The following is a 72,089-nucleotide window of genomic DNA, read 5'->3' on the forward strand; positions in this document are numbered from 1 at the left end:
TAAAGGACAAGATGATATCCTTCAGCACAGAACCTAAGCACATTCAGAGTTAGAAATGAAAAAGATAACTGTTCAGAGAAGACTTTAAGTACAAATTAATGACTAGAAGCATGTATAAATTATCAAATAAACTTATTATCTATAACTATTACCACGTACACTATATAACTATGCATACATTGTGAGTAAGAGATTGGAAAGTACTTTTACCTTAAATAAAAATTGAATTATATACCCAAATATCCTTTTGTATATAAGAATATATGTATATATATGGAATAATTAACAAAATTATGGTTACTTAAAAGACAATATAGCTATAAGCATCCAATAAAAATTAAATTTAAAAGTGTTCTAAAAATTCAAAAAGCAAAATTTAAGTTCTTTTGGAAGTGTAAGTTGAAAGTTTGTGTTGATTTTCATATGTATTTTGCAAAACAAAATTTATCTTAATTCAAGATCACGGCCTTATATTATAGTTTAACATCTGGTACTGCTAAATCTTTATGCTTTTTTCATTAGTTCCTTTGATATTCTTGACTTTTTGTTCTTTCAAATAAATTTTGTTATTTTTTCTAATTCAGTAAAATATGTTTTTGGTAATGTAATTTAATTATTCATATAAATTATCTTAGTTAAAATTGTCATTTTTATAATAAGATTATGAAAATGCTTTTTGCTTCATATTTGTTTCAAGTCTATAAAATCAATAGTCATTTTAATTTCAAAATTGACATATACTCTATACATAAGATTAAACAGCTAAAATTTTACATGATTATAATTTTCTCTTTTTAAATCCCAAATAGCTTTTAATAGTAGAGACAGAATTAGAAAATTACACCAAACTTTAAAGTTGGAATGGACCTCAGTAGTCACCTAGTCCAATGTTTGAGATAGTTCTAATTGTTAGAAAGTTTTTCCTTCCATCAAGCCAAAATGTGACTCTTTGCACTTTCCACTCATTGCTCCTAAGAGAGTCAAATAGATTGTCTGATCTCCAGAAATGATTGCAACTATCAAGTTCCCCTTAAGTTTTTTCTTCTCTGAGATAATTGTTCCTAATTCTTTGAACTAGTCCTTATATGATATGAGCATATAATATGCTCAAGGTCCTTTACCATCTTGGTTGCTCTCCCATGAAAGTTCTTGAATTTATCAATGTCCTTCCCAAAATGTGGCATCCAGAAATGAATACAATATTCCAGATGTGATCTGACAAGGGCAGAGTACAGCAATATAATAATATCCTTGTTTGTGGATAAACCACCTATGATCACCAGTTTTTTGGCTATCATATGACACTTGACTTCTACTTTACTGCCAATTCATTAAAATCCCTGGACCTCTTCTTAGAATAAGGTTTTTAAATGCATAAGACAAAAATATATAGAATTCAAAGGAAATCAAAAGGTAGCTGAAATAAAAATGCAATTTTTCCCATAGAAGTTCACTGATCCACCAAAATCTATCTATAGGCCCAAGAAATGGTGTTGTGATTCTTAAGGATCCCAGAGAGAAAGAACAAGATGAGGAAAAAAGGAAAGGAGAAAAAAGGAAAGAGAAGAGAGAAAAGGAGAGAAGAAAGAGGGAAAGAGACAGAGAGAGACAGAGAAAGAGACAGAGAGAGACAAAGACTGAGAGACAGAGAGAGAGCCTAGAGGAGTTTACCAAGCAGAGGAGTGATATACTCAATCCTTTGTTTCAGGAAAATGTCTTTGGCATCTATGTGGAAGATATATGAATTGGAGAAGGGAGAGAGTTGAGGCAGGGAGATCAATTAGAAATCAGTTGAAATGGTCTAGGCCAGACAATAAGAGCTTGACCTGAGATGGGTAGTTATATGAATGGAGAGGAGATGAATACAAGATGCTGTGACTATAATTGACAACTAATTGACTATGGGAGTTCATAAAGAAGGAAGAATCAAAGATGAAGGATGATTCTAGAGTTATGATCCTGGGTTACTGGAAGTATTTCCTTAATATTTCCGCTGACATTGATAGGCCTTGTGGAGACATTGTTTTAACTTCTTTAAGTCTATATGAAGTGGAATTATAATCTTAATGGGATTATGTGATGAGGGGATAGAATAACACAATATGAGGCACGATTACTGAGTATTATGTTGGGAAATACATTATTAACCTTGATTTTAGAGACAATGGAGTCTTCTCTGATGAAAAAGATAATAATTACCAAAATATCTTTTGAAAAGTACATAAAAATCAAATAAATATGAAGGATAGTTGGGAGATAAAGAAATCAAGGCCATGTCTCCAGAAACAAGACTGAAACTACGAAGCTTCACTTCTCTCACTGTAACCCAAATCAAAGGCCACCTCTGCCAATAATCTAAAAAGAATTTCCAAGTATGGAAAGGGAGAAAACACTATATAAATGTCAATTGTTAGAAATATCACAATAACTTCTTATCAGTCTCCTTGTTTCCCCATTTTCCTTGACCAATTCATCACACTGACATTCCTAAAGCATGGTTCTGATCATATCATATCTGCTTAATGATTCAATGGTTCCTGATTGCCTCAAAGATGAAACAAGCTTCTTTGTTTGGCATTTAAATCCTCTCCCAATCTGGTTCCTCCCTATATCTCCAGATTTATTTCATTTTTCCCCTCATACATTCTATGATCCAATCAAAAAATGACTTACTTACCATTTGCTTCATCTCCTGTATGTTTCTTTGCCCAGGATTTCTGCATGCCTCACTGAAGTGGTCCCCTTAACTTCTATTTATTTTTTTATTTCTGGCCCTATTCAAGTTTCATCTTAGATTCCACCTCCTATATCAGAGTTTTCCTCACAACCCCAGGTGTTGGTTAGTGCTCTCCTCTCATTCCATAATCCCTTTGTATTTTCTTCACTTTCACTTATCTTTGTGCATGTTGTATTCCATTAGTAAAATGTGAACTTTTTTGAAAATGGGAACCTTTTTTGGTTTGGTTTGATTTTGCTATTATATCTCCAGTGCCTACCACAGTGCTTGGCATGTGCTTAAAAATTAAAACCATTTTCTGAATATGTACAGGAGAAACAGTGTGTTTTATTTTTTTCATTTCAAATGTAAATATAATACCCTATCCTTTGCATTGAGGAATGCCATTTCTGACCCATCAGCAATGGGATATAATGAGATGGATTAAGTTGAACCATTACACATTCTCAATTATTCTCCTCTGTGAGCCTGGGCACATGTTGGTAAGACATTTGTAATGAAGGGTAAATTTGTGGCTCTTGAACAGAAGAAAAAAAATTTCCCCTGGAGAATCTTTAGAATAGAAGTTTCAACCCATGACTTTGGCCCTATATTCAAGGCTCTTTTTAATTAACCATCTCTGACACTTTGGATATGTCATGAACACAAATCAACAGCTTTTTAAGTCAGTCCCCTTTGGATTTTCTTTCTCCCCATAGTCCAGGGAAAAGACTACTTAGTAGGTGAAAATGGGGTTAATGAGTTGTACATGGAGAAAGTATGTGCATTTTATTCCAATAGACATAGTCAACATTTTTGAGCATTTGTCAAATATCCTGGATAAATGTTACATTTTTAAAAATCAGGATCCAAGTCCACAGGCCACATATTAAGGCAAACAGCATGTTTTCAGGTAATTAGTGTTTATAATCAGTTTGTGAAGCTAAAGTGAGTCCAGATCCCAATGTGCCTAGAAACAAGTAGGAAAGCTTTTGTATGTGCTCATGCAAATGCCAAATTAACATCTGTATGCAATCTAGACTCCAGTCAGGTCCAAAGTATTGTTGTGGTCTTGGCCAATTCACTTCAAAGCCTATACATTTTAAACTTCACATCAGTAAGAAAACAATGTTTTCTGTTCCTTCTGCGTTCTGAGTTTGGAGGGGGTTTTGTTGTTGTTGTTCAAGGGGAAAAAACTCTTCACATTAATAAGACTTATAAATCACAGCTGTTTCCGCGTGGCTGCCCTTCACAATAGCATTTTGTATTTTAGTAAGCTTGGAAATCTTTATGCTTACCCCATTCTTCCAAAATCTAAAGCATCCTGGATGCTTTCAAATAAAGCAGCATTTTTCAGGACTGAAAGGAAGCATCTGGGTAATTTTAGTAAAGAAAGTTCTAGGCTTGGTGTCAGAAAGACCTGAGTTCAAAGCTCTCTTATGATACTTACTGGCTATGTAAACCTGGGAAGGTTGCTTGAAATTGCCTAGAACTAATATACTGTATCATAAAATGGGTAATATGTACTGCATGTGTGAAATGACTTCCCATACCTAGAATTCACTATGCAATCACAAATCCTCCGAGTATTCAGTATTAGAAACAAGGAAAGTGATTGCAGTGTTTCTACTCTTAGCCATTTGTCGGTGAGGACAATGTTTGTTTGAAATTGACAAAAGACTTGGGTGGTTTAAAACGTTAGCCTACATGATACCTGAATGACTAATTTCATAACAGATCAATCTGTAAACACATCAATTTGATTGAATTCTGTAAAAATAAAAGTTTTAGAAAAGGGTTGGTTTCCATTAAAAAAATAGATTGTTTATAGAGTTTGTTTCCATGACGCTGCATTTCCAACTTACCCTGAACTCTTCATGTTTCAGCTATTTAATTTAATACCATGTAGACACTGCCTAGATAGGATCATGGGAATAACTATTGATCTACAGCTGGAAAAGACCTTTGAGGTCATCTAATCATAAGTAATTCTGAAAGTCCCTGCTTAAGCAACAAGGAGTTCAATCTTCTGATTTCATTTTTCAAGTAACTCAAAATATGATACACAGTGAGTGTAAATAGGCTGAAGCATATTCATAATGATGATTATGAGGAATCCTATCAAATGTTGCATAAGGCATCATCTCTGATATGTCTAACTAGAAAAGGTCATGTGGAAGAGGGATGGATAACAGAGGCATCCTGAGTATTGTTTTGGCCCCCAGCACATCCTCCATGGGCAAGAATCAAACAGAATAAGATAGACTGGATAATTGGAATTAGTGCTGGTGCAGAGTGTATCCACTTCAGTGAGAGCAAAAATTCATTAGATCAGACCTTTCTACTCTTTTAGGTTTCTTTCTCTTTTTATTCTTCAATTTCTAAAATCACCTTTTCAAAAAATAATAAGTAAATAATTGTACCATGCAATTTGGATAAGAGGAAGCTGTCTCCTCCCTTCAATGCCTATGTCTCATTCTCAACAATATCTGCATAAGAGTAAGATTAATGTACTAGAAGAATGGACTTTAATTCAAGAATAAAAGAATTTAAATCCCTCCTCTGACACTTCTAATACAATTTTTCTTATCTTTATAATGATGATAATCATATGCATATGTATGATATTCATGTATATATAATTATGTGAGTATACATATATACATGCATATCACAGAGTTACTATAAGAAACAAATTAAAAAGTTCTTTACAAACTTTAAAATGTTATGTAAATGTCACAGATTGTTAAATGTTACCTAAATTACTCTGAGCAACTACAAAGGTTCTAGAAAAAAACAAAATTATTTTTCTCCATGTTCTCACTATTTTCTAAATACAGTGCACAGCTAGTAAGTGGTTTTTTATTCTAGTAATCTTAATATTAGATATCCATAATTGAAATCTTCCCTAACATATTCCTCTGAAATTGGAATTCCTCCAATGTCCAATGACAGCTCCTCCCCAGTAACATCACTGTTTACAAGAATGCTTTCTTTTCTTACCTGATACTGGAAGACAAAATGTCAAGTCAGCAAGTTTTTTTTAGTCATCTAACCAAAAACCTCTCATTGTATAGATGAAAAAATTTAGACCAGACAAGAATAATGAGTGGCAGAATCAAGTTTTGAACTTAGATCCTATTTGTGATGAAAATAATACTTACTAGGGTTTCTGTCACATAGAATTAGTAGGTTTTTTTCCTCAGACCATATCCTATTATGATTAAGCTAAGTTTTCTTTAGAAAATGAAACCATTATTAAAGCTTAATTAGCCTAGGAAACTAAGGGTCAAACAATTGATATACCTTCTTGGAGGTCTATGAACATCATCATACTAGGGAAAAATCAGATCTTCCAACCTCACATGCTCCTGACCATGATGATACCTTGTCAAATATGGAGGCAAACAAAGTATAATAACTGAACTGATGCTGCATCGTAGTTGAATATCCTTTCTGTGTGGTAGATAAGCATATTTCCTTTCCTTTGATTACTAGGAGGTCTCCAAGTGTCCAATTTGTTCTAATAGCAAACTTGAAAGGCCCAACCCGACTGAGCAAGATCCAGCCTTCAGCACAATGATTCTAAAGCCAATTCCCTTTCCTATTGTCTTAATATTATGATACATAAACAAGCTTCATAGAGAAGCTTTAAGTATAATTATTTGATTTTGAAGCAATATATTGCCCCATTGACAAATTCATTCATTCATAATTACTCTAGGAAACTAAATCCTGTAAAACTTAAGAGAAATACTTATAAATAAAATATTGGACCTGAGAGGTCATCTGGTTCTAACTCCTTCCCTCTCCTGATTAGAGAAATGCCTTCCCCAAAGGTGTCAAACTTAGTCATGTGGACCACAAGCAGCCATCAAATTTTTGAGTGCAGCCTAAACCAGATTTAAGTGTATTGTTTAACAAAACAAATGAAAATACAACACAACATAGATAGTGCTAATTTATGGTATTCTAAATCAATTTTCTGCCTTCGGGGATCCATTTCTATTTCAGTTTGACACCATTAAAATATGCCTAAGAAAAAGTCATTTGGTTTCTGTTTTATCTCTTCTAGATCCTTAAATATTTAAATGAACCTATTATCTCCTCAATACGGGTCCTCCCTCCAAAGGTACAATGATAAAAACAAATGTAATAGCTAATATTTGTATGGTGCTTTAAAGTTTGCAATGCTCTTTACAAATATTTAAAGTTTTTTATTCATAACAACTCTGGGAGGTAAGTGATATTATAACACTTATTTTGTAACTGAGGAAATTGAGGCTGAAAGAGATTAAGTGACTTCCCCAGAATCATGAAGTTATTAAATAGTAAAGTCAATTTGAATTCAGGATTTTCTGACTCCAGTTCTGACAGTTTCCACTGTGCCACAATATCTGTATCTAGTACAATTTGCAAATCAAGCATAACATATCATACATTGTCTCTTATTCATACCCTGCCAGAAATCATCAATATTTGTCTATCCAGAATGCTAAGAGTCTTCTTCTAGATCTCTTGACACTTTGGTTACATTTTTGCCTTCTTTAGGATTCTCTTCCTTCACATAGAACATCAGAAAATGTGTCCAAATGTGGTTACTTCACTATTAAGAATGGATAAATTGGCTTGTTTTATAAATTTTAGCAGGACTTCCACATTTTTTTTCTGTTTGTTGCTAAAATAAGCTTATTTGAGCATCATGCAAAATTTCTTTTAAACATAAAACAGCTTCCTTTTTATCAGGTAATGTTGATCTCTGGAAAACTTTATAATTATGATATTCTAAACCAGTACTTCCTTTGGCTGCCATTTTTGTCTAGTTGGCAAGAATAGCTACTGTTTTTTGAATTAAGTATTTTCTTTGGGGAGATCTTCATTGTATCAAGTGATTTATATCTAAATTTCTTAAGGAAATGTTCAGAGCCTATGCCAGTATTTGTTGTTTAATCTATTGCCTATTTGTAGCCTCAGTAGCTTATTTGAAAAGATCATTTGAACTACATACAACATTTTTCTTTTTAAAAATTATTTCTTGAGCAGGACAAGGAGATCATTATATACTTCAACAACAATACTATATGATGACCAGTTCTGATGGACCTGGCCATCCTCAGCAACAAGATCAACCAAATCATTTCCAATGGAGCAGTAATGAACTGAACCAGCTACGCCCAGAGAAAGAACTCTGGGAGATGACTAAAAACCATTACATTGAATTCCCAATCCCTATATTTATGCCCACCTGCATTTTTGATTTCCTTCACAAGCTAATTGTACAATATTTCAGAGTCTGATTCTTTTTGTACAGCAAAATAACGTTTTGGTCATGTATACTTATTGTGTATCTAATTTATATTTTAATGTATTTAACATCTACTGGTCATCCTGCCATCTGGGGGAGGGGGGGGAGGGTAAGAGGTGAAAAATTGGAACAAGAGGTTTGGCAATTGTTAATGCTGTAAAGTTACCCATGCATATATCCTGTAAATAAAAGGCTATTAAATAAAAAAAATAAAAATAAAAATTATTTCTTATAATCTCATGCTGATTTTGAACTACCAAGTCAATGGTCAAACAATATATAGTTGATTCTGAAATTACTCCTTTAATTGTTGTGTTTTTATCTGGCATTTGTCATGACTAGCACTTCATGATGCCCTTCCTTTTTTTTTAATAATAACTTTTTATTGACAGAACCCATGCCTGGATAATTTTTTTACAACATTATCCCTTGCAGTCACTTCTATTCCGACTTTTCCCCTCCCTCCCTCCACCTCCTCTCGCAGATGGTAAGCAGTCCTATACATGTTAAATATGTCACAGTATATCTAGATACAATATATGTGTGCAGAACCAAACAGTTCTCTTGTTGCACAGGAAGAATTGGATTCAGAAGGTTAAAAATAACCCAGGAAGAAAAACAAAAATGCAAACAGTTTACATTCATTTCCCAGTATTCATTCTTTGGGTGTATCTGCTTCTGATCATCATTGATCAATTGAAACTAAGTTAGATCTTCTCTTTGTCAAAGAAATCCACTTCCATCAGAATACATCCTCATACAGTATCGTTATTGAAGTATATAATGATCTCCTGGTTCTGTTCATTTCACTTAACAACAGTTCATGTAAGTCTCTCCAAGTCTCTTTGTATTCCTCCCATTGGTCATTTCTTACAGAACAATAATATTCTATAACATTTATATATCACAATTTACCCAACCATTCTCCAATTGATGGGCATCCATTCATTTTCCAGTTTCTACCCACTACAAACAGGGATGCCACAAACATTTTGGCACATACAAGTCCATTTCCCTTCTTTGGTATCTCTTTGGGATATAAGCCCAGTAACAGCATTGCTGGATCAAAGGGTATGCACAGTTTGATAACTTTTTGGGCATGATGCCTTTCTTTAAAAAAAAAAATAGCCATGATAAATCCATGGGAGGTTTCTCTGTGGTCTACAATACTCATTTCTTGATTCTGAGTTAAGTACTCCAACAAATTTTTGTCATTGTGTGCACAGAAGTGACTGAGTATTAACTTCACTGTGTGGAGATTCCTATCAATATTTTTTCTCAATTGTATGTAAAAATTTTTAACATTCTTTTTTAAAATTTTGAGTTCCAAATTGTTTCCCTCCCTCCCCACATCACTCTTTGAGAAGGAAAGCAATTTGATATAGATTATAAATGTGCAGTCATGCAAAATATGTTTCCATGTTAAATAAACATGTTGCAAAAGAAAGACAAAAAGCAAGAAAAATAGAGAAAGTTTTTAAAGTATGCTTCAATCTGCATTCAGATTCTTTCTCTGGAAATGGATAGCAATTTTTATCATAATTTCTTTGGAATTATCTTGGATCATTGTATTGCCAAGAATAGCTAAGTCATGTACAGTTCTTTGTACAGATGCTGGCACATAAACTGCAATTATTTTAGTGCTGTTTGTTATGGAGGTTATTGTTATGGAGGCTAATAATGGTCTAAATAAACTACCATTAAGTTGAACTTGAGTCAGGAATCATATGATTAATCACAAGGGCAAGCTCCCATCTGCTCTTAGCAAAAAGAAATATTTGTCATCACCTAATGAAAAATACATTAAAACATTTGCTTCCCTGTCATATTTTGAGTCTTTTTAATGTGGTATAAACTACCAGATTGTATTGAACATGAACAATTTTCTAATAAACTCCAAACCTTTGATGATGGAAGCTTACCTGCATGATGCTATGGGACATCGCTGTAAACTGTCTGTGAAGTAATTTTTTTTTATTTTCAATAGGCACTCCTTGAGACTCTTACATTCAAAATATATCCTTGATTTACTTAAGGAAACATAGTTGCAAACATATCATCTATCTGGTCATATGAAGATGAGAAAATATCAATATTCTACTTTACATTCACTATATATAGGATTTGTGCCTACATCTTTAAGAAAATGTTTACAATGCTATAATGGATCAATTCTTGACTACTTCCAGTGAATCTTAGGACCGCCAATTTAGAGCTAGGTGGAAGGGAGCTTAGAGACCATCAAGTTCAACTCCTTTATTTCATAGTAGGAAAACTCAGGCACAGAGAGTTTAAGCAACTTGCCTAGTTACTATCAGAAGCAGGATTTGAATCCAGATCTTCCTAATTCCAGGCTACTTTGGCTACTAGGCATTGAGAGAAATAGAGAAGGGAGATTTCTTACCATTTAGTTAGGTATACAAGACCAATATATATAATATTGTTACAGAACAATTTTATGCAAACTAAAAATGAAATAGATGGTCTAGGCAGAGAGAAATCAGTATTAAGTAGAATATCGGAAGAGGCTTTGGGGAAGAGGAATTTTAAGTGAAGCAACAAGTAATATTTAAATAGAAAGAAAAGAAGCAGAGAGTATAGAGTTACAAGAAGGAACAGATGAATTAAGGGACTGAAGCAGGGGTGATCTTCAATGGGCCTAGACAAACAGATCTGCCTGAGTTTATGTTGAAAAATAGTAAGCAAAATGAAATCCTATTATGGAGAACTTTGAAACTTTAAAGGAAAAATTAACAGCATTTTATATGAAAAATGTGTATTTAAAAATTCTCTTGTTTAAATGTAAATGAAGGTGGCCTAGCTATACCAGACCTAAAACTATATTATAAAGCAGCAGTCATCAAAATCATTTGTTACTGGCTAAGAAATAGATTAGTCAATCAGTGGAATAAGTTAAATTCACAGGATAAAATAATCAATTATTTTAGTAATCTAGTGTTTGACAAACCTAAAGACTCCATCTTGTGGGATAAGAACTCACTATTTGACAAAAATTTCTGGGAAATTGGAAATTTTCAAAAGCTAGGCATTGATCCACACCTAACACCCTATACCAAGATAAGATAGAAATGAGTTCATGATTTAGACATAAAGAGTAATATTATAAGCAAATTAGAAGAACAAAGGACAGTGGAATATGGATATGGACAATATGAGTACATTATTGAATCCAAAATGAATAATTTTGATTATATCAAGTTAAAAAGGTTTTGTACAAACAAAACCAATGCAGGCAAAATTAGAAGAAAAGCAATAAGTTTTTTACATTTAAGGATTCTGGTAAAGGCCTCATTTCTAAAATATATAAAGAATTGACTTAAATTTATAAGAATTCAAGCCATTCTCCAATTGATAAATGGTCAAACGATATGAACAGGCAATTTTGAGGTGAACAAATTAAAATCATTTCTAGTCATATTAAAAGGTGCTCTAAATCATTATTGATCAGAGAAATGCAAATTGAGTAAACTCTGAGGTACCACTACACATCCCTCAGATTGCCAAAAATGACAGGAAAAAATAATGATGAATGTTGGAGGAGATGTGAGAAAACTGGAACACTAATACATTGTTGATAAAGTTGTGATCTAATTCAACCATTCTGGACAGCAATTTGGAATTATGCTCAAAAAGTTATCAAACTGTGTATACCTTTTCATCTAGCAGTGTCTCTACTGGGCTTGTATCCTAAAGATCATAAAGGAGGGAAAGAGACCCACATGTGCAAAAATGTTTGTGCCAGTTCTTTTTGGAGTGGCAAGAAACTGGAAACTGAGTAGATCTCATCAGTTGGAGAATGGCTGAACAAATTGTGGTATATGAATGTTATGGAATATTATTGTTCTATTAGAAATGATCAGCAGGATGATTTCAGAGAGGCCTGGAAAGACATGAACTGATGCTAAGTGGAATGAGCAGAACCAGGAGATCATTATACACTGCAACAGCAAGATTAACGATGATCAATTCTGATGAACATGGCTCCTGTTAACAATGAGATGATTCAGACCAATTCTAATGATCTTGTAATGAAGAAAGTCATCTGCATCCAGAGAGAGGACAGGGGAAACTGAATGTAGAACACAACATAGTATTTTCATTCTTTTCATTCTTTGCTTGCCTTTTGTTTTCTTTCTCACTTTTCCCTTTTGGATCTGATTTTTCTTGTGCAGCATGATATTTGTGGAAATATGCATATAGAGGAATTGCACATGTTTAACATATATTGGATCACTTGCTGACTAGGGGAAAGAGGAGGAAGGGAAGGGGGAAAATTAGAACACAGGGTTTTGTAGGGGTGAATGTCAAAAATTATCCATGTAGCTATTTTGAAAATAAAAAGCATTTTTGGAGAGCCAATTATTAAACATTTATCTGAACACCTCTCTATAAATCTATTGATTCATATTAGTAATTTTATTATATCAGGTGTAATACTATATAAGAAAGATAGGGCGGAAGTTATATTCCCTTTTTTTTTCTTTCTTAAATTGTCAGATACTTTCTCAAAATACTCATAATCACTTTAACTAGAATCCTTCCTTTCTGGTGCTCTTCTTCTATCACTTCCACAGTCTAGAGTAACCAACAAGTTGACTAAAGGGACAAAGACACAGGAAAAAATACTTAGCTAGCATTTAAATAGTGCTTTTCAAATGTTATCTCATTTGATCTTTACTACAACCTTGGAAAATAGATGCTATTTTATCCTTATATTACAGTTGAGGAAACTGAGGAAAACAGAGTTTAAGTAACACACTCAGATTTAAGAAAATAATAGTTAACATTTATATAGTGCTTATTATGCACTGTCCCAACCATTTTATAATTATTGTTTCTGAAAAGCAGATGCTATTATTATCCCTATTTTAGAGATAAGGGAACTGAATCAAACAGAAAATAGGTGACTTACCTAGGGACACACAGCTGATTTCTGAAGTAGGATTTAAACTCAGATTTTCTGGACTCCTGGATAAAGGCTCTATCCATTGTGCTACCTCGCTGCCTCAACATTGATTGAGAGTACAAAATAGGAATCATAATTTAGTGTTACTAATTAAAAAAAAAAAGGTCCTTTGTGAGGATTCAGCCCACACCAAAGAAACGTGAGTGCAGCAGGCATCCAGTAATGGACTAGCAGTGTCAACAAGCTTGCTAAATTAGCATCAAATGAGATTTACAAGTATAGAAGGGCAGTTTTTAAAGGAACAGCAATTTTTTGTCTAGAGATTTTTGCTTCATTGCTGGAAATCATGTTCTCCTCTTCTTCCTACTCCTCCTCATCATCCTCTTTCTTCTTCTTCTTCTTCTTCTTCTTCTTCTTCTTCTTCTTCTTCTTCTTCTTCTTCTTCTTTTCTTCTTCTTCTTCTTCTTAATTTCAATCATGTCAAACTTGACATGACTCCAATTGGGGTTATCTTGGCAAAGATTATGGAGTGATTTGTCATTTTATTTTCCATCTCATTTTCAGATGAGGAAACTGAGGCAAGCAGGATTCAGTGACTTGCCCATGGGCCAAATGATAGGAAGTATCTGAGATCATATTTGAATCTAGGAAGACTAGTCTTCCTAACTCTAAGGCTCATTTATACATTTTACCACTAGTTGCTTCATTGATTACTATATAAGATAAATATATCAGGAGTTCTTAACCTGGTGCCCATAAACTTTTTTAAAATTTTATAAATATTTCTATATGATAATTTTCCTTTTAATTCTTTAGTTATATTTTGTGCATTTAAAAAATTATTCTGAGGAGTCCATAGGCTCTAGGAAACTAACATTTTTAAAAGGTTAAAAACTGCTGGTATAAAATATCTTGGTGTAGGAGATATATATGTGTATGTATGTATACATATAAACATACACATATATGTGTATGTGTGTATATGTATGTATGTATACCGAGATAGAAAAATAAACTTCAAACAGTTTTTACTAATTCCTAAAATTTGATAGTGCTGAACTTCCATGATAACAGTGTCCCTTCAGATTATTGATCCAGCTCCCAAGCCATCTTCTAAGGAAGCATTTCTTGTGCAGAAGGCCCCTAATATCTCCATCACCAATCATTCCAATAATTGGACATCTGTCACTAATGAGCCTAGAATAACAACATCCACCCAAATGACTAGCCTTTGTTCCAATCTGATCTCTGCAGCCATAATTCATAATTCCATAATGCAGCTACTTTATTCAAAGTAGCAATTTCCTGGTTCTCCCTTTTCCATGAACCCTTAGATCACCTTTCATTTATGACCAAAAAAAAAAGAAATGAATATATATTAGAATATATTTTATATATACATATATATCATATAATATATTTGTTATGTGTTAATATTAATTATTATATTATGTTGTAATTATTATATCAGTGTTCTTAATGTAATAATTATATTATTTATATGTTAACATTATTATTAATGCTTGTTATTATATTAATATTATTAACATAATAATATGATGATTTATATTATTAATATGGTAACATAATAATTTATATTAATACAATATATTATATATTAGAATATATGTGTTACATGAGAGAGTATGTAAAGCACTTTTGTAAACTTTAAAGCACTAAAAAATGCTAGCTTATACACAAACACATTTATTTTCATGTTGTTTTTTCTCTCTTGGAATATGTTATATTCCATAGTAGGGACTGTTTTTACTTCCTTATTTGTATCTCTCAGGTGTAGCAAAGTGCCTTTCATGGATACAGTGCTAGGTCTGAAGTCAGGAAGACCTGAAATCTAGCTTCAGAAACTTTCTAGATGTTCAAGTCATTTTACCTGTTCGTCTCAGTTTCCTCATATATAAAATGGAAATAATAATAGCATCTACCTCCTAAAGTTGTGTAAAGACTGAATGAAATGGTGTCTACCTTTCAGACCTGTGTAAAGACTAAATGAAATGTTTTATAAAGTACTTAGTACTTAGTACACTGCCTGGCATTGAGTCTATGTAAATGTAAGATAATAATTGCAGCAGGAGGATGAGGAATAGCAAATAATTGCAGCAGGAGGAGGAGGAATAGCAGTAGCACAGCAGCAGCAACAGTAGCAGTAGTAATAACTGCAGCAGCAATAGCAACAGCAGTAGTAGTAGCAGTAGCAGTAGTAGTAGCAGAAGCAATATCAACAGCAGTAACAATAATAGCAGTGGTAGTTATAGTAGCAATAGTAGTAGAAACAGCAGTAGCAACAGCAATAGCTGCACAGTAGGAGTAGGAGTAAGAGTAAGTACCTAGTAAATAATCACTGACTCACTACCTAGCAATTGATTCTGTGGGTGCTGATGTATCCCTTAACTCCTCAGCAGCCATACCTACAAAAAAGCTCTATAGTCTTTAACATTGTTACATGATTCAACATCAGAAATAAAGTTTTATCCAAGAGAATAACATTACAGAAACGATTGATAATGCTCCTTAAGGATCAGAAGGGGCTTTTCATATGACTTTGAGCTGAAACTTCTTACGTGGGCAGTCTTTTTCTGTTGGAATGTGAGCTCCTTAAGAGGAAGGACTGTTTTATCTTCTGTTTGCATCCCTAAAATTTAGTACATTGCTTTATGACTACTGAATAGTATTGGGGGGAGTCCCTTCATTCGTTCCTTCTCCAAGTTTTTCATTGAATATTCACACAGTGATTGAACTAACTGTAAAGGAACTATAAAAGAAAAAAAAATGTCCCTGCTTCTAATGGATTCACACGAGAATTCCATCAAACCCTTGAAGAAAAAGAATATTAGTACTATGCAAATAATTATTAAAAATTTAGAAAGAAATCATCCAATTAGAGATCACTTTTCTGAAACAACTTTATTATAAATGCCTAAACAAGAGGAGAAAGCACAAAAGGAGAATTATTGATAAATATCTTTAATATTCTCAAATATTCTATTACAATTCATATAATAATATGTAGCATTTATGTATTACTTTAAGATTTGCAAAGTGTTATTTAAATATTGTCTCATTTTATCTGTCAAAAAGACCACAGCAACTCATTCAAGAAATAATTTATAATTACCAAATTGTATTCATACCAGGAATGCAAGGATTCAACATTAGGAAAACAATGAACATAATTAACCATATTAGAAAATGTGAACAATTTGCTTTAAATTTTGAATACAGCTTTATTAAAAATTCATGGAAATCTATACAACTAAAATAGTTAAGTAAAATAGTTAAAAATGCACATAATTGAAGTATGTGTTTCTGACATTCCTGCCCCAGAAAGACCATTTGGAAATGATTAATTGCATTGTAGACTTCAAAAGGCTCAGACTCTGTTAAATTAAGGTAGGCAGTAAATTCCATAAGTAGGAACCTTCCACAGAGAACACCTCATGCAGGAGCATAATTAGAAAAGAAGGCAAACTTCAACATCTTTAATAATGAACTTCACCCAGTCAGTTTTCCTATATTCAAGAAACAATTCATAACCCAGATATTATTGCTCTTTAATGATGCCAGAAGGGTTATAATGTCCTCTCAGGCAGTTACACAAGCACACATGCAAATATGTGCACATGTATACACATACTCATATACTTCTTCTGAGTGATTGCCACCATCCTCATTGTACCCACTCTTAACAGAATGAAGAAATGCTAGCTGGACAGACATCCTTTGAAAGGTTGCCAGTTCTTAACTTCTTGGGCAAAGAGTTCTCATATTTCCACAGTCTGAATTTAAATCATTCCACAAGACAGTTTAGTTTTGGATCTTATATGCTTTCCTGTTTCTCTAAAGTGCTGAGAAATTTGACAAGTTAAAATAATCAGTCCCTGTCTCTATATTTTGGGGATGATGTTGGATTGTGAATCTGTCAGAAAAACAAAGACTCCTAAACAAAGCAATCAGGTTGTATTTACTGCCAGCCCCCCTACCATGGGCCAAGGAAGATGATCATCCCACTCCCATACTCTGAATGTGGAATTTAGGGTATGTAATTTAGGGTATGTAAGTGAAGGCCAAGCTTTAAGTGCTCAGGTCTCATTTCTGAATCCCTCAAAAGGCTAGAGGAACCCCCTAAAATTGTGGTCAATTTTAAGAGCTCTTGAGGTTGATAGTAGCCTGGAACTTTAATGTGATCCAGAGCTCTATGTCTCTAATTCCAAGGAAGCTAAGATGTTATTTGTTCATTTATTTAATGTTGCTGTAAAAAATAAAGATAATGTTACTGCCCAAGAGAGGGCATAATCTATAGCTCCTAAAGAATGAAATAGTCCAGTTAGGTTAGTGAAAGTCTATTGAGCTTAAAGTCAAAAGAACTAAGATAAGTCTTCTGTGTAGCAGAAATCTTGGACAAGTAGTCCAACATCTATAAACTTCAGTTTCCTCATATGAAAAATGGAAATAATAATACTTATCTCTCAAGGTTATGTAAGGATTAAATAAGAGTATACACACACACACACACACACACACACACACATATATATATATATATATATATATATATAAAACATTTTGTCTATCTTAAAATGTGTATAAATGTTAGCTATTTGCTTTTTCTTCCTAGACTTTAAGATCCCCAAGGATAGGCTATGTCTAATCTCAACTAGGTGTTTTCCCCCATGTCTAAGCATGTGCTTAATAAATGTCCAATTTCATTGAAAAGAGACACGTTTTTATAAATAACTGGAAGATTATGAAACTCATAAATAATTTACCTTTATTAAAAAAATCCTTTGTGAGAAACAGCTTGGTATAGTGAAGATTCGGCTTTAGAGTAAGGAAGATCTAGATTCAAATCTAGCTTCAGAAATATTTTAACCATGGCCAGATTCCAGACAATTCATTTAATTTCTCAGCGTCCCTGGATATCTCTAACGTGAGACTAGAAGTTAGAGACAGGTGGGGTGGGGGAGAGAGGGGGGAAGGACAAGGGGAAAGAGAGAGAGAAAGAGAAGGAGAGAGAGAAAAAAAAAAGAGAGAGAGAGAGACAGAGAGAGCAGCTAACAGTTATTTCTCTTACAACCTTCTTTATCTCTCAATGACCCCTTAAAGTAGATTTTCTCCTAAAGTCAAGGGTTCTATCCTCTGGCCTTAGAAATCAAATCCTACAACTTCAACTACTCCCAGATCTACTGCCCACATCTATCTGATCTCTTCATGTGCCCCAGATTGACAATGCTACGGTCACCATGACATCTCTACCTGTATTTCTAAGAGAAATATGGACTCAACTCATCCAAAATGGAGCTTATCTTTCCCCCTGAGTTTTCTTTTTCAAACTCTGATTTACTTATCTGCCTAATACCATAATTCATTCTATTTTCTTTGTTAAAAACTATCAGTCTATCTTTAACTCTTCCCTGTACTCCTCATATCCAAAGTCATATTGATTCTAGTTTCACAATATTTTATCTATCCTTTGCTCTATTATACATTTTATCTTTTAATAATATAATAATTCAGATTTCTTCTCTGGTACAAAGGGAGGGCCAAGAAAAACTTTACACAGATTTTCCAGATTGCAGGGGCAATCCATCATGATATGGAAGGGATAACTGTAGTTATCCCAATCCATTCCCCATACCTTATCACCTTCACATTTTTTTCAGAGCATAGCTTAAGCAACTTTCCTGACATCATACAATGAAGAAATGTCCGACTCAAACCCAGGTCTCCTGACTGTACGTTTTAAACTTTTTCTGCTCTAATACACCACCCTCAACACAAAATTATTTCTCACACAAGTCTGGCACTGAGCCTGGAATTTGGATTATTTATTTTTAAAAATTGTCTACAGAAGGTCCTCTTTTCAAACGCAAATATATTAAGTGTAAAGGATAATCTTTTGATTGATCACATAGGGAATTAGGGGATGGGTCACCAAGGAAGAGGAGCAGGTGGGAAAAGAGGAGGAAAAGCCAACAGAAAGGTTTGGTTGGAGCACTACATTGGATGGCTCTAGACAGTATGAGGTCACTAAAAACTTAGGTCTCTTGGAGATAGTCTCTGAAGAAGAAAAGATTAGCCAAGATATTAAAGGGAAACTTGGCCTGCTTAATAGCTTTGCTCCGGGCTGGCCTTCATACTCAACTGTAAGATTTGCTCCTAATCCTCAAGGTCCCACAAGAGATTCTACTGTTTGGAACGAGGCTTGTTAAAGCATCGATTTTGGTATTCCTGTTATTGGCTGCATGCTTTCCAAATGTATATCAGAAGTCCAAAGGGTAATGCTGTCACCACCAAAAATGAGCTGCCTAGAGAGAACCCTTTAGAAACCTGTCATCGGAAGGCATGGCCAGCCATCAGGCTGAGCAAGTTTTCAGTGGTTTCAAATGTTTCTTTAGTGTTCTAATTTATGGTATACTATATTGGTGGGGCCTTCCTCCTTAATGGGTTCCTTCTGTGCATCAAGTTTGCAGTAACTTCAAAGGGAGATCCCTGGGTAGAAAGAGAAGGCAAGGGATGGGGGAACACTTTCTTGGCAGACTCACAGATCAGTATCACAGACTATGAAGTTAAATGAAAACTGTGGTTTCAGAAAAGGTATAAGAACTATCTTTTAAAAGAAGACTTGATTTTTTTTCTATGAAAAGTGTAATCATGGGGGACTTGTCTCTCTTCTCATTCAGCTTGGTATTAATTTAAAATAATTTGATGTTACTTTCTGATTGACTCGATTATCCTTGCTAGTAGAAGAAAGTATTGTGTGGAAAATCCAAAATGGGACTCAAATACAGCTAGTAACCCAAAATATGTTTCTACTTGGATTTTAATGTATTGTATAAGTCAGATTTATGTTCTTATTTTTCCATGTTTATTGAGTAATTTTTTCACCTGAGAATTCTCTATAGCATCAAAATTTCAAGTTGAATCAATATTCTTTCTATTATTATGTAGCTGCTAGGTACTCCATATGGTTCTAAATGTTGTGAAAAACTCAAAGAAATATGAAATATGCTATCTGTCTTCAAGTAGCTTATATTCTAGTGGAATAAATAAAATTATACCCAGACAAAAAGTTAAGGAATAGGAAGTCAGGATTATAGTCTTGTTTCTGGACAATATATCTCCATTTCTGTATAGTATTTACCTCTTTGTATTGAAGGAATAATTAATAATAATAATACCTTATTTATATAGCAACACTTATATTTTAAAAATGTTTTAAGTACATTGAAACATTTAATGGATTAAAACATTGATCTCTGATCCATCTTTCCCAAAACTCACCCAGATCACCTTGGGAGATGACTGTAGAAATATGCTGTTAAGTTAATGCTAAAATTTGTTTGTAATCTTTATGGTCATCAAGACTGAACCAGAAGTTGAGAAAAGGGGATTTTAAAGAAATGGGAATAAAAAGCCATTTCAAAGTTGAAAATTTGATGGATAATCCACAGAATGAAAATCAAGTATACATCAAATGGTGACAAAAAGTTCTAATTCTGGACTACAGCTTCTCTGGGAATAGAATAAGAATAAATTCTCTTCATCAAAAGGATGTTGTGATAAAAAAATTTTTAGGAAAAAAATATACAAAACTTAAATAACAGATGAAATGTTTGAGGAATGTTAAAACGAAAGAGGCCATTTAAAACCAAGTAGCAATGTTGAATGCTTATGTGGGACATGTATGGCCAGTGAGTTAATTAAATATCACTCACCAAAAGGCATGAATAGGTATCCCAGGAATCTCATCTACCCCTTTTAGAGGAGACTCTCTTCCTAGAGGGGAGTTAGATTAGGGTTCCTGGGACTTTGCTCTCTTCTATCTGTCTTCCTTCCTGTTTCCTACATCTATCTGTCTCTCCCCTAAATATTGTTAGTCTAAGAGAAATGATTTCATTCTTTTGTTCATGCAGCTTCCCTGATTGTTACCCCTTAAAGAGGAAGGATACAACTTATATTTGAAGGCTTAATCCTTTCTCACCAAATGTTACTTACACAGAATACCACTACAAATGGTGAATAGAAAATAAGCCCATCTGTCCAAACAGATAGTAACCAGACACCCAGAGAAGTTGTACAGATTAAGATATACCAGACAATACAGTGAGTCAATGAGCTCTCCCACTGAGAATGAGATATTGACATTCAACTTATAGATAGTCCTTAGTTTTATTCAAGGGGAATACTACAAAGTCTCTAGGAAAACAAGCTGGAAATTAGAGACATACTGAGAGGAGTTGGCCTTTCTCTATACGCTGTCTTCCAAAGCCTGTTCTCTTTCTCTCCATATTTCTCACCAACAAATCTCTGGAAAGTTGTTTTTTCTTTTCTTGAATCAGGAGGAAAGATGAATAACTCTTTTCCTTACTTTCATACCAACTCTGACCTTCATATATGCATTCAATATAAAGTCCTCATCTTCTCCCCCAGTGAGAAGAATCTTGTGCAAACACTAGGCTTGAACACTTGAGGTTTCATTATTATCATTATTTTTATACCAAATTAATCTGATATTAACTTATCTCAATATTGTTTCTGCCATTACAATAAATTACCATTTTAACAGAAAACTCTAGTTATGTGACAAGTAGCATATATCAAAAATTTCTCTCTTCTTGGATATCCAACAATAAAAAGTCCAAATTATATAATATGTGTAGTTTCTATACATGAAATTATACAACTTACCAAGATATCTGTGACAAAACTAAATTATGTTTTAAGAATATTGACCACTCATCTCTACTAAACCATAATTGTCAATGTTATTCAGTCATTTCACCAATATCTAGTATCAAAAGATTTAGGAATGGGGGAAACCTAAGAGATAGCATTATCTAAGCACCTTTTTTTTTAACAGATTAAAAAAAAGAACAGAGAGCCCGAATGACTTTTCTAAAGTCAAAAAGTTAAGTAGTATCTAGTAGAGTCTGGACTTTAACCCAGGTTCTCTTACTCCAAACTTAATGCCCATTCCACTATATCATATTTCAAAGATCCATGATTTGAACTATGTTGGGACTGCTTCCACTAGTGCAAATCCCAACTAGTCTGTATCTTAGTAGACAGTTATATGAACTATTATGATCAAAACAAAATAAATCCATCACCAAATTGCTAACTCTAATGTGATAAGTACTTCCAAAATCTAAATTGGTTCTCAAATGTCATCAGATCCAAATTCAAAGCCTTTATATTTTGGTGGTTGTGAGAATCAAATGAGCTAATTTAAGAAAAATCATTCAAAAACCTTAAAGAAAGATACAAATGTGAGATATAAGCAACAGCATCTAGGGCTATACTCTAGCAGCATAGCTTTCAAATACCAAAGGTCATTGCCACCCCAAATGAGATATAGGGTTAGCTCTTTAATGGAAACATAAATAAAGAACTATTTGGTGCTTGCTACCTTTGCAAGGACAAACAGAAATTATTGTCACTTCCATTAAAGACCTTAGAATCTCAAAGTGAGAATTTAACATATAGCCATAATCTCTGAGAACCTCCTGAAGGAGGCCATTATTTTGACTGACTCACAGATGAAAGTGAACAAACAAGAATTTTCCTTGGTTACTTTCCAGTCTTAGTTAAGAAACCTGAACATTTCTCCATTTTGTTACTTTTCAGCTCTAAAACTTTAGGATAAAGTATGCTTTACTTTCACCCACAAGACTTCATGGGAAATAAAGCCATCAGAATTATAACTGTGTTTTCATAACTCCATATGAAAACCAAATCTTTCTAACAACTTTGGGATAGACCGCCCCAGAGTCTGAAAGTAAATTTAGACAATCTGAACTGGGAATAATCTGGACATGGGCCTGATGATCTTCTAGACCTCAAATAGTAACCCCTTTTCACTCTGTCGAGGACTGCAAAAGTGGTTTTTTACAGCTGCCCTGCTATTAAATAAAAACATGAATGCCTCTTTGGTCAATGCAGGATGCATAAAGAAAAAGCTTGGAGAATCGTGACAGAGATCACACCATGTTATTTCTTCTGGGTTCCACTTGGTGACCTGATTAAGGAAATTGCTTGCAGGCGGTTTTCTGGCATAACATGGCCCCCAAGCAATATATAGCAGAGACATTGTGAGGGCCACCTTAGGGGCTTGGGCTATTTGGCAAGATCTTGTCCCAGCAGGAGCAGGGTTGCTTCTGAGGAATACCTTGGAGAACTTACAATATTGCTGTCTCCTACATATGTTTATATAGTTACTGATTGGAGGTATAAATATTCTGAATTCTTTCCTAAATAATCTTAAACTATATATGCTTTTATGTGACTCTAAGTTACTTGTTTTCACTCTGTTCAAATTTTTAAAGCTTAAACAGCAGCAGATTTGAGAATATGAAAAAAAAAAGTAAAAGGATATGAAATTTGTAGTACTATCTTTTTTCCAAAATATCATTGACTATTTTCTTCTAGATTGGATGAGCCAGGAAAAAAATAACATTAGACACTGTTATCTTGATTTCTAAAGTTGGGAAAACTTTATAGAGTGAGTACCTGCTGCTACATGCAAGACACTGTTTTAGTGGCTATACAGGATAAAATATATATATATATATATATATATATATATATATATATATATATATATAGTCCTTGCCTTCAAAGAGCTTATATTCTTATTTGGAATAAGATCAATTCATGTGAAATTTAACAAAACACTCAAGTTGAACACAGGAGACCTTTCCCATTAGTCAGAGATCAGCCTGGTGACTAAAGGGGTCAACAGATATTATACTAACACCACAACATATGAAGAAAAGTCTTCTATTTTGTAACCAATAACATGTTAAATCAATTTTTAAAATAAAAAATAATGAATCATCAAGAATTTCTTAAGCACCTACCATGTTTCAGGCACTATGCTAAGTGATGGTGATCCAAATACAAAGAATGAAACAAATACTACTTTAAAGGAGCTATAAGAAAAACTAGGACCTATAAGTTGCTGCAGAAAACCATATTACAGTAGTACATGAGTTGACCTAGCAGACCTTCTTTATTCAAAGCCGGAAATAATTCTTCATGAACACCCTATTCTGAGTCAAATTTAATCATTCTTTAATGACTAATAGGCAAAGTGGTATAATAGAAACAATGCTTGATCTGAAGGATCTTATGAGGAAATTTGAATTCCAACAGTATTGGAAACTACTGTTAAATTGCATCTTTGTCCAATTTGTATCTGAATCTCTCCTGCACTCTATAGACTTAGAGAAAAGACTGCATTGTGGCTTATTCGTGATCATAAAGCCAATATTGCCCCAGATATTACTTGAATCCAAATATTCCTAATGATAAAGCCCCATTTTCTATTCACAACATCACATTGCCTCTCCACGTCCAACACTTTCTAATTGTAAACAGGGGCAAGCCACTTTGCCTGAGCTGTTCTCAAGTACTATTGTACTCACTCTACTATTCTTTATCTGTATATTATGATAATTATAGCCCCTGCCCCCTCCCAGTTGTTATGAGATTCAAATGAGATCATATGTATAAAATGTTTTGCAAATTATAAAGTGCTACATAAATACTAACTATACCTCAACATTATCTGGAAATGATTTGGGATCTCAAAGGCTATGCTTTCAGTGTCCAAACTCTAATAGGCCCCACCAAGGCTTTATGTATGGACCTAGTAATGTGCCTGTAGTCTGAGGACCTACCTCATTTAGTCATGTCTATGACATGGGTAGGTATTTTTGCCACAGCAACTCTTGGAAACTATGAGCCTCTATGGAGGCTCAGGTGATTCTTGATCTGTTTCCAAGGAGAGAAGAGTCATTCCAATGACATCACAGATAGTTTAATTAAATAAAATAGTTTTAATTTATGTATAGAAATATTAATATGTAAAATTTGCTTCACGAATTCAACAATCCAACAAATTATATCCCTCCCTGAAGTTAATGACCTATACTGTTTTCCTCAAAACTTTCTCAATAATCTCAATAAAGTGAACCCAATTTGTTGTTACAATAATAATAATAGAATGATGTTTATAAATCACTTTAAATATACAAAATGTTCTAAAAATTTTAGTACTATTTTATTATTTAATAGCTCAAATCTCATTTACTCCTCCCAACAACCCTGTGAAATAGGTCATCCCCATATTACAGATAAGGAAATGAAGGCTAAGATCAGTTAAGTGACTTGATCAGGGTTACATAGGGGCAAGGGAGAAAGTAAGTACATTAAGAGAAAGTGAAATAGGATTTGAATTCAGGTCTTTCTGACTTTAGATCATTCTATCCTCTGTGTCATTGTTTTCATATAACAGTCACTCAGCAGTTGTGAGTACTGAGTTATGGAAGAGAATGAACCAAAAGGAGCCCAAACTTGGACTCTGTAAGGCTATTTAAGTCAAATTCATAATATAAAATGTCCTATCAAATGGAAGGCACAAAGTTCAAAGTTCATGTGAATAAGCCAAGAATGGCACAGATAATATATTCAAAGTATATAGATATGTAAGGGTGGGCACACAGAAGTATGAAGGGAATGCATTTTAGACTGAAAATAGCATCTCAAGATACAGAAACAGGTTGTGAAGTCTAAACAATAGAAAAGTTAGGTTTTAACTCTTGGTCTCAAGGAAAATTTGCCTTCTGCCTTAATTTTAATCAGTCTTCAATCAATTAATTAAAAAGCACTCAAGTACCTACTATATTCTGGGCACTGTATGAGATTCAAGAGACACAAATCCAAAAAAAGGGGGAAAATGTCCCTGCCCTTAAGAAGCTTACATTCTAATAAGGGGAAAGAATATACATACATATGTGTATGTATGTGTATTGGTATATTATGCATGTGTATATATGTATATAAACAGTATGTATATAATTAAACAGGCATATTCTTCATATATAAATAGATATTGTGAATATTACATCCAGTGATACACAAAACAATGCAAGATAATTTGAGAAGGGAAGAGCCTAGCAGATGGAGGGAGGATGGGATTCCAAAATGGTTTCAAGAAGAAGATGGCTCTGAGGGGAAATGAGGAAAGAGGATGATCTAGGAATGAATAATAGCCATTGTGGTACAAAAAAAAATAGAGTGAAGAGTGAGAAAGGTATGTGTAAGAAACAGTGAGATCAGTATAACTGGATTCTATACTGTGGGGAGCAATGAAATATATAAAAATACTGGAAAGATAAGAAAGAACCAAGTTAGACAGAAATTTAAATGCCAAACCTAAGAGTTTATGTTTTATTTTACAGATAATATCATTTGTCATTTTGTCATTGTCAAATTCATTTATTAAAGAGGGGCGAGGGGTGGCAACATGATGAAACCCATAATTTAAGAAAACCACTTTGATGACTATATGAAAATAGATTGGCATAGGAAAAGGCCTGAGGTAGGGAGACCAAACAGAAAGCAATTGCAGTAATCTATACAAAAGGTGGCAACGTCTAAGTAGGCTATGACTTGAAAAACAAGCACATTTGAAAGATATAGTAGTAGCAACAAGAAGATTTTGCTACTGATTGGACTTGTAGGGTTAATAAGTATGAAGCATCAATGAGGTACTAAAAGGATGGTACTGTTCTCAACAGTAACAGAGCAGTTCAGAAGAGGGATTGATTTGAAAGGAAATATAGTCTTCTACCTTGGACATGTTGAATTTGAACTGCCAACACAGTTTGAAATGTTCAAAAGGAAGTTGATAACTTCTATGAAGTATTCTACTTCACCTTCATCTCTGAAATTATCTCTTCCCGCTCCACTATCCAAAAAATCCATCTACTTAACAACAACAACAAAAATAATAATAAAGCCAAAGAGTTATTAAAAAATACCTTTCTGTAAAACCAACAAAAATGGGGTCTGAAAATATTTTCTATATAGTTCCTCTCTCTAAAAAGAAGAGAAGCTCCATTTTCTCAGCTCTTCTCCATGAACAAGCTTCTAGATGGTTATAATTACATTTTTTTCAGTCATTACAGTCTTATTCAATTCTTCATGAATTTGTAGTTTTCTTGGCACTGATACTAGAATGGTTTGCCATTTCCTTCTCCAGCTCATTTTATGAGGAGGAAACCGAGTGAAAGAGTGTTAAGTCACTTCCCCAGGGTCATACAGCTAGTAAGTGTCGGAGTCTATATTTGAGCTAAGAAAGATAAATCTCCCTGACTCCAGCCACAGAATTCTATCCACTTAGTAATTTTTCAATTTATGGGGGGAGGCTTATTTCACGTAACATTGTTTTAATTATTGTGAATATTGTTTTTCAGCTTACTTCTCTTTGCAACTGTTCAGATAATTTTAGATTCATTGTTTCTTATAATTCAGTAGTATTTCATTACATTTATATACCACAATTTGTTCATCTTTTTGCTTCAATGGCCTGGAGTCAGGAAGAACTGAATTAAAAACCAGCCTCAGACACTATCTGTGTGACCCTGGACAAGCCTTTCTCTGATTCATTCTCTACTGTAAAATGGAGGTAATAAAAGCAGCTAGTTCCTAAGGTGGTTGTGAGATTAAATAAGATAATAATAAAACAAGTAAAACACTTCTCACAGTACCTGGTGCATAGTAGTTACTAAATATAGGCTTGTTTTCTTTTATTCCTTCTGTAAAATGGAGATTGTAGTACTTAGATCAGATTGTTATGAGGATCAAAAGAAAGAATGATTTAAAGCATTAAAATTATTCAGATGTCAGATGTCAGCTAATATCCTCAGCTTTCTCTTTTAGGAAAACTATCACAGAACATAGTTGTAGAGAAAACACATAACTTTTTGATGGATCTTGGATTTTAATAATAACACTATTCTTTCCAAAGGTGAAGCTTTCAATACATCCATGACCTCTTCACCATACAAGTCTTTATCCATGTTGGGGAAAGCAAGGGAGGGGTCAGAAATGATGGGAGAAACTTATTTCACATTGAAAATTATCATTGCATTTTAGATTGAAATTTAACATTGTATTTTAGTGTTTTAGAAACTAAAATTTCCTTCAGAGACTAAAATTTATTCTGGAAAAAATCGTGATATATAAATTGTTTTCTTCACATAGATCATCAACAAGAGTTTTTTTTTTGTTGTTGTTTGTTTGTTTTGTTTTTCCTAATCCTGGTTTGTCTAGAGAAGAAAGCTAAATCATAGAAGTATTACTTTATATTCTGCTTTTCATACACTAGCATGTCATTAGTACTCCCATTAGTATACTGGAATTGGATTTGAATTTTACATTTCTTTGCTATGTTGATTGTCATTATTAATGCTAAGTATCTGTTTATGGTCCAATCAGGGTGTAAACTATATTGAGATGAATCATAAAACTTTAATTGCTGTTGCCACCTTCACAACATCATACTTAATATATTCCCTTCTCCCCACTCCCAGAATCATATTCTAGTTCAAATTCCCATTACTCCCCATGTAGACCACTAAAAAAAAGTTCCAATCGGCCTTCTGCCTCATATCTCTCCCCACTCTGACCCAATTCATCATTTGTCAAAGGTACCTTCCAAATACTCTGTATGTATATTGTATGTACCTAGTTATTTTTGTATTGTCTCCTCCACTAGAGTATGAGCTTCTTGACATCAAGGACCTTTTTTATCTTTCTTATCATCCTTCATACTTAATACAGTTCCTGGAACATTTAATATGTTAGCCAATGTTATTCAGCAACTTTTTCCATCATTGTCTACAAATTGATTCCTACAACCTTTTCTATTGGAAGGTTCCCCAAGATGGAAACAAATGTGAAAGCATCCAAAAAAAGGTGACTCATGCCTACACTAGATAAAGAACTTATATTATTCCATCTTCCATAGATCACCTTTAATATCTTCCCTACTTTTTCAACTATTTTTTTCTATGCAAACTACTAAATTTCCCTTTGTTCTTTTGTCAACATCACATAATAACCAAATCTAAAATTTGCAAATTCTCAAGTTCATCATGGGCTCAAACCAAAAGTCCCTCAATGTTGGACTTTGGGGGAAGAAGGAAAAAAACTTTATTATATATTTTATATTATATATGTCATATATAATATACGTATAATATATATTATGCATTTAAAGAAATAGCAAATACATAATAGATTTGCAATAGATTGCTTTTAATTATAAGGCTTGAACTAGGACGGTAGTCTTATGAGTGGAGAAAAGGAAACAGATGAAAGAATATATTATGCTTACTTTATTCCATAAATTAAAAAAAAAAGACTTCAAATGATATAGAGAAAACATTAACTCCTAAGGTAACTCTTTCTATTTTTGCAAAGCACTAATTGTTATTTTTTTCCCTATATCAAAACTAACTTTCCCTCTCTGTAACTTTCACTTATTTTCCTAGACCTACTTTCTAGGGTTAAGCAGAATAAACCTAATCCTTCATGTGCATGATAGCCCTTCGAATACTTCAATAAGACTGCTCTTGAAATCATTTCTATCCCACCATCAATAACTCCACTGACCAAATTTTTTTCTCTTCTCCAGGCTAAACACTCCCAGTTCCTACAACCAGACTTCATACAGCATGATCTTCTCCATCACCTTCCTCTGGATGCTCTTCTTCTTATCTATGTCTTTCCTAAAATATGGTATCCAAAACTGAACATGTTCCTGAAGTGATCAAGGCTGAATACCAAAACACTATCACTTCTATCGTCTTGAACATTCATCATTTCATAATGTAACTTATGATCTTGGTAACTTTTCTGGCTGCCATATGACTGTCATCCCAATGCTTCACATTTGTTAACCAACCTTTCCCTATGATTTCAAATACACTTCCATTTATAATAAGTAAAATTCAGGGTGGAATAGCAGAGTACTATGACCTAGTATGACTTTGGGAATAGAGATAAGGGGATAGATGCAAAATATATTATGAAGGTAAGAGTGACAAGATTCAACAACTGATTGAACAGGGAAAATTGAATAGGGGAAAGCTAAAACAACACAATACAACAAAGATGTGCTAAAGATTAATTTTGCTAAATTTGCTAAAGATTAATATTTGCAAAACACTCTGCTAAGTGATACAGAGACAAAATGAAAAGCATCCCTTGATCACAGTTTACCTTTTACTAAAGAAGGTGGGGAAGGAAGGAGGAAAGAAGTAACACACAAATACGTGATGATAGTTCTTAAAGGGAAAGAACACTAACAACCAAGGTGCTCAAAAGAGGCTTCCTATAGAAGGTACCATAAAAATTAAAGAACATTAAGGTTTCTAAGAGGTAAAAGTAAAGAGAGAAGATCATCCTAGGCTTGGGATCAGCCTATGTCAAGATACAAAGGTGAGATATGCAATGTCACATTTGGGGAACCATTTGGATAGAGCATAATGCAGGTAAAAAGTTGCATTGTAAATATATTTTTAAATATACTGGAAGGAGTGACTATTTTATTCTAGAATCTAGGCTAGGAATCTGTTGAAGGTTTTTGAACTGTAGCAATGGGGTAGAAAGATCAAATATGTTTTATGAAAATATTTTAGAAACTGTGAGGGATATATTGAAAAGGAGAAAAATTATGGGGGAAAAGAGAGTCCAAATAGAAGGTGATTGTAATTCAGGCAAAAGGTGGAAAAGGCTTGAACTAGGACGGTAGTCTTATGAGTGGAGAGAAGGAAAGAGATGAAAGAAATGCTATGGAGGAAGAAATGATAAGATTTAACAGCTGACTGGATATAGGAGAGGGAGGAGTTGGGATTTATTCCTGGAGTAGGAATAGAGAAGTATTACAGCACCCTTGACAGAAATAGAGAAATTTGAAAGGAGAGGGGAATAAAAATGAAACCTATGGAGTTTTGTTTCGGCTACTTTGTCTTAAATGCCTTTGCATTATCCAAGTAGAAATAGATGACTAGCAGAGAGTTGGTAACCTAGGTCTGAAGATCAGGAAAAAGATGAGGGCTGGATATATGAATCTAGCAGATATGTGCATAAAGATAAGAATGATAGTAGGAAATTATATGGCACTTTAAAAATTGCAAATGTTTTCCCTCATTTGAGTTTCATAATAAGCCAGTGAGGTAGGAACTACATTTTACAGAGGAGGAAACAGGAAAAGAGAGAGGTTAAATCCATCATCACACAACTAGCTAATTTGTCAGAAATAAGATTTGAAACTATGTCTCACTGATTCTAACTTCTAGGCTATTAGATCACAAAGTATTTAAAGGAAAGGAAAGACTGGGAAGCTAGGAAGGTATTAGCATATAAAGGACTTTAAAAGTCAGACAAAAGATTTTATATTTTGTCCTAGAGATAATAGGTCAATGGAGTTTATTAAATAGAGAGAATGATATGGTTGTACATGAGCTTTAAGAATAAATACCTCCATAGGAATTGAAATATTTCTAATGAGCCAAAAAAATCCTTAGATAGACCATCCAATGGGAGTAATATCTGTGGAGTCTTTACATCTTCCTCAAAATCTTTCATATGTACACTGATTAAATTTAAGGCCATTCTTGACCTTATAGACTTATATACTGCAATAAAAAGGAATAAAAGCAAAATATTCATAAAATTAGAGAAATTGGGTAATTGTGTGAGAATGTTTTTTGAAACATTTTCAGGCTCCTCTCTTGAATATCAGTCAATAGTTTCCAAAGACATGAAGATGTCAGAAAACACAGAGAGAGTAATCAGTCAACTGATAAAAAATGATTCAAAACAGGATATCTTGAATATTCAAATGTAAAATCTGTGTAAACCTAATTTCTCTGGAAATTAAATTTCAGAAATTGAGCAATGTACCTTTCAAAATGATTCTGAGAAATCAGCACACAATAGGATTTAGCTGTAGGAAACTCCTTGCATTTTCTGGGTAAAGTCAGAACTTAACTGTAATGAAAGCTTTATTACAAAAGTGTATGTAGTAGGTACTGGACCTGAGAAAATAAGAGGTTAAATTATAAGGGCTGGGTTTTTTTTTTCCTTCAAGTCACAAAATTAAACTGAAAAAAGACCCACATTAGATTTTCCAGACATCATCTGGGCATTTAATTTTGTTGGCTTGATTTTTAGCATTTGCTTCTTTTATAAATTCTCTTCAAAGAATCAAAATCTATGAGGATAGACTTTATCTATGAAATAATTTGAGCAAATTTTTGTGAACCCATTCAGTATATCTTTGTATGCTTGTTTCATTTGGACACATCTTCCTTCCTTATTCCACTAAGTGGTATAGTGGATAGAACACAGAGTCTGAAAGTAGGAGGACCCAAGTACAAATCTAGTCTCAGAATTATATTATTTTGGGTAACTCAATCTTTGTCTCCTTCATTTTCCCCAAGTTGGAAATAGTAATAGCACCAATTCTCAGAACTGCTGTATCAAATGAGACAATATGTAAAACTCTTAACACAGTGCCAAGCATAAATAAGTGTTAAATAAATACTTATTCCCTTTTCCCCTTCTAACTATAACTGATCCCTTCCATTACTTCAAGCTCTCTAAACTAAATTTCAGTTAATATCTGTTCAAATTAATTCTCAGTGTCCCTATTCCCTCTGAATTGCTTTCCCATGACTTTCCAGTAATTAATCACATGATATTTCATTATAGTGATAAAAATCAATAATTTGCTAAAAATAAAAACACAGGATAAAATCAGGAAAAATGCATTAACAGCAAATATTCTCAATTCCCATTTCTCAAAGCAATCTACCTCCCAACCTCTAGGGACAGAATATTGCCATGGTCCTGGCTCCATACTGCTGCTATCAGCCTGGAGCTCAATGTAGATGAGAAATGGTATTAGAGACTTGCCTAACACCACAAAAATACTGCAACTTCAGTGCCTGGAAGTCACTGCCACTCACCACAGAAACACTAAGTCTTCAAAATACAGACACCCTGTACCTGGCACACAATGGGCCAGATCTGCCCAAGGCTCATGGGTACTGTGACTCCAAGTCCAATCCGCTATTTTCAAGAGCAATGAAACCTTCCTAGACTTCTACTGGTGTAGCATTGATAAATAAGATCTGGTAACAGCAGGAGGAAGAGAACCTCAATACCTACAAAGGGAGCATAACATCAACATTAGTTGCTCCCTATATCTTCTTTTTCCTCTCTAGCAACTTCAATGCTTTTTTAAAACCTGCCTTAGAAATATCCCTACATATACATGATCTCTTGGGATACTCAGGAAATTCAAGACTGTCTCTATTAAGCAGACACAGTGGGGAGAGGTAGTTCTCTGAGGAGAGGGTTGGTAACTCCTTATATTATAGAATTCCCAAAGCATCAAGAGTCCCCAAATGCTGACTGTTAGGATCCCAATATTTATTCTATAGGCTTACCCAAGAAAATGGAGAAGGTCTTGGCAGTCATTGAGACTATGATACTGAACCATCAATGCCTAAATTTAAACATCAAGACTTCAGAACATTGCTTTTCAAGGTGTGCATGATATACAAGGGAACATAAAACTTGGACACATAGGGAAAACCATCCAGATAACCAGTTTCCCCAGAGATTCTTAAAAATGTTTCACTTAGTTACCTTTCCCTTCTTCCTTCTACAATTCTACTGTCATAATATAAGGATCCACTGTGAATTTTGATCCTTAGGGCAACCATCTCCTTGATTTTATCTACTGCCTATAGGCAACCTCAAAATAGGAGACACTCTAGCAACACTCACTAGGGATATTGGCAACAGTTGCTGTTTTTCTTCTCCCATATTTCAATGATTCTGACTTCCTGATTATGGTAATAATTGATATCCTTTGGTCAGCCTCTACTAAACCAGTAACTTATTTCTGCATCTCAAAAAATTGTTTTCGGTTCTGTGAAGTCTGCATCCAAAGTATAAATGTATTTGTTCTAGTTGAGACTTAAGGTCCTTTTTCAGCATTAGAACTATCACTCTATGATTGTGAGGTTTTTATTAAGGCTTGTAGGAAGTATCCAATCCCCACCTCAACTCTACCACCAAACCATGATTAAACCAAATCATAAAGAAAAGGGGAAAGGAACAAATCATAAAATTAAAGAAGAGATTTTTAGAACTGGAAAAGATCTTAGAGATCAGATGATCAGACTACAGCTTACTCATTTTACAGATTAATAGACTGAGATGTAGAGGCAATGAAAAAAAATTGTCCCAGATCTTATAGAAGTGATGTGGCTCAGTAGATAAAGAGCTGGACCTGAAAACAGAAAAAATTGAGTTTAAATCCTAACTCAGACACTTACTAGCTATATGACCTGATCAGATTAGCCTCTCTGTGCCTCTGTTTTCTCATCTGCAAAAATGGGGATAATAATAACACTTCCCTGTTGTGAGGATCAAATTAATGTGTGTAAAAGATTTTGCAAATCCTAAAACATTATATGAATGCTAGCTATAATTCTGAAGTCAAACATAAAACTCTGAGGTACCATATTCTTGCCTTTATGTCTTCTTTACACTATCAAGTGACTTGAATTAAGGAAGTATCATTGGTGCCAGAATACTGTACTGGTCTTACAGTTTCAATATAATCATTCATGAAATCAGCTGGGTTCAGTAACTAGTACTGATTTTCTCTTTGCTTCGAAATCAGGACTCTAGAAACATATCAGTTAGATAGGTGACAGATGATAGATAGACAGATAGATAGATAGATAGATCTATTATTTTTACTTTTTACTTTCACATGATTCAACTTCTAAACTCCAGTAATAGTGAATTAGCATTAGCTCTGTTCTACCCATTCCCACTTCTAGCATTCAGATAATGTACAAATGGGCCATTTATTAACAGAATAAGCTGAAATAAATGTAATCATATCTCTCATGAGCCACTGCCAGAATTATCCTAAATTGATAAAGTCTTTCCAAGACCCGTCAATAACCCTTTGTACTGCCAAAGAAAGTTTTTTATAAACACTGAGTTGACAACATAATGTTGTAGAAAGAGCAAAGCTGAACAAATTGTGATATGTGTTCATGATAGAATACTTCTGAGCTATAAGAAACGAGGAACTCAGTGATCTTAGAAAGCATCTTGCACAAAACAGTGAAGAGTGAAATGAGCAGAACCAAGAAAACAGCATATATAGTAACAGCAATATTGTTTTCAAAACAACTATGAGGGATAATGCATTTTGACTATCATAAATATCCAAATTAACTACAAAAGGCATATGAAGAAAGACACTATCTGCATCCAGAAAAAACTCATAAATAAAAGTATGCATAGAATAATTTTACATTATATATATATATATATGTATACATACATACATAGACACAAATGTGCGTATGTGTATGTGTAACACATACGCATACGCACATTTGTGTCTAATGGTAACCATCTCTAGTGTGAGGGTGGGAAGGGGAAAAAGAAAACTTTATTGTGTACTTAACAGGCATAGCAAGCTGTTTACAATAGATTTGCAGATTCATATATAATCATCTTTTATTTATTATACTGTGTTATGGAAATTCTTGTTTTATCCCATACATTAAAAATAAAAGAAAAAACAAAGCATTTAGAGTTGGAGGAACTGGGTTCAAATGTTTGCTCTCCTAACTGCCTCTGTGACCCTAAGAAAGACATTTAACCTGTAGGAGCCTCAATTTCCTCATCTAAAAATGAAATTGGACTAGATTATATCTAAATGCTTTTTGGCTTTCCAGCCTCTCCTTCATAACACTTCTAAAATAATCTTCCTAAATTACAAATGTGACCATGTCACTTTCCTTTTCAATCATTACCAGTAGCTCAAAAACAAAATAGGAATAGCTCAGTTTGGCATTGTAGAAATTTTCGCAATCTATACCCAGATTGCCTCTCTACACTTAATTCATCTATTCCTTTTATACGTTTTAACATCTAGCTCTTAGAATCTTTAGTTTTTTTTCATGGTTGATATCAGGAAGGCTCCTGTAAGAATCCTTTCCTGATCCTTCAAGTTGCTAGAAAATGAAGGAATGGAGGGAGGAATGTATGAATAAAAGAATGAATAAATGATAAAAATTTTATTGAACACTTACTATGTGCCACAAAAAATCCTATGCTTAGTGCCAGGTGATAAATATAACTATATCATTGAACTATCTTGTATCCCCTTCCCCCACTCTTTGCCCTTTGAAATATAAGCTTCTCATTTAGGGCAAAGGCAGTTTCCCATTTCTATCTATATCCCTATAGTCTAATACAATGCTTTATATCTGATAGATGCTTAATAAATACTTGTTAATTTGAAATCAGCTGAGTCTCTTACCTACTAAAATGAAAGGTACTTCCAAGTGCAGGTGGACCTTACTTTAATAAAACATGATATCAAAAAATCACATGAACTAAAATTTGATGTTTAAGTTACAAAAAGATCTTTTTTCCCAAAAAAAGTATCACTTTAATTAGCTAACTCCCCAATTACTCTGAAAACATTTTAAAATTTCAGATTTCATAATTTTTTTCTATTGCATAAATTATAAATTCAATAGCATTTATTGTGTTTCATCCATGTTTCATCCACTGGGATATAAAGAGAGAAAAAAACAGAAACAATCCCTTACTACAAGGGGTTCACATTTGAACCCTTTTCCCACACCTAAATCATCTTTGGGTCCTTAAAAACACCCCTCACAAAGAAGAAAATATTTAATTAATAGTACATCCTCATAATAACACAACAGAATTATATCTATTAATGTGTTTCTTCCTCAGGAACTCGGTCTTGGAGGACTGGAGAGCCATTAGTCATTTGCCATCACAGAAGCTTCTAGAGTTCATTCCTATAAATAAAAATCAAAAATGAGTGACAGTATTTTTTTTATTTCTTCCCATCTGAAAGGTTTCATATTTATACAGAATGCAAATTCTTAAGAGAATTGTGATCATTTTGTCTCTATTTCAAAAAGAAGATACAGGGGGGAAATATTTTAAGGCTTCAAAGGGCTTTGGGAATATCAGATTACTTTCATGAATCAGTGTTTTCTTGCACTGAGTATAAATAAAAATACATGTTTGAATTTTCTTCCAAATATGCATAGAAACTAAGGAAAATGTGCTTGATGATATGCTTCGGAGTGGAATGTTGCATTCTCATGATCCCAAAATACTGAGAAACTAGCTTTAAATATTTCATGAAATCCAAAATTCAGTTTATTCTGGGGATAAACAAAAAGTTACAAGTCAATTGCAATTTTTAGTCAATCTTAATCCAACATCAAGAACGGGGGCAGGGAAGAGAGGCAAAAAAAGGACTGGGGAAAACAGATGGGCATAGGGGTGCAGGTAACAACTGACCAAATAATAGAGCCACTAGGAAGAAAGATCTATGAAAGTGAAAGGGGATAGAAAAATCTAAGCGAACTAAGAAAATGGGCACACAAATGCAGGAAAGTAAATAGATCTTACTTCTTACTGCTTATAGAAAAAAAGAGATGGTGCCTTTGTTTTTTTGTGGGAGACCATAAGTGATTTCTTATCAGAGCCAAGTCAAATATCCAAGAAGGAAAAAAAAAAACATTGCCACCAATTGTCTAAATTAAAGATTAGTGATAGTACTATAACTTAAATGCTTAATTCCTGAGTAGTGACCTTTCTGATTTTTATTACTTGGTTTCCTAACTTTATATAGAACTTTTCCCAACTTCACACTGTTGTCTTTGAATTAGAATTACTTTCTGATTATCACTAAGCAACTTCCAGAAAGTATAGAATGTTTCTCAACCACAATTGCTAACATTTATATAGTTATTACCTACTCTATGCCATGTACTGGACCAAGCACTTAATAAATCATGATCTCATTTGATCCTCACCACAACTCTTGGAGGTAGATGCTATTATTATACTCATTTTAAAGATGAAAAAATGAGGGAAATAGAGGTTAAATGATATTCCCAGAGTCACATAGCTAATAAGAGTCTGAGATCAAATTTTAACTCAGGTCTTCTTGGTTGCAGACTTGCCCCTCTAGCTACTTTACCACCTAGCTGCCCAAGATTCAAAAGGACTTCACAAACTTCATTCCAGGACTCAGATGACCTCAAAGTCTCTGTACCAACAAGGTGAAACTTGGGCAGAAAGCAATTCAAAACACAAAACCATTTTCATAGAAGATAAGGAGAAAGCAAGTACCAATATCTCACCCAATCCCTCTGTTTCCTTTGCTATATCAGCATCCTTAATCCTGAAAACTAAATCTGAGTGTCTCCTAAAGCTGTTCTATTTTGTTTTGTTTTTTAATTTCCTAGCATATTCCCTTGCTAATTTTATCAGTTCCCATGATGTTATCTCTCCTTAACTAGGCTCCTGTCCAGTCAACTGCCTGCTGCCACAGCTCCATCTGTAGGTCTAATAAGTGGCTAAGTCTCAACAAGTCCAAAACAAAATGCTTAATATTGCATCCTCTCCAAAATATCCCATTTTGCTTGAATTCCTTACCCGCCTTCCAGTCACCCATAATAGCAATTTTGAAGTCTTTACCTCTTATCTCTTTCAACCCTTAGTCTGTTCTCTTCTACCTCCCCATATATATCTTTCACATATATCCCTTTCCATTTACTCACATAGTCACTACCCTAGTTAAGAACTTCATTATCTACCACACAGAGTATTGTAATAGCCTCTTAATGAGTCTCAGAGATTCTTCTAGTCTCTCTCTTCCCTAGTCTAATCTTTGATGTTTAAGTAAACACAATGATTACTTCAACCACCTTCAGGGCCATTGGAACAAATTGTTCTCATTTCCTTATTCCATTGGGGGAAATCTTCACCTGTTTAATGTAGACATTCCCCCTAACTCACCAATGACTTTGACATCCCTCAGTTACCTTCAACTTGATTTAGTCCATCTGCCAAGATAAATTTACTAGGCATTGCACATACTACAACTTCTTGGAGCCACAGATGAGAGGTAAAAAGCAGACATCAAAGGCAAATGAACAGCTCTGAAAAAGGCTAGCAAGCTAGCCCACCCCAATACCCCATAGTATAATATTCCCATATTGGCATATTTTGTCAGTATCTTACTCAGAAATCTTTAGTATCTATCTATTGCCTCTAAAATACAATATACTCAGCTTAGCAATTAATGTCTTCCACATTCTGGACCTCATTTACCTTTCAAGTCTTATTTTATATTATTTCTCATCATATACTTTCAACTGTATTCTAACTGATCTAGTAATAGTAATATCCTCCCTCCAATACACATTCATATAGGTGATATTTCATGTCCAATATGTATTCCTCTCTCTTAGAATCCCTAATTTCTTTCAAAGTTCAATTCAGATACCAGTTCTTAACATTAGATCTTTCCTAATGCTCCCATTTATTAATGTGTTCTCCCTCCCTCCCTCCCTCCCTCCCTCTGTCCTTCTCCCTGTCTGTCACAGAACCAGACTCTGTCTTTGTCCCTGTCTCTGTTTGTTCCTTTCTCTTCTCTTTCTCTGTCTCTCTGTCTCTGTTTCTGTCTTTCTTTTTTTGTCTGATTGTCTCTGTCTTTGTCTCTCTGTCTCTCTGCTTTGTCTCTCTCAATTTTCCTTCCTTTTCTCTCCCTGTCTCTCTTTTTATGTCCCTCTCTGTCTCTGTCTCTCCCTCCCTCTATCTCTCTCTGTGTCTCTCTCTATCTCCATCTCTCTCTCCCTTTCTCCCTCACTTCCTCCACCTTTGGAAGTTACTTATATTAACTTTCATATGCTGAACTCACCAATAAAATGCAAACTCCCTGAGGGCAGGAACTATTTATTCTTTTATCTTTGTATACATTAGCCCTAGTATGCTTGAATGGTTCCCTGATTGAAGTATATAGTTAATTCATGTTTACTGTACTGATTTGAATTATCCCCAGCTTTACACAAGTACAAAGAGGGTCAATGCTTTGTTTAGTTAATGGCATTACCAACCTACCACAATGAGCTATTTGATTATCATTTCTGGGGTCTGTATGCAACAAACTTAAAAGATCATAATCTTTCCTTCTATATTACAGAAGAAAGAATTGATGACGGCTATCTAAGGTCAAAACTTCTGATGAGGCTTCACCGTATAGATTTTTTAAGTTTGTTTTTCAAAAGCACAGGTCTCTTCCTTTCTCAACAAACACTAGGGCTCCCTTATACCTCTAAGATCAAATATAACCTCCTCTGGCATTTAAAGCTTTTCACAACTGATGTTTCCAGGATTGTTGCATGATTTCCCTTCCAGGACTTCACGTACTAGTCAGACTTGCTTTCTTATTGTTCTTCATACATGCCATAGCATTTCCCATCTTTGTGGCTTTGCTCTGGCCCATAACTCTCTCCTCATATTTGTTTCTTTAGTCTCCTTCAAGACACACCTTATATAAAAAAGGTCCATCTTAATAGTCCCATCCAAAGTCACTTTGTACATACCTTTATACATATATTGTATATATACCTCATAGAATATAAGCTCCAAGATGGTAGGGGCAACTTCATTGTTCTCTTTGTAACCACAGTGTCTAGGACAGAACCTAAGTAGATGCTTAATAGTGCCTCCCTCCACTCTTCATCTTTGACTCTGCATTGGTCTCTGCTTGAAACAAGGTATGCCTCTTAGGATAAGCTGATCATTTCTGTTCTTATCACTGTAATGATACTTCAACCTTGGATATTCAGACCTCTTTCACCTTCCTAAGTTTCCTCACCCCTCTTATTGGAGAGCTTGTGAGTAGAGTACCACTCTCCTCCCAAAAAACTTTCTTTATAATGGGTAAAAGCTGGATTTCCGACTCATTCCATCCTCCATCTGCAAGATGTTTCTAAGCTGGGTACTCCTGGCACCTCCTCTCCCCCCCCCAAAAAAAGTCCCAACTTCCTTATGTGCTTTGTGTACCCCCATTAGATTATAGGCAAGTTAAGGTCAGGAACTATATTTCTTTTTCTTATTTGTATCCCCAAATATTTAATAAATGCTTATTGACTGATTGAACTTTAAGTAGAAATTGAGTTGAGACCCCTTCTATTATTCTAATTTATTAAATGATACAATTTTTAAAAGTTTCAGAAGGCAAATAATCAATAGTTTTTAAAATTCAAATTAAGGAAAAGAAGGAGGAGGAGGAGGACAAAGAGGAGGATGAAAAGGGAGGAGGAGGAGAGAGAGGAGAAAGAGGAGCAGGAGGAGCAGGAGCAGGAAGAGGAAGAATAAGAGGAGCAGGAAGAGCAGGAACAGGAGGAGGAGGAAGAAGAAAAGGAAGAAGAGCAGGAGGAGGAGGAAGGGGAGGAGGAGGAGGAAGAGAAGGAGGAGGAAAAATCTCACATATGATCAAAAGTTTTCAGAGCCTTATTGTAGAATATCATATGCATCATGCATTTTGGACAAAATTCTGTCTCCAACTTAGTTTTCTTCCTGAGACTTTCTATGAAATGATGCAGAGGATTAAAGAAATCATGCATCAGTGACAAATCAGTATCTATTCTGGGAGGGATAAATTTTAAGCAAGAATATTTCTTGTTTCTTTTCCAAGGGAGTGTTATTTCACTGGATAAATTGAACTCCATTGAACATCATAACTGCACTATTTTTTTTCATTATCTAGATTTATTTGAGAGATATCATTCAATTCAACAATAGATATCATTTCTGTTTTATACAATAGGAATAATAGACTTATGCTTCTTGATTTCCAGAGCCAACCCAAGGCAACATTAAGAAATAAAGCTTATGTATGAGACCCCTTAAAATGTGTCTCTCGTCATTTACTTCATATATTTCTTCCTTACCTGTTCAGGATCTTATCTTTCTAAGGACAATTTAAGATGTAAGCTGATAATGTTTGTGTCTTTTCCCCTTGCAGTAATGTATTAATTTAATTAAGGAATTCTTGAAAAATTGACAGATCCTTGAGACACACACACACACATAAACACACACACACACACCAAATCTCTATGTGTGAATTTTCAAGTGTTAGCAAGTGGTAGAGAAATTTAAAAGATTTTGGAATTTTTAAAACATATTTCTACATTCTACAAAGAAGAGTCAGAACAAAATGGGAAAACCATGAGGGAAAAAAAGTGAAAATAATATGAATCCAATTTGCCTTTGGACTCCATGTTCTCTCTCTTTCTATCATGAGACTTTTAGAATTGTCTTAGATCTTTCTATTGCTGAAAAAAGGAAAGTCTTAATTGATCATTGTACAATGTTGCTGTTACTATGTACAATGTTTTTCTGGCTCTGCTCACCTCTTTCAGGATCAATTCAGATAAGTCTTTCCAGGTTTTACTGAAATCCACCGTCCATCATTTCTTAAAGAACAAAGTTTCCAGAATTTTTTTTGCATTTTAAAGATGAGTTTGTGCAAAGGAACTCTTGAAAGTAATAAAAAGTACTTTTCAAAAACAATCCAATTCATTCCCTTTTTTCCTGTTCAATTTTGGCCAAGGTTTATTGCCCATTTCTAGTTTTTATTTCAGATACTTATAGACTTACTGAGTGTTTTCTCCAAATAATTTTACCTTATAGCATAGACCAAAGTTTTCACATTCTCCATTCCTAGACTGCATTATGGCTACAGCAGAGTATAATCTGAACCAGATTAAAATTAAATTTAAAAATATCTAATAAAATAAATAATTTAACATGTTTTTCTAAGTCAATTAGGTGATCTGTAATTCCTTATATTTTGAGTTTGACAGCACTGACATATGTTCAATAATTAGCTGATATTTATATAGCAGTTTAAGGTTTTCAGAACACTTTATGAATATTATCCCATTTGAGCTATCCAAAAATTCTGGGACATAGATGTTTGAGCCTGTATTTGAACTCATGTATCCCTTACTTCAAATCCAATATACCAGTGATAGATCTCTATTCTTGATGAATTTAGGGTTTTTTTTTTTCATGTAGATTATGGGGCAAATCATTACTGAATCATTCTGGAAATCACTAAGGGGGTTCATAGAGGTCTGGAGTTTGATGAAATCGTAGTATCAGCTACAATTTTTAGATGTTCTAAAGGTCAAGAAACAATTGACCAGTTGCAAGTATGCTGCAGCATATTATCAATAATGGCTTGCTTGAAGGAAGTGGAACAAAGATATCCAGGAAATACATTATTAGAAGTGGATTGGCCACATAATGAAACAGTAGCTAACTAGCTACTAGCTAACATTTATAAAGTGATAGGTTTGCCAAAAAATATATAAATATTTATCTCATTTGATCCTCAAAACAAATCTGGTAGGTAGGTCTTATTATTATCCCCATTTTACACATGAAGAAGCTGAGGCAGGCAGAGGTAAAGCAATTTGTCCAGACTCATGTAAATAGTAAACTCTGAGGCTGAATTTGCACTTAGGTATTCTTTACAACAGATTATTTCTCTATCCACTGTAATTCCTAGTTGCAGTTCTGCATATGTACTCACAGAATATCAAATGACCTAGATCAGAGAATTCAGTGTGTTGAATAGATCATCTTTGGAGGACTCACAAGGAAAAGGATTACATAAAATGTAAAGTTATGGATGGACAGCAATCTGCATTGTTAGAGATGATCCCTTTATTAATAAGGTCATAACATCATTTAAGTCTAGAAATATTGCAATATGGCTACAGATCATGGAAGAATCAAAACTCCAAATAACCAAATGGGTCAAAAAAATTCTATAGTCAACCAATCAAGTACCTAATATATATTAGATAACTGCAGTACTAAGCTCTGCAGATACAAAGAAAGACAGTGGTAGATATAAGACTATAGTAGTCACTAACCAAAAAATTGTTGTTCAGTCGTTTAGTCATGTCCAACTCTTTGTGAACCCATGAATCATAAAAACCTGGCTCTTCTGTTTCCTACTATCTTTTGAAGTCTGTCCAAACACATGTTCATTTCTTTCATGATACTATCTCTCCATCTCATCCTCTGATGTCCCATTTTCCAGGGTCTTTTCCAATGAGTCCAATTTTTCATTATGTTACTAAAGTATTTAATCTCCAGCTTTAGCATTTATCCTTGCAATGAATAGTCCGAAGTAAATTCTCTAAGTATTGACTGATTTGACCTTCTTACTTTCCAGGGTCCTCTTAAAAGTCTTCTTCAGAACCACAGTTTAAAAGCACTGATTCTTTGATCTTTCCTTATCATTCATCTCTCACAGCCACACATATACTGGAAAAACCATACCTTGCTTACAAGGACATTTGTCAGCACAGTGATATCTCTTTTTTTAGTATGCTATCCAGATTTCCTTCCAAGAAGAAAGTATTTTTTCCTTTCATGGCTACAGCTGCTATCTGCAGTGATCTTTTAGCTCAAGAACATAAAATCTGACACTGTTTCCATTTCATTTCCCTCTATTTACCAGAAAGTGATGGGATCAATTTCATGATCAAAGCTGTTTCAATGGCAAGATTTAAACCAACTATAAAATTCTCCTCTTTCACCTTCATCAAGGGGCTTCTTAATTCCTCTTTAGTTTCTACTATCAGAATGGTATCATTTGCATATCTGAAATTGTTGATATTTCAGCAACCTTAATTCTGACTCTTGATTCATCCAGTCTGACATTTTATATGATGAATTCTGCATGTAAGTTAAATAAACAAAGTGACAAAATATAGCCTTTCCTAATCTTAAGGATTAATATTAAGCCATTTTCATTTGAACTTTTGCTCCTTGATGCATACAGATTCCTAAGGAGACAAGTAAAATGATCTGGTACTCTCCTTTTTATTTATTTGTTTGTTTTTGCTGAGGCAGTTAAGTGACTTGCCCAACATCACACAGCTAGGAAGGGTTAAGTGTCTGAGGTCAGATTTGAACTCAGGTCCTCCTGACTTGAGGGCTGGTGTTCTATCCACTGTGCCACCTAGCTGCCCTTACTTTCTTCTTTTTGAAGATTTACCACATTTTGTTGTGATTCACACAGCCAAAGACTTTAGTGCAGTCAACAAAACAGAAGTTGATTTTTTTTTTTTTGGAACTCCCTTGCTTTCCCTATGATCCAGCAAATGTTGGCAATTTGGTCTCTAGTTCTTATCCCTCTTCAAAAAAACAGCTTACATTTTTTGTAATTCTCAGTTTATATATTGTTGAAATCTAGCTTACAGAATTCTTGTTGATAACCTTTGTATAACCTTGTTGATATATACATTGAGCATAATTGTTTAATAATTTAAACATTCTTTATCATTACCCTTCATTAGGATTGGGATCCATTGTTGAGTTTTCTAGCATTTGAGTGCAACACTTTAATGCTATCATCTTTTAGGATTTTAAATAGTTTATTGTAATCCTGTCCTTTTCATTAGGTTTATTGTTAGCAATGCTGTTAAGGTCCATTTTACTACATTCTCCAATATGTATGGCTCTAGATCAATAACCATACCAAGTTCTTTCTTATATAGTTCTTCTTTATTTTCCACTTCTTAATATCTTCCCTTCTGTTAAGTCCCCACTACTGTTGTCTTTTACCATGCCCATTTTTCCATGAAATATTGGATATCTCTATTTTGCTTGAGATATCTTTCCTTTCTATTGTGTTCCTCTATTTCTTAACTAAATCTTATCTCTCCTATTTTCTGACTTCCCTTTTCAGGCTGACCTCTAGATTATCATTTCCATTCTAAAATGAAATGCCAGAATGAAAACAATACTTCAGTGTGGTCAGATTAAAATAGGGTCAGTTTTCTCATATGTAAAATGAGAAAATTTTGCTCAAGCAGTTCTAAGATACTTTCCAGCTCTAACCTGTGATCTATTATATTACTTTACTGAAATATGCTTTTTTCTATCATGAATTTCTGTTTTTTTTTCAATTCAGGTATAAGAATTTATATTTATTCTTAATGAATTTCATACTAATAGATTCAAAAGTTCTAGTTTCTCAATATCTTTTCACCTCTCTCATGCAGTGTATTGTCTATTCCTCCCAATTTTGTGGAATCTAAAAATTTGACAAACATGATTTCTATACATTTCCTAATATCATTAGTAAAAATAGTTTAAGAATTAAGGATTAAGTACAAATCCTATGAGCACACCACTCATTCTTTGATAAAACCAAACTATTAGGCACTTCTTTTTGGGTCTGATCCTTCAACCAATTTTAAATCCATCTCATCACACTATCATTTATCTGGTGTCTTAATTTTTTTCCACCAGGATAGCATGAGAAATTTCATCAAATGCTTTGTTTAAAAAAAAAAAAACCTAGGTTATCCCATGTCTATAATAGTTCCATAAGTAAATAAAGTTAGTCTGTTAAGTTCTTCTGTTATAAAGTCATGTCAATTGTTTATGATCAGTTTCCTTTTAGAAAACTAACCATTTCTTGAATAATATATGTTCTAAAATTTTGTCATGAATCAGAATCATTTTAACTGATCTATAGTTTGATGTCATTTTCTTCTGTATTTGAAAATTGGGACGATATTCACCTTTCTTCAGGCCCTCAATACTTCTCCAGAATCTTTTCAGTTATCATTGACAATGATTTAGCTAATCCCATGAAGAAGTTCTTTCAATACTTAAAGGGAAGAAAAGAGAACAAGCTTTTATTAAATGCCTACTATGTGACAGGCACTGTGCTCAGTATTTTACAAATATTTCATCTGAGCCTCACAATAATCCAGGGAGGTGAGTGTTACTATAGTCTCCATTTTACAATTGAGAAAACTGTATCAACGATTAAGAGATTTGCATAGGGTTTTAAAGCTAGGTAGTCTCTGAGGCAAAATTTGAATTCAGGTCTTCCTTACTCCAGGCCTAATGTTCTCTCTACTAAACCACCTAGCTGTCTCAAGCATATACTTTATCTGATCCATGTGCCTTGAACTCACTGAGCTAGACAATATTAAGATTATAATGTCTTGATGCATTGTTGGTGGAGTTGTGAACGAATCCAACCATTTTGAAGAGTAGTTTGGAACTATGCTCAAAAAGTTATCAAACTGTGCATACCCTTTGATCCAGCAGTGTTACTACTGGGATTATATCCCAAAGAGATTATAAAGAAGGGAAAGGGACCTGTACGTGCACGAATGTTTGTGGCAGCCCTTTTTGTAGTGGCTAAAAACTGGAAACTGAATGGATGTCCATCAGTTGGAGAATGGCTGAATAAATTGTGGTATATGAATATTATGGAATATTACTGTTCTGTAAGAAATGACCAACAGGATAATTTCAGAAAGGCCTGGAGAGACTTACACGAACTGATGCTGAGTGAAATGAGCAGGACCAGGAGATCATTATATACTTCAACAACAATACTATATGATGACCAGTTCTGATGGACCAGGCCATCCTCAGCAACGAGATCAACCAAATCATTTCCAATAGAGCAGTAATGAACTGAACCAGCTATGCCCAGAAAAAGAACTCTGGGAGATGACTAGAAACCATTACATTGAATTCCCAATCCTTATATTTATGCACACCTGCATTTTTGATTTCCTTCACAAGCTAATTGTACAATATTTCAGAGTCTGATTCTTTTTGTACAGCAAAATAACGTTTTGGTCATGTATACTTATTGTGTATCTAAGTTATATTTTAATATATTTAACATCTACTGGTCATCCTGCCATCTAGGGGAGGGGGTGGGGGGGGTAAGAGGTGAAAAATTGGAACAAGAGGTTTGGCAGTTGTTAATGCTGTAAAGTTACCCATGCATATATCCTGTAAATAAAAGGCTATTAAATAAAAAAAAAAAGATTATAATGTCTTGATGTATTTAAAGTAATGAGAAGAAAAGATTCTATCATGTTGTTTAGAAGGGATTTGAAGTATTTATGAAAATATGTAGACAGGATTTATATAGAATAAAAAGGATTGAAGAGATGCAATAGTCATTAGTAGGGGGAGGAAAAACAACTGTGATAATTGATTCATCAAAATATGTGTGTCTTGCAATATACATACGTACATATATACACATGCATGCATGCACACATATATACATGTGTGTATGTGTACATATGTATGTATACATATATAATATTAATCAGACTTTTGGTTTGCAAGTTAGGAGATGGAAGTTCTAGTTTCAGTTCTTTAATTAACATTAAATAGATTATGTGCTTTTCCATAATTTTGAGAAATGATTTGGAGTAGAAAGAAAGCCATGAAAAAAAATACATCAGTGCTTTATTGGGAATGCTTTATCATTCTCATTTAAGACAATAATATTCTATTACCTTGCTTATAGGTGTGTTATCAGGACTAAAAAGGGGAAGGGGGGATTTAACTGGTTTTGTTCCTTTCTTCCATATGACTCCTCATTGTTGTTGTTCAGGAGTTTCAATTATGTTTGGTTCTTTATGATCTCAGTTAGGGTTTTCTTGGCAAAAATATTAGAATGCTTTGCCACTTCTCCATTTCATTTTTGCAGATAAGGAAACTGAGGTAACTGAGGTAAACAGAGTTAAGTGATTTCCCAGGATCACACAATTAGTAAGCATCTGAGGCCACATATGAACTCATCTCTTCCTAAATCCAAGCTCTATGCTCTATTCACTGTGCCACATAGTTCCTATTCAATGTTGAATTTAGAATGCAGATCATTCTTTTGAGAAAGGAACTAGTTTATTATAATATCATGTATCTTAGTAATTTTAATAAATATATCAAGCCCTTGTCTAAAGATAGATTTATGTGTGTCACAATAGTTTGAGTATCAATGATCTGTTATCATAAGTGTACATAACAGCAAGCAACACTGAAAAGCTTAAGTTAAGTTGCAATAAGCATATAATACAAATAATTGGCAAGTTTTATCTAGATGGTAGGAGGATGTTGAAGGATATGTTTGAAATGTCAAGTTATTACTTTCCATCTTTATTAGGTAACAACTTATTGCTAAACAAAACCCCTCTTAAAAAACTTAACTCACCTTTAGAACAGCGGATATGAAGCTTAGAAAACCACCCCATTGATAAATGAAACCTGCAGTTTTCCAGGAAGTATCAGAATGCAAACTATATTCTTGTTTGAACAGAGCTAAAAGAGAAGCCAGTTTGTATTTGACAATGACAAATTACTTCCAAAGAAAATAAAGCTATGTCTCCTGGTTCTTCTATTCAACAGACCTGTTTCACTATCTATCTAACCTTTGTCTCTGGCTCTGGCTCTATATTCATATGATCATGAAAAATGAGAATGAATTATTTATGGTGCTGAACTTTTGATATGAGATCATCAAAATTTGATGATTCCAAAATACTTATGAAACTTTTTTAAATTAAAAAACAAAAGAATAATATTGGGAAACATCATTTAAAAATCAACTTGAAAGAGTGAAACAGATTTTTTAACAAGTTTTATCAACGTTGTCTGGGTTTACATAATCATAGTTATCCTCAGTTTCTGTTTCTCTCATCCTCTCTCAAAAAGTCATCCCACATAACTAATGATATTTTAAGAGAAAAATAAAGAAAGAAAAAGAAAGAAAGGGAAAGAAAGAAAGAAGGGAGTGAAGCAGAGAGGGAAAAAGGAAGGGAGGGAGGGAGGGAAGGAGGGGGGAAGAAAAGGAGGGAAGGAGGGGAGAAGAGAGGGAGGGAGGGAGGAATGGAAAGAGAGAGGGAAGGAGGGAGGAAGGGAAAGAGGGAGGGAGAGAGGGAAGGAAGGAAGAAAGGAAAGAATAGAAGGAAGGAAGGAAGGAAGGAAGGAAGGAAGGAAGGAAGGAAGGAAGGAAGGAAGGAATTCAGCACAATTGATTGATACATTGAAAAAATCCAAACACAAATGCAATGCATAATACCTCCCACTTCCATGAATGGAATTGATGGTAATTTTTACTATCTCTTCATTTCAGTAATGCTTGATCTTTATAATTTTATTATATTCATTTTTATATGTAGTTGACCTTTTCATTTACACTGTTGTACTTATTATACATATTGTTTTCTTGATCTTGTTTACCTTACTCTGCTTCAGTCCATATAGATCTTTCCATGCTTCTCTATATTCAGCACATACATCATTTCTAACTATACAGTAACATTTATTACATTCATGAACCCCAATTTGTTTAGCCAATTTCCAACAGTGAACTTTGTTTCCAATTCTTTGCTATCACAAAAAAAGGCTTCTATAAATTCTTTTGTGTATATGAGGAATCTCTTGGGTATAAGTCCAGTAAAAAAGAATACCTGACTCAAAAATATGGACATGATTCTAGAGGATGGAGCCAAGATGACAGAATACTCACTACAGCCAAGCTTTCCCAACATTATTATCCAAACAACTTTCAAATAATGCCTCACTTTAAATTCTGGAGTGATAGAGCTAACAAAAGATTAGTCTGAGACATTTTTCTATCCCAAGAAGGTAGGAAAGAGAGATCTATGACCTCTGTGAGGCCTGGCCAGAGCATATGTAATGGTAACACCACCTGTGCACCTTAGAAGCAGCAGCAGCAGTTTGGAGAACTCTCAGCCAAAAATTGTTAAGGGGATTGGACAAATGGCAAGAAAGAAATGGCAAGGGACCACTATGCTATCATTGAGTGCAGGATCCGGTACTATTTGGCAACTCCATTCCCTATAGAGCCTTACAAGGTGGAAAGGAGTGTTTCTGTCACAAGGGATCATAGAATCTGAGGAGCAGTATTGCTTACAGTTGCAAAGGATCAAATGCCCTGAGAGACAATATCACTTGTCACAAGAGATCCTGGATCCTCCCTGTGTAAGGACTAGGAGACAGCTTCAGGACAGCAATGACCACATCTATCCCTGGATTACACTATCTTGGAAGTACCAAAAACATCCAAACCCCCAGCTCTGAAAGCATTAGTTCAAAGACTGAAGTTTGGAATAGTGACCCTTCAGAATCCCACTCTATCCCGACCTTTGGAGCACAACTTAACTTTAACATAAAATTCAAAGTCAATAAATAGGTTTAGAAAATTAGAGAGAGAGGCAGAAACAAACAGACAGACAGAAGCAGAGAGAGAGAGACAACTAAACAAATCTACTATGGTGACGAGGAATCAGACTAGAAAGAGACAAGGATATAAAAATATCTACACCAACAAAGACTCAAAGAAAACTGTGAACACAACAGAAACCTGGCAAGAATTCCTGGAAGAGTTATTTTTAATGCAATGAGTAATAAAAGTAAAATGGGGAGAAGGGTGAAAACAATGCAAGAAAATTTTGAAAAGACAATTAACTGTTTGGAAAAGATAAAAAAATAAAGTTTAAAAAAATAAAACCAAAAAAAAAAAAAAAAAAAAAGACCAAATGGGAAAGCAGGTACAAAACTTCACTGATGAAAATAACTCTTAAAGACCAAAACAAATTAGGAGATGAAGTGATACAAAAGCTCAGGAAAGAAAATAATTCCTTAAAAATTAGAATTGAGTAACCAGAAGCTAATGATTCTATAAGATATAAAATAAAATTTAAAAATGAAAAATTAGAAGAAAATGTAAACTATCTAATTGGGAAATCAAAAATCAACTGGCCTGGAAAATAAACCAGGAGATAACTTAAGAATTATTAGACTACCTGAAAGACATAATAAGGAAAAAAAAAAACTTGGACATCATATTTTAAACCAGAAGAAAAAAATAAATTTAAATAATCTTCCAATCACTTCCTGAAAGAAATCCCAAAATTAAAATTTCTAAAAATATTTTAGTCAAATTCCAAAGTTCTCACATCAAGTAGAAATACTGCAAGAAGCAAGAAAGAGTCCTTTCAAATATTGTGTCACAGTCAAGATAACAAAATTTAGCACCTGCCATGTTGAAATATGATATCTTGGAAGGCAAAGGAGCTAGGATTACAACAAAGACTAATCTACTCAGCAAAATTTAGTTGTAATACTTAAGGGGAAAAAATAGATATTTAATGAAATAGAAGAGTTTCAAGCATTCTTGATGAAAATACTAGAATTAAATAGAAAATCTGCCAAACTCAAGACTCAAATGAAACATAAAAAGGTAAATGTGAAAGAAAAATCAAAAGAAAACTCAACAAGGTTAAACTGTTCTATCTTTCAATGTGGGAAGACAACACATGTAACTACTAAGAACTTTGTCATTATTAAACCATCTAGAAGGATTCTATATCGAAAGAAGGCATGGGAGTAAGTTAGTTATGTCAGAATGTGTTTTTAAAAATGATAGGTAAAAAAGAGAAGTGCTGTAGAGAAGGGGAAGAGAGGAAAAGGGTGGGTGGGAGGAATTTATCTGTCATAAAAGAGGCACCCAATGAAGAGCTTTTATAGTAAAGGAGAAAATAAAGGGTGAGGTGACAGGCAACAGTTGAACCAGAACTCACCAGAATTGGTTCAAAAACGGAAAAATATATATCCATACTCAGTTGGATATAGAAATATATGTACACATATGTATATGTAGAAATATATATCTTCATACTCAATTGGATATAGAAATATATCTAGCTCATAGGAGAAAAAGGAGATAAGAGAAATGAATAGAGTAATAAAAGGGGAGAGTGGATTAATGGAGGCAGTGCATCAAAAGCAAAACAGACTAATGAGCAAAATGAGAGAGAGAGAGAGAGAGAGAGAGAGAGAGAGAGAGAGAAGGGAGGGAGGGGGAGAGAGAAGAGGAACATAGGAAAATAGGATGGAGGTAAATATATATACACATCATAACTTCATAACATCATAACTTTGAAAGTGAATGGAAACAAATACCAGGATGGATTACAGACCAGAATCCAACAATATGTTGTTCACAAGAGACACATTTGAAATAGAAAGACATACACAGAGAGTCATAAGGAACTAAAGCAGAATTTATTGTGTTTCAGCTGAAGTGAGAAAGGTAGGGGTAACTTCCATGATATCAACCAAACAAAAATAAAAAATATACATAATTAAAATATATAATCAGGGAAACTATATTTTGCATTTTTAAGTCTCATACATGAAGCAATATTAAAAAACTTTTCATCAAACCTCTGATGAAATCTCTAATTTCATCTCTCAAATATATAGGAAAGTGAGACAAATTTAGAGAAATAAGAGCCATTCCTCAATTGATATGTGGGTCAAAGAATATAAAGAGTCAGTTTTCAGAAGAAATTAATCTATAGTCATATGAAAACATTCTCTAAATCACTATTGATTGGAGAAATTCATATTAAAACTAAAATACCTAACTAATATGACAGTAAAAAAAATGCTGGAGGAAATGTGGGGAAAATAGGAACACTCATACTTTGTTACTGGAGTTGTAAACTAGAAAACAATTTGGAACTATGCCCAAGAATCTATAAAACAGGGCATACTTTTTGACCCACTATCCCCAAAAGATCAAAAATAAAGGACCCATATATTCAAAAGTACTAATAGCAGTTTCTTTTGTGATGCATAAGATTTGGAAATTGAGAGGTATAACTATCAATTAAGAACTGCTAACCGAGTTGTGGCATATGATTGCAGTAGAAGACTATTTTCTATAACAAATGACAAGGGAGATGTTTCAGGAAAACCTGAGAAGACCTAAATGAACTGATGCAAAGTGAAATAAGAAGAACTAGATCATTGACACATTAATAGCAATAATAATCAACTATAAAAGAACTAGCACTCTAATCAATACAATGATCCAAGACAAGTCTAAAGGATCAATTATAAAAATATTATCTACTTCCAGAAATTGAACTGAAGAACTCTGAGTGTAAATTGAAGTATATTTTTTTCATGTTTATCTTTCTTACTTTTTGGGATATAGCTAATATGAAAATGTTTTGTGTGATTTCATGTGTATAATTGAAATTCTCAACTGGTGAGAGAGAGAAGGAGAAAACTTGGAACCAACTTTTTATATGTTAAAAATAATTTAAATAATAATAATAATAAAACAAAATGCCAGGTATAACAATAAGACTAGAAAAGAAATTGAAGGAATAAAAAATAAGCAGTGAGGAAATAAAAACATCACTTTTTATATATGATATGATGGTGTACTTAGAACTTTAGAGTTCCTAGAGAATCAACTAAAACACTGATTGAAATGATTAACAACTTCAGCAAAGTTGTAGGATATAAAATGTCACAAAAGTTATAAACATTTCTATATATTACCAACAAAATCCAACCAAAATACTTAAAAAGAAAAGTTCAATTTAAAAGAACTGGAAATAATATAAAATACTTGAATGTCTACCTGTCAAGATAAATCCAGAGATTATTTGAAAATAATTATGAAAACCTTTTCCCCCCTGAGGCAATTGAAGTTAAGTGACTTGCCCAGGGTTGCACAGCTAGGAAGCGTTAAGAGTCTGAGATCAGATTTGAACATAGGTTCTCCTGACTTCAGGACTGGTGCTCTATTCACTGCGCCACCTAGCTGTTCCTTATGAAACCCTTTTTACAGAAATAAAGGTGGATCGAAACAATTGGAGAAATATTAGTTGCTCATAAGTCAAGCCAATATAACAACAACATCATTCTTTCTAAAACTAATTTGCTTATTCAGCATCATACCAATCAAACTATCAAAAATTATTTTAAAGAACCAGAAAAAATTAGAAAAGGCCAATGATATCAAAGAAACCAATTTTAAAAAGTGAAGGAAAACAGCCTCACAGTACCTGATTTCAAACTATAAAGTATTAATTATTAAAACAATCTTGTAATGTCTAGGAAAATGAGTGATGGATCAGTAGAATACCTGAGACATATAATACACAGTAGCAAATGACCACAGTAATCTAGCGCTTGATAGACCCAAAGATTCAAGGTTGGGGGGGTAAGAATTCACCATTTGAAAGAAATTGCTGAGAAAACTGGAAGACACTTTGGAAGAAACTAAACAAAGATTAACATTTCACACTATACTTAGAAAATTTTAAATGAGTAAAATGATTTAGACATAAAGAATGATATAATAAATAAATGAATAAATAAATAAGGGGAGCATGAAAAAGTACTTGTTGGATCTATAGATAAGGGGAAAGTTTATAAGCAAACAAGAGATAAAAAGAATTACAGGAAATAAAGTATTTTATTTTGATTAAATGAAATTAAAATTTTTGCACAAATAAAATCAAAGCAGCCTAAGTTAAAAGGAAAGTAGGAAAGTGGGAAAGGGAAGATTTTCGTACATGTTTCCCTGATAAAGGCCTCATTTTTCAAATTTATAGGAAACTTGTGTTGAATTTGTAAAAATAAGAGCCATTCCCTAATTGATAAATGGTCAACAGATCTGAACAGGCAGTTTTCAGAAGAATAAATAAAAATCATCAATAATCACATAATTTTATTTTTTCTGCAATATGGCTAATATGGAACTATATTTTGTACGATTTTACTTGATTTCTTACCTTCTCAATAGTGGTAGAGGAGTAGGAAGGAGAGAGAAAATTTAGCACTAATTTTTTTAATTATTGTCAAATGACTCTGAGATACCACTACACACCTCTCAGATTGTCTAAGATGACAGAAAAAGATAATAATAAATGGTAGAGGGGACATGGAAAAACTGGGACACTAATATATTGTTGGTGGAGTTGTGAACTGATCCAACCATTCTGGAGAACAATTTGGAACTATGGGCAAAGAGCTATCAAACTGCATATTCTTTGATCTTTCAGTGTCTCTACTGGGTTTGTATTCCAATGAAATCATAAAAAAGAGAAAAGGACCCACATGTGCAAAAATGTTTATTACACCCCTTTTTATAGTGACAAGGAATTGAAAACTGAGTAGATGCTCACAGTTGGGAAATGGCTGAATAAGTTATGGTATATGAATGTTATGGAATATTATTGTTTTATAAGAGATAATCAGCAAGATGATTTCACAAAGGCCTGGAGAGATGCTAAGTGAAGTGAGTAGAACCAAGAGAACATTGTACACAGCAACAACTAGATTATATAATGATCAACTGTGATAGACTTGGCTCTTTTCAACAATGAGGGGATTCATGCCAATTCCAGTAGGCATGATCCAGAGAGCCATCAGCATCCAAAAAGATGACTGTGGGGACTGAATGTGCATCACAACATGGTTTTTTGTTGTTGCTGCATGATAAATGTGGAAATAATATCATTGAAAGAAATGTACTGACATCTGCTTTGGAAGGTTAAGTAAAGAAGTTACTTGAAGAACTAAAAAAAAACTTCAATGAAAATGTATTCAGTGACAATAAGAAGCATTTATATAGTATCTTGTCAGTTATTTTAAGTAGGATGGGGTGATTTGATTAGTTGACTCAACCCCCATTATTTTATTGTCATAGTTATAATAACTGATATCAATAATGAGCATTGAGCTTTAGAATAATAATAATAGTAACTGATATTTATTTGGTGACTTAAATTTCCTAAATCTTTTCTACTTGCTTGAGCCTCATAACAATCTTATGAGGTAATTCCTAGAGGTAGTACTATTTTCATTTTACAAATGAGGAAACTGAGGCTGAAAGTTAATTCATTTTTATGAATAATAGCCAGTAAGTATCAGAGGCAAGATTAGAAGAAACTCTTCTCTTCTGAATTCAAACATAGCATCATTTGTACAATATTCTAGAGTGTTTTTTTAAAAGGCTGAGGATTTTGCATTTCATTTTAAAAGCATGAGTAAGCCACAAAAGATTTTTGAGTAGGGAGTAAGGGAAGATGGAAGGTATTCATTACGTTGGCAAATGTGTGGAGGATTAACTGGAGAGCAAAGAGACTTGAGGCAAGGAGAACAATTAGATAATACTTCAGGCTATAATTGGTAAGAGCTTGTACCAAAGGAGTGGTAATGTAATTGGAGAGGGAGTGTCTTGGAAGTAGAATCAACAAATTTTGTCAATTGATAGATAATGACATGGGAGTAAGTAAAGGAAAGATACCAAGGATGACACCTACATTAAGAACCTAAGTGATTGTATTGATGTCTGTGGCCTCAACTAAAATGTGGAAGTCTGAAAGAAGATCAAGTTTAGGGAGAAATATGAGGAGTTCCTTTTTCGATATAGTGAGTTTGATATTTCAGTGGGGAAAACGTTGTCCAAGAAGAGGCTGGCAACATAAGACAAGGCTATTAAGGAAAGAGATTACAACTAAAATAGAAGTCTTATAGATCTCTCTTTAGAGATAATGCTTGAACTTATATGAATGAATGAGATTGCAAAGGTGAAAAAAAAGAAGGAAATAAGAAAGGAAGGAAAAAAAAGAAGGAAGGGAGGAAAAAAAGGAAGGAAGGAAGGAAGGAACACATTTTATTCAGAGGAGGAAACTGAGGATCAGAAAGATTAAGTGGCCCATTGGACAGCTAATAAAAATGAGAGGTGGGTTTTGAAGTCATATTTCTCCTAACTCCAAATGCAGCACATTTTCTGTTTAGGGTCATCCTGGTCCCATTAACTAAAACTTTTAAAGTTTCTATACAATCACTGGACTAGATGTTATTTATGGATATGTATTGTTATCTTTCAGGCTTTTACTCTTTGCCCATAACAATATACAATGGAGATTTTTGCCTTCTTATGGGCACTGCATTTGTAGTTCTCTTATATATAAGCTTTTCTTATTTATAGGGCCTAGACTCAGGAAAAACAGAGTTTAGATTAGATCTCAGACACTTACAAACTGAGTGAACTTGAGCAAATCATTCAATCTCTGTTTACCTCAAATTCGTTTTTTCTGAAATCTAGCTAACCATACCAGTATCTTTGCAAGAAAACTCCAAATGGGATCACAAAGAGTAACTGAAAAACTGAACAATAAAATATTTATAATTTGCCTGTAAATTTGTAATATAGTAGATATCACTTTTAAGGATGAATATATTTGCATTCTACTCAGTCTCCAGCAGGAGAAGGACTTCATCTCTGCATTAGTGATTTCTGTTGGCTGAGATCCTAGGGCGGTTTGGAGAATGGAGAGTGGGTAGAGGGAGGGAGAGACATAGTCCAGCCAAACCTGAATTGATTTAGCAAGACACACATTTTTGTTTGCTATCCTCTGATGCAGCATAGATCTGGAGACAATTTATTGAGGGAAAGTGATCACTGACCTTTGCTAAAATAACTTTGCTTTCAGGAGCCTCCTATGTTGTCTAGCCAGTAAGGGACTACCTGGCAGGATGCCCCACTGAAGACAGATGGCAGACCAAACAATGAATGGCTGGATCTCATGTCTTTTAAGAAAATGTGCTTTCTGAAAAAAAAAAAAATGGAGCCTAATACAGCAATGCAAAGAAGCACTGGCCTGAGGGCCTAAGACCTGAGAGAAACCAGAGCAGAGCTAATCAAAACCAAGCTGTGAGCTTAAAGAAATAGCTTCTGCTTCTCCTTTGGGTTCCATCCCCCACATGCATTCATTCTCTCTCTCTCTCTCTCTCTCTCTCTCTCTCTCTCTCTCTCTCTCTCTCTCTCTCTCTCCATACTTACCAGCAATTTACTACAGGTAAATCCTTCTCTGAATCTCATTACATGAAGAATGCAATGAAGGCCAAAAATGCTAGAAAAAAAAAAGACTTGTGACTGATAAATGTAAACTATTTACAATACTTTGTGAAATTGTTTTTGACAAATTCTTAACAATAGGAGTCCACTCACCTCATTTAAAACTTTTCTTTCTTTCTTCCATCCTCTTTCTATCCCTTCTTTTCCTTCCCTTAAATCTTTCCGTCTCTCTCCTTTTCTTCTTTCCTTCCTTCTTTCTTCCAGTTCTGTCCATATCTCTCTCTCTCTCTTTCTGTCTCTCTTTTTCCCCTTCCTTCCCTCCCTCTTCCCCACAATGTTCTGAAACAATAGAATACTCTGAAAAATGTAGGCCTCGTAAATCTTACTTAGTGGCTCTTAGAGCTATTTCTCAGCAAACTGAAGAAAATAAAATATTCTTCCTTCTCTTGAGAAAGTCTCAAGAGAGAGGATAGTGTTGAGAAATAATTGCCCACTTTGGTTCATTGCATAGATAATCACAAAAGTTTACATTAGAGAAAACAAAATTTTGCCAAGAATGCTCTTTCTTTTTGTAATAGAAACACTCTCATCATCTAACCTGTGGACTTTCTCCTTCCCTGTGATACTTACACAGAAACTTTGTCCACTCTATAAGCCACATTAAAAAACACTGGTCAAAAGAAGCATCCGGCAATCAAACACATGAGAATGAGTTCTGGGACCACTCAACCCCACCTATCCCCAACTCCACTAGTAATCTACAAAATAAATTAATCCAGTTTTCAACAATAAATAACTTTCATTGCCTTTGCAGGCTGTGTGTTCCCTGGGATAATAAAAGTAATATTTCAGATCACTTCCCTATAATAAGAAATATCAATAGAGATGAGAATTATCTTTCAAGACCCTATTCAAGAAAAATCTGGAGATCTCACTTTCTGAAGAAAGGGTTCAGGCATTGAAGATGATGGAAAAACAATGTGGTCTTGGTAGGTATGAGTGGGTTCAAACTATGTTCCCAAGAGGAACCTTTTTTGAGTCCTTCCCTAATATAATTTTGGTGAGATGGAAATTTGAAGCTCTATACATTTTGAAACTATGTCCAAAAAAGGATATGAGAAATGTGGAGAAAATATCTCTGTATTATTTATGTTTTAGGTAGCACCTTTCTCTAAGGAGTTTAGAATGCTTCATAGAGATGAGTTACTCTTAAATATTGCACTTTTCTTTATATATTTGCTGAGATTGTATAGTTTTGTTTCCACTGTGATTTCCACCTCATTTTTTCATTCATACTGTTGATCTGTTATATCCATTTAACAAAATGATTCAATGTCTTTAATATCAGGGAGCAGAGAGACCAAAACAATTTCCTTTTTAAATTAAAGGGTCTTTTGTAAAGATTACAATATTAGAAATAAACTGTTCACATGCCTTATGTTCAAAACAATTAAAACAAAAATAAAGTTTGCAACACTGCTCACTCTTGTCAATGACCCAGTGATAGCATATCTGACCTGGTTTGAAAGAATACATATTTCACTTACTGTTCTAGGTACATTTATCATTGTATAAGGTCCATTAATGTGGATTGTTCCATAGGCCTGAGACATTTCAGGTGCTCCCTTCCCCAGGTAAAGATTGCAATCTTCTCTTCATTGTAATCCTTGTCCAGGGCTTTCAGAAATCCTCTATAAAGCATTTATCCAATGCTGCGGAATCTTTTTGATTCTTTTAACATTTTTATGGTTGCCAAGACAGTATTTCGACTATCTATTATCCTTCCCTTTCTCTACATGTCCCATTCCCCTTCATTTCTTGCCATACATGTCTTTTTCTGATCTTTCCCAAAACTTTTTTTAGGCCAGTCATTGTTGGATGCATATGCTGCAACCTTCTGATCCTTATCATTTATCTCTTTTGCTCTCAAAGGCATCTGTAATTATAAGTCACAGTCATACACCATAATTAGGAGAATATTGGTGTTTTTAAAAAGATGAAAAAATAGCAACCCATTCTTTGTAAATCCTTTTTTAAAAAAATTTTAAGGTACAATTTGGTTAATATTAACATCAACTTAATCAGTGGAACTGGATGTTAAATATGAGCGGATGAATGTCAGTACTTAAACCTTTAGCATTAATATAGGAGTTATTATAAAAGGGCAGTTCCCAGAATAATGTGAAAATATTTTACATGTTGAAGTAAAAAGAATTGTGTCCATCTAGTTACTACTTACCTCTAGGATCTCCCAAAGTACAAGGTCCTGGAAAATCATCTTATTTTCTGGATCTTCTTCAAATTGACAAATGTATCAAACATCTGTTGTGTGCAGACTTCTAAACTACACACTGGAGAAGAAAAAAGGTTAAAACTAACTCTCACTTCTAATACTTGCTACCTGTTTAACTTTGGATAAATTGTTTAACCCTCTCAAATTCTATCTCTTCAAATGTAAAATGAATGAGTGACTAAGTCTGAAACTACATTCCTGTGTTCTTTCCCCATTAAGTATCATGCTAGGAACAAATTTGTCCTTACTGTGTCATTAATCTTTCTCTTTAAAAAAAAAAAAATAAATAAATGAAGGTATCTAAATCATGATGATGTCATCAAGATTGTGACTACATGAAACTTCCAGAGAAACTGTTATTAATATATTTACCAATCAGGCCTGTAAAGTTCATTTAATTAACTTTCTCCTAAATTAACTATCTGCTTAAAGGATCTGACTAATTTCCATTAAATTGACTGAATCTTCCAGTTCTCTTATCACAAAGTAGATAATTCTAGAATCAAAGGAACTGGATGATTTCATTTGGTCCATCTTCTTAAAACAAAATTAGTTACTGAATTCAGATTTAAAAGGATCCTCTGTCCTTCTAAATATGTTTAAAGGCATCATCTAGAAATTAAATGATAGATACCTACCCATATAAATGGAGATCATAATGCTAAGGTTACTTGGGAATCTTTTAATATTGACTCTATTAAAATTCAATGAATTTTAGAAAAAAAAATATAGCTTCCTGACATATTTCTTACCTTAACTCATAGGATCATATAACTAAAGCTGGGAGAAATATTACATATCTACTAGTACAGCCTCCTCATTTTAAAGATAGGGGAAAAGAGGCTTGAAGATGTTAAATACCTTGCCTAAGGAGATAGAAAATCCAGAGTTTCAGGGCTTAAAGAGATATGATTATTCTGTTTTTCTTCTAAAGGGAGGGTCTTTTCTGTCCTCTATATAAACAGTCTGTTGTTTCCTTGTTCTTAACTGCATGCCAAGCCACAATAGGAAAATAAACATTCTTGCATAGAACACTAAGCATTCAGGGGATGAGTCTCAAAAAAATTGAGAATTAGAGTAATATCTGTCTAAATAACCAGAATATCAGGTACATATTTAAGTCTTGCATAAACCAGAGTCCTTGATTTAACTAAACAGGATCAAAAGGCTTCTAATTACAGGATTTTACACCAGATTCTCACTCTTCTTTTGATCCTACTAGAAATATTACATAAATGACGTTTTTGTGGCACTGCCTATTGTCACTAATGTACTAATGGTGTCTCCTCACACAGAGCAAAGGCTCTGTTAACTGAAACCAGGATGAGAGGTTTAGCTTGGTTTATCTGGAGGTTTTCCTAAATTCCCCACTTTGATGACTGTAAGTCTATTGTCTAGGACAATAGAAATGAAACCACCTAAACTTTTAAATATTGCCTCCTCAATGAATTTATATAAAATCACAGAGGTCCAAGAAAGGAGTTTCTTCAAACATATCTCTAGCTCTGGCATAATCATCTCCCTGAAGCACTCCCAAAAGATGATTTATAGGTATCAATTTTTTGTTTCAGTTCAAGTACCAGCCCTTATAGGTGATCTTTTCTAATACATGCCTTATCCTAGCTGTTAGTGATCTCTCTCTTTCCCTCCCCACCTCTCTCTCTCTCTCTCTCTCTCTCTCTCTCTCTCTCTCTCTCACACACACACACACACACACACACACACACACACACACAGTCCTAACTGCCTAATTCTAATTATTCTTGAACTGATTTATGTCCTTTCTAAAAATCAAATGCAATGTTCCCAATAGGATCTGACCAGGGACATGTAGAATAATAACATTATCACCTATCTGATTTTTAAATTCATGCTTCTTTTAGTGGAAACTCAGATTGTATTGGGAAGTTTTTTTGACTATTGAATTACATTATTCATCCATAATGATCTCAGATTATACTCCCCATATTTGTTTCGGTTTAACCTGTGTCCTTTCAACAAACTATCAGTGGGAAAGGCCACATTCCATATATGCTTACAATGTCCAGTGGACTGGATGTAAAGACTCTCCTTGGATGTAAAGACTATTTTGTTTTTTTTTTTTTTTCCTCTTTCTGTTCACGTTGCCCAGAATAATACTTGATAAAAAGTAGGCACATAATAGATTTTGAATAACTAACTATATTTTCCCATCTGTACTTGTGAAGTTAATATTTTAACCTAATTGTAAGACTTTTTACATTTATCCCAATTAAAATGCATCTTAATAAATTCATTCCAGTGTTCTAACTGACTAAATTCTTTTGTTGATTCCTGACTCAGTCATCTACCATGTTATCCGTCCATAACAATTTTGTATCGTCTGCAAATTTGATAAGCACACAATCTATGATTTTTATCTAAATCACTTAGAGAAATCAATAGTAGGTTTATCATTTAATTAGTATACATAAATCCTGGGAGAAAAAACTTATTCTATTAAAACAAAGCTCTCTATAACTTAAAATTTGAGTTTTCTGCCCTACTGAAAATTAAACCCATAATTACACAACCAGTATTATCATCAGAAAGATACTTAAATTCAAGTCTTCCTAGTTTCAAAAGAAACTTTCTATCCACTAAGCTACACTGTCTCTCATGGATAAAAATTGTTGAACAGAACAGAAACAGTTCCCTGGGGCTTTCCACTGTGCATTGTAACACTCAGTCAGTTACAATGAACCTCACTGTATATTTATATCTTATCTCTCCATTGTGACTGTGAAAATAACAGGAAAAAAATTGTAAAGTGTCTTCCCAAATGCTAAGTAATGAGAGAAAAGAGTGGAGATGTTTCTGTGTAACTATTGATCAGTATAGTAGCAGAGAAGTCAGCATTTCCTAGTTCCTTCCTCAAATTCATACCTTCAAGAAGATTAACTAAAGGGGCCATCCAGCAAAACTTTCAGAATTACTCTAATTTCCAGCAACCCCACCTAAACTGATTGTTGTTCCCATACATGAATAACTGTATCACAATGAAGTACTTACTGCCGCATCAAAATATTTAAATGAATTCGACTAAAATGAAACTATTAGGAAAAATCAACTGGAAAAAGATGATGGAATAGAAGGAAGCAGTACACTGAGCTTTCTTTCTCATACTACTACCCAACCAAAATCAAGAAAGAATATCATACAGAGTAATGATAACAAAACATAAAGGGAAAAGGCACAGTGAGTCATTTTTTTATGAGGAGATGGACAAGAAAGCTTAATCAGAACTTAATCCAGAACAGGAACTAGGCTGAGGATGAGTTATAGCTTTAACCCATAGCCCCAGGTTGGTGCCCAAAGTTATATAACCAGAGCAAAAAATTTAGACCAAGGATGAAGCTGCAGTTCTGGCTACTAACTTTTAGAGCTATTCAACTAGCTGATAATAACCTTGGGCCCAGAGAAATATATTGGAGCCTATCAAAGAGCAGGTTTTCAGTTGTGTCATCAAAATGGAAAATATACGTTGGCTGCTTCTTCACTTCTCAATAATAACCATAAGGATTTCAAAATATGAAAATGTACTCTCAATCATCAAAGAACAATTAAATCATGCTCCATATAGTTTTGAGTTTATGTATTTTATTTTACTTCAAGTATCTGAAAATTGATGATGATTAAACATCAAACATGGCAACTCTTTACTAAACACATAGATAACTGATAGTTTATTCTTTAAAATAAGTCAGTAAATATTTTTAAGCACTGTGTAAAATATTTAGTAAATCTCTAGAAGAGGGATTAATGGTTTCCTAAAAATAAGATTAGAATACTTCTAAAGGAGAGTGAAATGTTACACTCTCTTTCAATAGCCATTTAGTATTATTAGTTTTTAAATTCCTTTTTAATGGAATATTTCCATTCCTACTGCTGACCCCAATATATTTCAGTAAATTTTTATCAGTCTTTTTTTAATATCATCATAATTTCTCCCATTATGCCTCTTTCTCTCCTTTCCAGAGAGCCATCAAATATAATAGTATGTAAGACAGAAAGAAAAAAAAATCAGAGTAACTAATATATTGGAAAAATCTGAAAATATGTGCAATGTGCAGCACATGTGGACTGCTCACCTCTATAAAGGGATGGGAAAGGGAAATCTACTCATATCTCTCTTTTTGAGCCAAGCTTGCTCTTTATAATTTTACAACATTCACTTTTTATTTTGTGTGAATGGTTATTCTTTCTATTTACATTGTTGTGGTCATTGTGTATATAGTCTTCTTGGCTATGCTTACTTCACTCTCCACCAGTTCAAGTAAATCTATCATTTTCTGTACTTGCCATATCATTATTTCTTACAGCACAGTAATATCTCATCTCCTTTATATACCATAGTTATTCTCCCCAATTTATGGGCATCTGCTTTATTTCCAATTATTTTCCATCACAAAAAGTGCCACTATAAATATTTTGAATATGAGAACTGTCTTGTTATTTATAGCCTTCTTGAGGTAGAGATTCAGAATGAAATATGTGATCCCAGTATTTTCATTTTATTTGCTCTCTTAATCTTGTCTAAGAGAAGTAGAGAGAAGTTTGGGCTTAGAGTCTGGAAGGTCTCAATTTGAATTTTGCCTCTGACACTAATTACCTGATGTTGGTCAAGTCACTAAAACATTTTAGGTACTAGTTTCCTTATCTGTAAAATATCCATAATAAGAGCAACTATCTGAATGAGTTGTCATAAGGATAATGAGATAAAGACTATAACATGCTTTATAATCCTTAAAATGCAACATAACAGATTAGTTACTATCATTATTGTTATTATTCTTTTTATATCATTATAGAAAAGTCAGTATAGAGAGTCAGGAGGACCTGGATTAAAGTCTCAATTCTGATATATACTATCTGGATCACTATTAACAAATTACAACTTCTTGATTACCTTAGACAATTCTGTGAGAGTATAACTCACAGAGGGGATCTTGATTTTCTTTGACAAAAGGAATTTTGTCCCTTGAGGTGATCTAGTGGGTCAAATATTTGGAATTAAGAAAACTTGAATTCAAATCTCTCCTCGAATATTTAGCTGTGAGTCTTGTTAAGAATTAACCTCTCTCAGCCTCTTCTGTGAAATGGAGATAATGAAAGCATTTTCCTCACAATGTTGTTGTGAGAATCAAAATATCATGTGTAAAACTCTTTGCAAATCTTAAAGCACTATTATTATTATATTAGTTAAACTACTGACTGATCAAAAAATAGTTATCAATGAAATTCTAAATGGTAAAATCATGTTATAATCTTTGTTTTGTTTTTTTATTTATTTTCAAATTTAGATTAGACATTTTTGAATGAATAGCAGCCCAGAAAATTTCTATCAGACCTTCCCTGCTGATATAAGGCAACATAGGAAAGAAAAAAAGTTGACCCCAATGATGTTACAGGAATTATATACCCATTACCTTTTTATTTCAAAAAGATCATTGAATATAATTGAAAACATTTTTCCCTCTTACTTATATATTTATTTGGTTGTCCTATACTCCAAATTTTTGGGGGCTCTGAATTTATCCTAATGTGGATGACTTTCTCAGGTTATGTTTTCATGACACCACAAAAGCAGTTGGCTGAATTGGCTGGACCTCTCAACCTCAATGAGACACTACCTAAGACATTTACATTATTCTCCTTCCTTTATAGAATCATTTCCACATGACCATAATGATCTGAACATTATTTTTCTTTGCCTTTTTTTTCTTTCATGGGCCTCTTCTGCCTTAGTGTAAATATTATCTTGAAGACCACAACTGTTTGACTTGACTATCATGTTATCCAAATTTAAAAGAAATTGAAACTTCACTCTGTTAAGCAGAGCAACCTGGAAGTTTAAACAGGAAGAAAAGAGTCTTACCATAAACTGTGGAATGCATTTTAAAATAGAAACCTAAATTGCAAGTGGCATTTTGAAGCTGGCTCTTAAGAAAGTACCATCTTTGGAAAACATAAATCATTTAAGTATCTTGATGTTTTTTTATAGTATTTTATTTTTTCCAATTATGTGTAAAAATAGTTTTCAATATTTTTACAAGATTTTGAGTTCCAATTTTTTTTCTCTCTTTTCCCCTTCTTCCTCCCCAAGACAATAAGCAATCTGATATAGGTTATACATGTGCAGTCATGGAAACATATTTTCACATTAGTCATGTTTGTGAAAGAAGAAACAGAACAAAAGGGAAAAGCCACAAAGAAAAACAAAAAACAAAAAGTGAAAACAATATGCTTTGATCAGCATTCAGACTCTACAATTCTTTCTCTGGATGGGGATATCATTTTCCATCATGAGCCTTCTTGGAATTGTCTTAGATCATCGTATTGCTTAGCGGAGCTAAGGCAATATAGCTGATTAGCGTACAATGTTGCTATTACTGTATGCAATGTTCTTCTGGTTCTGCTCACCTCTTTCAGCATCAGTTCATGTAAATCCTTCCAGGTTTTTTTCTGAAATCTACTTGCTCATCATTTCTTATAGCATAATTGTATTCCATTATATTGGCACAAATTGTTGAGCCATTTTCCCAATTGATATGCATTCCTTGAATTTTCAATTCTTTTCCACCACAAAAAAATATACAAGTATCTTGGATGAGACAAATAAAAGATTATGTTAATGTCTGAATATTTCTGATATCTCCAACCTTTTCTCAGAGTATGAATGAAAATCAAAATCAATTTATGCTCACTCAACACATTTTTCCTCTTATTTTCAATGCTTGTGTTTTATATGAGAAAATCCATTCATATATTTGTATAATATTTATATTTATAATCCATTTAATTTCTTCAAAATATGACACTTCCATATTGATTGATTTCTGAGAAACCATTTGAGTCTCTTCTTAAGGTTATTAATTGTTTGGGAGAGAGTTATGTTTGTGAAGTGAAAAAAATCTGGGTTTGGAAATCCATTGTCAAATCTAATTAATATTCTACCATATGGATGAAAGAGATCTAAGTGTTCAAAAGAATAAGTAAATTAATGTATTATGCCTTATTTTTACACAAAGAACAAAGGATATTATTCTTTTATGAATATATATTTTAAAATATAATTTAAAATTTTAACTTCTGAAATTACTCCTTTAAGTATTGTGAAAAACTGATATTTTTGAAGATTTGAAATTTTCCTTCAAAGTTTTATAATTTAATGAATTCAAAATTTCATGTCATGTTAAGATAATCTGAAAGAATTGTCAAATTCTCTCTGGCAAGTAATTAAATGAATTAAAATTTTTATGTTATCAAGATAATCTGAAAGAACTGGCAAGAGAAGATTTAAGAAGAATCATAGGTTCATAAGAAAGAACTCCTTGAAAGCTCCTTTCAAGTATTTGAAAGTATTGGTCATATGGAAGAAAGATATAATTTATTATTCTTGGTCCCAGAAGACATATATTGGAGTAGTAGGTAGATGCTTCCAAATGAAAAGCTTGTTGAGACAACAAAAATTCCCACTGATTAGAATTATTCAAATTTGACTCAGTAGGAAATGTTTCCCTTCACTAGGAATCTTCAAGCAATGAGCAAATAACATCATGAATTTTATACAGGAGATTCTTATTTAAGGTGAACTAGATGGTCTTAGAAGTTCCTTCCAATTTTGAGTATGTTCCTCCCATCCCCATTGATGAAAGTCACAACTCCTCTATAATCAACAGGCTATTTAGAGTTGTATTAGTATAAAAAAAAAAATTCATTACCATGCTACTAGTCCAGGAATGAGCCTCTAAAAATATCAGTAGGCTATTTTTCAGACAAAGGATATTTGATCCATCAAAAGGTCTACATTCAAAGTCCTTCCTTCTTGCAATCTCACAGCAAAGCTTTCAAAACTGTGATATCTCTGCAACATAACAAAATCAATGTGAGATTTTAGTGGAAGTTCCTTATTGTAATCTCAGAAATTGGTTCAAATTTTATCTCTAAGAAGAATGTCCTGGCCACCAACTCTAAATTAATATAAATAACAAGGTAACATATGCCCTTATACCTTTATCATATGAAAAGATCTCTTTTTTATAGTTGGGAAATGATTCAATCAATCAAAGATATAAAGTAAGTGTGAGGGGCAGCTAAGTGGCACAAGGGACAGAAAACTAGCCTGAAATGAGGAAGACCTTAGTTCAAATCTGGCTCAGACACTTCCTAACTATGTGACTCTGGACAAGTCACTTAATCCCAATTGCCTCAGCAAAAATAAATAAACAAATAGAAATAAAGTAAGTGTGAACAATTCCTAGGTACCAGTGTAATAATCGATCAAAGCATAAATTAATTTCATCTAACTTAGTTAATGAATTTGAGAAGTCTTTGAATGAAATCAGATGGCAATCTTACTAGAACGGATTGAAAAAATTGTATAACTCTATATCAGAGAAGGGGATTCTAGCATCTATTTCAGGAGGTAAGCTTTGGGAGTATTTTTAGAAAGAAGACTTTTCACTTGAACCAGATTTAGTAAAGATGGAATTGGGGAAAGAAATAGGGGAAATGAACCCAGAAGGAGTATTACATTCCTCCTTGATATGTCCCCACTAACCTATGTCATCAGAAAGACTAGTCCAGTAATAAAGCACCCAGCTAGGAGCTGAGGAAAGACAGCCTCAAGAAGTATGACCTTGTTGTAGCTTCAATACTCTAAAATGACACATACCCTCAGCACCCAGCAGAGAGCTACACAGACCTCAGAACTTTATGAGGACTCCAGGAAGGAAAAAAGGACTTTTTTTCACTGAACTAGAAGCTATAAATTATTTCTTTGCCACTGAGTTCAAGCCCAGTTTCATTTGAATTCTATAATTACTTATGGAATAGTGAATTCTGGAGTTTGAGGGAGAATATTTTATACCAACTCTTCCTACTATACATAATAAACATCCCTAAGTAAAAAATAATTAATTCTGGATGACTAATGACATTAACTGAATAATAAATAAGGAGCACTATAGGGAGGGCTTATGAACAACAGTACCAGAGATGACTCCCAACCCTTTAGGGTTGTCCCCTAGAAACATGAAGGGAAAGGTAGTGGCCATCTTCTGTGACCAAGACCACTACTGGGAATGGAAAGTAGGGAGATGGCCCACAAGAGTATGCTATGCATGTACATATCGACCACAATATAAATATCTTGAAACTACTTTGGAAGTGCCTTCTCTGACATCTTAAAAATAGAATAGATGTCTCTTTGAGAGCATAGATTAAATTTAACTCTTCAAGATGCTGGTCTTGTTCTGTCAAGGTCTCTTCCAGTCACAATCTGCTATGATTGAAGTATTATTTCAGTAAAAGAAAGTAGAACTACTTGCTGTACGATATTAGTAATGAGGAACAAGGACTCATTAACGAAAAGGTAAGGATTCCATGAAGTGGAATGCAAACATTACCCCAAATTGTTATTCTATGTTCAAGGTAGAGTAAATTTTCAGTGATGCTCTATGGTTGGTGTTTCCTATGGTGAATGTGTTTCCTGAGGTATTAAAACTATCCTTTATTTGTTCTGTTCTTATGGCATCAAACATGACCACATAACATAAATTAAAATTTTTTGACCTACTATATAAATCTTGATCCATTGGTGATTGGTCATGGGACCACCATGAGTACTCATAATTCTGAAATAACCCAACATAGAATTTCTGACCAATCATAAGATTTTGATAAACTCCCCAGGGCAGTAACTGCCATTAAATTATTTATTGCTACCAGAAAGATCTGAGCATAAAAAATTGTGTCAAATACTTTGGTAAATGTGGAAAAACCTTAAATGATGCTTGTCTCTTTCTAAGATCTCATCTGCAACAAATACATATGTGTTAATTTTATCACTACACATTTTGACTTACTGAAAATGTTAAGATTTAAAAGAAAGAGTAGTTGAAGGATAAAGTTTTACCCCTAATTCTCTTAAAGTTTAGGAGGGAAATGAAAAAGAACAAAAAGACCTACTTTTCTATCTATCCTAAGGCAAAAATTTATTTCCATTTGTCAACTCTTATTGTTTTTGTTGTTGTTTTTTGTCCATGAAATAAAAAGAAAGATTAAGAGAAAACTATTCAGTTTTGTTGTTTGCACCCCTGTGAGATTTGCTAGTCTTAAAGCAACAACAAAAAATTGTGTGCTTTTAGTACTACAATATTATATTGTTATCAATAAAAATGGTGTAGTGGAAATAGAAGTTAGGATGTGGAATCAGGACATCTAAGTTTGAATACAGTCTCTGACACTTACATGTTATGTGTGACCCTAGACAAAACATTTAATTTTTCTGAGCCTCTGTTTTCTTATTCATAAAGTGAGGGCAATAATATTGCACCAGCTATCTTAGTAGGTATTGTGAGAAAAAATGCTTTAAAGACCTTAATTTGGAGGTAATACATTATGGTGTAATAGACTAAATACTGGATTTGCAATAACTGAATTGGGATCTAATTCTTACTTTTTATGCCTAATTCCAGTGTGACCTTCTGCAAGCAATTTTTACCCTTTAAGTTTTAGGTTCCTCATTTGCAAAATGAGGGAACTGGAATAGATGACTTCTGAATTGCTTCTAGTTTTAGATTGACAACATCATTCTATGATGTAAATATAATGAACAAGATTTAAATGAGAGTACTTATCGTCATATAAAAGTGAATTAATTGCATATGATAAGAGAAAATCCAATCCAAATTAGACAATAGCTACCACCAAAGAGGTTTTCAGATGCTTTCTTAAAATGCCATTGTGTGGGAATAGCTTTTAAAATATAGATCTAATTATTTATATCCAATTGTGGTATGTATTAGGGAATAATAAACCTTTTAATAAAAAAATTTTCTTCAAAGAGACTTGAGTGCCTTCTGGTAGATTCATTTTCATGTTATTTAATGATAGGCCCACCTCCTGATAACTGTAGTTAGTAAAAGAAAGCCTATTTCTTTTTGCTCCAGAAGCAGAGCCCATAATGAAGCCATTCCCATTAGTGGGTTTCTAGGTGGGTTTCTTTAGAATTGGAAAGAACACAACTTGAGTGGAATAATAAAACTTCTATGTGCAGATTTATCTTCATGTTTATTTTTCCTTTGTCTTCGTGGAACAATATGTGCTCCCTCTGGTGGCAAAAAACAGCGTCCTGTTTCCCATTTCCTATTACAGGATAAGGAGTCTGGGTAACCAGAATGCCAAAGAAGCTCTTAAGGTTTCAAATATTAGGTTGCAATCTGGCTAAAATCATCATTTGACAAATGAATTGAAGAGTTCCTGATGAATTTCACTTGGAGGCTGAATTCTCATCCATAAAGTTGGCACTAAACCAAAGCACTTGATCAAAGATTGTTTGGGAAAGATTTTTTTTCTTTGAAAGATAGGACGTCACCCAGGAGTAACTAGGAGACTCAGAGAAATATCAAATTGTGCAACCCACACAGTAAAATTAATTGAGGACAATATATCAAGCCAATATGCTGTACCAGAAATGGGGAAAAATAAAATTTTACAGAATGGAAA

This window comes from Sarcophilus harrisii, chromosome 2 (genome assembly GCF_902635505.1).
Source record: "Sarcophilus harrisii chromosome 2, mSarHar1.11, whole genome shotgun sequence".
NCBI lineage: Eukaryota > Metazoa > Chordata > Mammalia > Dasyuromorphia > Dasyuridae > Sarcophilus > Sarcophilus harrisii.